The 72,089-nt window shown below is 39.8% G+C and overlaps 3 pseudogenes; 2 read left to right on the top strand and 1 right to left on the bottom strand.

Moving 5' to 3' along the window:
• Positions 1–13,681: 13,681 nt before the first annotated feature.
• On the bottom strand, positions 13,682–66,932 carry LOC140699154 (cortactin-binding protein 2-like; annotated as a pseudogene).
• Positions 24,706–24,805, top strand: LOC140699930 (U6 spliceosomal RNA; annotated as a pseudogene).
• On the top strand, positions 59,674–59,815 carry LOC116279510 (small nucleolar RNA SNORA71; annotated as a pseudogene).
• Positions 66,933–72,089: the final 5,157 nt, after the last annotated feature.

Raw genomic sequence — 72,089 nt, 5'->3', positions numbered from 1 at the left:
TAACAGCTGAGCAGAGACCTGAATGAAGTGAGGAAGTAAGTCATCTGGGCCTCTTGAAGTGTGAGGAAATGGAGGCGCCAAAGCAAAGGCAAAATCATACTCCATAACTTGGAGGAACAGTATAAGGTGCTGTGTTGAGATCAGAGAGGGAAATAGAATCATGAGAATTAGGGGGCGGGGAGAAGGGGAGATGATATGGTCTTCTGTAAGAACACTGGTTTTCACTCAAAGTGATGAGGGAAACCACTGGAGTGTTTAGAGTGAGAGGTGAAGTGCTGGGTGTTATTTTCTAGCAGGGTCACTCTGCTGCTGTGTTGAGACTAGACTGGAACAGTTAAGGGTGTAAAGGCAGTTAGGAGTCTATTGCAAAAGGCCCAGTGAGAGACCACAGCAGCTTGGACCAAGGTGATAACAATGGTGTAGCTGAGAGGTGGTTGGATTCTGCATGTACCTAGAAGATAGAAGCAACAGGCTGTGATAATAAATTGGATATAGGATGGGAAAGGAGGAGAGGACTGAAGGATGATGCTAAATTTTTGGTCTGAGAAGTTTTGAGGATGAAATTGTTATTGACTGGGAAGACTGAAAGAGAAGCTAGTTGGGGGGTGGTAAGGGATGGGCAGGATTCAGGACATGTTTTAGACATGTTAAATTTGAGAACTCCAAGTGGAATAGCAAGTGGGCAGCTGAATATATGTCTGAAGTTCAGGAGAGAGGTCTAGATTATATGAAAGTCATCAAAATGTAGATTGTTTCATGCCACTAGAGTGAACCTAGATCCTTGCTACTTACAGGATTAACATTACCTAGAAGCTTGTTAGGGCTGCAGAATCTCACTATCTCCAGAACTACTGAATGGGTATGGACTTTTTATCATGATCCCCCAGTGATCTTAAGAGACTTTAAAGTTTGAGGATGCTTTCAGATTAGATGACCTAGAGTCTGAATTCTGAATGAATATAAAAAATAAGGACTGAGGACCATCTAACTTTGGAGGCCATGGAAATGAGATGAAGATGGAAATTATAGGATGAAGGAGAATTCAGAGAGAATAGTGTCTAAATCCAAGTTCAGAATGTGTTTTAAGAAGAAGGAAGTAATCAATTTAGTAAATGTTGTAGGTCAGTTAAGATGAGGAGTGAGAATTGACCCCTGGAAGCAGCATTACAAATGCTATTGGTGACTTCTACAAGAGCATTTGAGTGGGGTTCAAGAGACTGGAGAGAGAAATTGGAGACAATGAGTATAGACTTTTATGAGTTTTACTTATAGGAAAGGAGAGGAATGGATTGTAAGTGGATGGAAATGGAAGTCAAGACTTTTGTTTTTAAGATGAGAAAAAGAAAATCTTTTCATTATACTGGATATAGGAATAGTCAGCTAAGGGGAGGGGGAGTTGATGGAGCTGCAGGAAGATTTGAGAGCTGTCCCAGAGTACCTTGAGTGAGAGTGAAGGGACCTAGGACACAAGAGGAGGGATCATCTTTAGTGAGGAGGATGGACATTATTTATGGGAACAAGAGAAAAAGTACATTGATAAATGTGGGTGTGGAAATTATGAAAGTTTTCTTTTGAATCACTCAATTTTATTAATTAAATAGTAAGATAGACATAAGAACATGAGGATTGGAAAGGAAATATTGGGGATTTAAGCAGAAGGAAGTGTGAACTTCTATCTAAGACAGTTTCCACAGTCTTTTAAAGTCATGGCACACATAAAAACATGAGAATACGTGGGTAAGTAGGAGGGCATTTGGAGCCCTGGGCCAGTTTGCCAGGGTAGGATGCAACTGGATCAGGGGTTCTGGTTGACAGAAGTCCTACCCAGATGCCCATATGGCTAACAGAAGTAATAACTTCTGCATCCTGGTTCTGTTTGGTACATGGCTTCCAAGTAAGTTATGGGAATGAATGGACCACAGGAAAGTAAAGAGATAGCCAGGTGTCATGAAAGGATCCATGTGTGACATAGTTCACAAATCTGAAGAGAGGCAGGCCAGGATGGTTGTGTGTTTTTTAACCATCTTCAGCTCTACAGGTATAGTCATACAATAGGTAGAGAACTGGATTTAACTGGGTTCAGGGTTATGCCAAGTAAGCACAACAGGAAGAAAGGGGGGATGAGGGAGTTGAGGAGAATGGAAAGGAATGACTCTTAAGTTTGGAGCAGGTGTATAAACTAGGTGAGGAGAGAAACAAGGATGCAGAATGGGGGAGGAATATTGAAAAGGTGTGTAGTTCAGCGGACTGTGAATTTTGTGGTGTCTGAGTTTTGGAAGTTGGGATCCCGGGGGAAGAGGTTGATCAGAGAATAGAATGCTGGAAATTGAGATCATGATGGGATGCAGATATTAATAACAACAAAGCCAGGTACTTCATGAGAGTGGGTAGCTGAAATAAGGTGGAAGAAAAGGTGCTAGTAAGCTGAGAGGTCAGGGTATCAGAGGAAAACTTACATTGATATTAAAATCAGTGAACCTGGAGAGCAAATCTTCAATAAATGAGAGAGAGAGGGTAACCCTAAAGAAATATGTATGACCATAAAAAAAAGACTAGTACCATTTGCTGGAGGAGTCTGATGTCAGAACTTCAAAGCAGGACATTTGTGGAAGAGGAAGATACAATGTGTTAATGGGACAAAGAGGTTGGGAGGACATCCTTCTCCACCTCTGGGTCTGGTGGTACAAGATATGTGGAAAAAAAAGCAATCCGCTTTAGGGTCCCATTAAAAACAGTGTGCTCAGAGGGAGCCAGGTTTTCATTAAAACCATGTGGAAAAAGAAAGCGTGGTCCAAGTGTTTGAAGATGCAGGAGATTTTGCTGTGATTCCTGGGAGGCTGTGAGAGATGGGATCAGGTTGGGGGATATGTGGAGAGACAGGGGATGAGAGCTCAGTTGATGAAGGGGTGGGCTTCTTGTCACATGTGACTACCGCTGTTATGGTTACTGGTAAGCAACTACTCCAGAGTGTTCAGAATTTTCTACCTAAGAAGCTATAGGTTATCTAATATCACTTTTCAGATAACATGCTTTTTCTAAGACAAAATATTTTGTTATTATCTATTTGAGAAAATGGCTTGACCTTCCCTTAATGCCTTCTTGAAAATGTCTTCAAAATCATCATTCCAGAAATGAGAAGTGACAGAATCTTGTCTAATTCCCTGACTTAAGATGATCCATTCTAGAAAAGTGATTATCTATTTTCTTCAAGACTTTTTTTTTTACTTTTTTTATTTGAAGTATGGTCAGTTTAGAATGTTGTGTCAATTTCTAATATACAGCACAATGCTTCAGTAATATATGAATATACATATGATCACTCATATGTGGAATATAAAAAAAGATAAATGAACTTATTTATAAAACAGAAACAGACTCACAGACATATAAGACTCTCTTTAAAGCTTTTTTATTGAGTCTCCTTTCTGATTGGAACATTGATCCAAATGTTCAGCAGCCCTCACTCCTCCATTTTAGTATAACACATGACACCAGCCTTTGCTAGGATGTGAGGGTGGGTGTTCTCCTGGGAATGAAAATGTGTGTGCATAGCCAGGATAAGAGTGATGGTGTCCTGAATGCTCTTTAAGCCTGATCTTTATGGACTTCAAAGATATTTCTATCTCCTGTGACCTGGTGACTTTGGTTGTGACTCGTCTTGACTAATACCTTTTCAAAAACACTATGCACTGAAGGACAGCTAGAAAATTCTAGGATTCTGTCCAAGTTCTAATTGAGGAGCAATTCCACACCCTCACAGCCTTTCATTGGGCAACATTTGTTAGCGTTTGTTTTCCAAGTTACCAAATTACTCATTTTAGAGTTCAGCTGCCCAGAAAGTACTTTCTTCTAGGCCCACAAAAAGAGTCAAACAATCAGGACAGTCTCCAGGATAAGGGCTGGCATGTGGAATCATCCCATCTTTGCTGTGAAGCTACAGGAAAGAGGGAGGGAGGTTAGAAGCCAGCTTTCCAGTAACCACAGTGGGACATCCCACCTCACGTCTTGGCAGGTGTATTAGTTGTGCTTTTCAAGGTCACAGAAAGGAATCCTATACACATTGTCTTCAGTGATGGGATTTTATTGTCAGAATATGAAAGCTTGGGGTAGGATGGGAAATTTCCTTATCAGCTGTGCCTCCTGGGCCCCCACCTGGGAGTGGGGTGATGAGGCACAGCAGACTTCTTACCTATAATCAAAGGGCAGAGAGGCGATGTGTCTTCTCATTGTTCCCCTCACACAGTAAGGTCAGGGTTCAGCTTCTCACTATGAGGCTCTCCAAGTAGAAATGGTGCCCCAAATTCACCTCTTTGAAAGTCAGCTTCTCTAACATTGGGGATTTTTGTCCTGAGGCTTTGAGGATCCACAAACCCCCTTGAAGTACATACCCAAATGAGGGCTCATCCCTCTGCATTTTCTTGGGAAATGAGAACCCATTTCCAAAGGAGTCTTAATCTTTGCTTCAGGTAACCATGGCTAGAGTAACATATTTGGGCTTTACTCATGGCTCATTACAATGTAGGCCAGAATGAATTCTTTTGAATGATCACCCTCAATGGGGTCCATGATGCAGTGGCAGCCAGAGGCTTCCTCTCAATGTTGTGTGAGGTAATTCTCTCAGTTCCCCAGACTGAATTCTGATACCTCCTCTGGTCTTTCCATTAGTCACAGAAATTCCCTCATATCTCTGCAATTGCTCATACATCACCCTCTGACTCAGTAACAGATGTAGAATTGTTTTCTTGTGTGGTTCTCTCGCCAAATGAGTTTCTTTTACACTGTTCAAATGGACCTCACAGTTGTTCCCATAGTTGCTGCACTCAGTTCTGTTTTCCCCCTATGTGATCAAGGTTGAAAAAGTGAAAGCTATTCCAGGATTTTCACTTCTTAGAAAGCAGACAGCTTAGATTTGTCTCCCACTCTTCAGTAGCAATGATTCTACAGCTGGATGTACAGAGAGTTGTAAGCAATCCCAAAGGTTTTTGTGGCCCATGCCTCTTTACAGTGGTAAATTTTCAACTACCTTGGAGAGGGTTTTCAGGATACCCAGTGTTGACTCAGACCCAATCAAGAGCATTATCAAAACAAATGAAGAGCAAAGTGAAGAAGAAAATCCAAATGTTGTTATTCAATCATAAAAGTTGAAGGTGACATGAACTCATGTTGCTTTTTCAGTCAGTTACTCTAAGTCAAATCCATTTTACCTCTTAATATAAGTGACCCTTTTGTTGGCCAGGACTCTGCTTGGGCTTCAGGGCCCTGAGTTAGAGAAACTGGAAAGCTTTGAGTACTGTTTGGCTTTGGGACAATGCTGTACATGGTTCAAAGATGTCATTAACTGTAAGTGAATTAACAGCAGCACCTACCAAAGCTAATGAAAGCCAGGAAACAAGATTTATTTCCCCGAAGTTTTCAGTTAGCTGAACTTGAAAATGTTTAGAGACTTGATAATGTGAATTTATCATAAGGGTCTTATACATATTTTAGGCAAGTCTGTTGAGAACAAGGATGATCACTACTCAGTTCCCTTGGCATCAAATATCATTGCCAGTTTTTGCAGAAACTTCTCATGCAAAGACCAGTGTAACTGTAAAAATACTCTTTTTCATCCTTTGAGAAAGTTGAACTCTCTTTGAAAAAGGAATGAAAATCATTTCAATCCAAAGTCATTGAGGGCTGTCATTTGTATTTTCTGCCTTTGTTTTGAGAGATGTTTTGTTTTATCAATATCAGATCTTTTATTACAATATTCTTTAAGGTAAGGAAAAAAGCCAGTATTTCAATAATGTGCTCCATACAGCTCCAAGAAAGGCATACAAAGCATGATGTAATATTTTACTTTTCTCTTTGGAGTTCAAAAGGGTTGGAACAATGCTTACATTGACTCAGGAAGAGAGAAAACCCTTACGAAGGAAGCCAGGTCAGCACAACCAGCTGGCATTTTGTTTATTTTCTTAGCATTTAAAAAAAAAATAAAACTTTTTCTTGGCTCTGCTTCTGACCTTACCTTTTATAGTGCATTTCATTTTCAAAGGGCTTGCTTCTTTTCCTTGTATTTGAACACACATCCTATTTGTTGGAAGAACTTCCATTAAATTACCGTGTCAGCTCCCATCACACTCTCTTTTCATGGCTCTTGCTGTCTAGGTTATAAGAACCCGTGGCAAGCATGAGAGGCCCCAAAGGAATGTGTGTTGGATCTTCTTGAAATGCGTTGCACAGATCTGGTGAGGTCTTTGCCTCCAGGAAGCAGCAGGAAGAAGGTAGGTTGGCCTGTGCTCAGTCTTTCTTAGTGGATGGGTTTTTCTTAAGAACAGCCACATGAAGTAGTGGTGCCTCAGGGACTGACTGATACCAAGGTGAGGGGTTGGCAGAGTGTTATTAATAAATGTGAAATATGCAACTTCCCCAAAGATACTTCTTGGATGGAATTTAGCATGTAATTTCAACCTGGTGCTGTTCAGTGCTTCCTCTTAGAGTCCAGGAAGTTGCCTCCTTTTCTCCCTCTGGACAAATGTGTTATTACTTTCAAGCTTTTTTGCTTTGAAGACAAAAATAATAAAATCAGCTCTGCCAACTACCTTATTTCAGTGGCCAGTTTTCCTTCCTCTAATGAGCAGTGCTGGCCAGTGTGACTGAATCACTGCATGTGGGCAGCATGACTCAAGTATGTGTCAGACAGTCAGCCGTCCTGGGCAGGCTCTCCCTCTTTGGAGTGCAGCTCTAGGTGGACAATGACACCTCTTCAGACTTGCTTTAGTTGGAGAAAAGCTCAGAGAGAATAAAGAACCTACCCTTTTCCTTGAAATTAAGGATTATTGAGCTTTGCTAATGTGGCATGGAAAGGTGAAAGAGTGAAACCCCCAAGCTCTACACTAGGGGACTTGTTAAATAGTGTTATGCATGCTGAGGAAATCCTCACTTTGGACTTAGCGTGGAAATTAAGATTGTTTTACGCAATGAGTGTAGGCCAAGTAAGCATCATTCCTTACATAATGCTGCTGCTTAATGATTGTGTACCTGTGAGGTGTGTTACATGTGATGTACATTTGGTTTTCCTAGAGGTTGTCTCAGGATATACTCATATGACTCAACTCCTTCTGTGTTCTTGGCTTTTCTGTCAGTGGAAGTAATGATAATGTGTGTTTGCTCACCTCACCAGCTTTTAAACTGAACACTGATTCCCTGGCATGGGGAAACACTTCTCATTTCTTCAGCAAAATATCCAACAGGCCAAGCTAGTTTGTAGTCAGTTTCTCACCTTGAAAAATCTTGTATTTTATATAATCTCCAACACTTAAAATGGAGGAATGTCTAGATCACTATCAAATTCTTTTCATATCTTTTTTAATACTGATACCATTGGATCTTTTGATGAATAGCATTAAAAAAAAAGAGGGATGGTGTATTAGAAGTTTCCTGGGAATGCTAAAACAAAGTAACATAATCTGGGTAGGTTAAAACAGTGGAAACTTATTTTCTCACAGTTCTGGAAGTTCTAGAAGCCCAAAGTCAAGGCGTCCTGGCAGGGCCATGCTTTCTTTGAAGGCTCTAGGGGAGGATCCTTCCTTGCTTCTTCCTAGCTTCTCCAAGGTGCCAGCAATCCTTGGTGTTCCTTGGCTTGTAAATTCATCACTCCAATCTCTGCCTCCATTATCACACAGCATTCTCCCTCCATATCTTTGTGTGCTGGAATTTCCCTCTTATCAGGCCTCTAAAGCCCACACTCATCCTCAACTTAATGGGATCACATCTGCCATGACCCTATTTCCAAATAAGATCACACTCAAGTTCAAGTGGACATATGGTTTTGGTAGATACTAATCAGCTTAGTACAGGTAGTCTTGAGAATATTCTTCTAAATATTCTAAATCCTTTAACCTAAATGTGGTTCAAACAAATACACTACAGAAATAATCACCATCACATCCCAAGCTCCATTAATGGCACACTTGTATTCATTTAACAAATAGTTACCAAGAGTCCATCAGACACCAGGGACAGTGATGGGCACTAGGGAAGACAGTAATGAACCAGAGAGATGAGGTCCCTGTTTCCAAGGAGCTTACTTTCTAGTTGGGGGAGAGATACATAGTATAATTCATTTGTACTCACAGGCAGCATTTATTGAGAACTGACCATGTGCTGGTCACTGAGGATGAGGAAAAGGAAGAAAGAGCAGAGTCCATGCCCTCATGGAACTTACTTTCTACTGGTAGAGGGACAATGCATAAATAGGTAAATGAGTAAACAAAATAATTTTAGCTGGTGATAATACTATGAAGAAAGTAACAGGGCAGAGCAGTACAGGGTACTCTTTTGATCTGAGCCCTGAAGGAAGCCAGGGTATGAGAATTGTGACTGTCTCCATTCAGTGTTCTAGTAGGGGGAACAGGAGGTAAAGGCAAGTTCCTGGCACCTTGAGGAAGAGCTGAAGGCCAGTGTGGCCTCTGGGAGCCAAGCAGGACGGAACAGAAAGAAATGGATTGAGCAGTAGCCTGGGGCTCAGGTAGAGCCCAGTAAACCACCATGAGATACTATCACTCTAAATGCTCTGGCAAGCAGTCTAAAGGTTGTGAGCAGAGAGAGGAATTTGGATTTACTTGGATTTGATTAGGAACCCCTTTGGCCATTCAGTGTGTAATGGGTAGAAAAGGGATCATATTTGGTTGCAGGGGAGGCAGGGACCTTGACCACAGAGCCATTGGGATTCAGACAATGAAAAGGGCTGTGAAGTAATCTTGGCATGAAGGAGAGGAAGGGTATGAAGAAAGGTAATTACATTGGATGGCTAGGAGCCAGGGAAGGCCTCCCTGAGGACGTGGCATTTTAGTGCATACATGAGTGACTGGAAGTGACTAGATTTCTCAAGATCTTGAGAGAACAGAAATTGGAAAGTTCTAAGTCTGCTGTTTTAAAGGCAAGAAGAAACAGCTGGAACCTAGGTGATTCCAGCCTAGAAAGCCAGCAGATGCACCGTGAGGATTGAGGAAAAAAACCAGAGCAGCCCCAGGTCCACCCCCGGGAGTCTTGTGTTTGTTCCCTGAGCCTCCTCAGAGTCCCAGAAGGAACATGAGGCTCTGCAGCTGCCTACCAGGAAGAGAGTATTTCACCTTGGCCCTGGAGTCACTGTCTGTGGCCCACAGGCTTCTGTTGTATTGTAAGGGACAACATTCCTCAGTGTAAGAGAAGTGGCTGCTTTCTGAGATGCATTCATTTAGAGGATCTCCTTCTGCAAAGCATTACAACTAATTGTTCTCAAAAGCCTGTGCCTTTTCACACAGCAAAACCATTTCCAGGAATCTGCCCTACAGAAACAAAATTACCAATACTTAAATACGGTATATGTATGAAAATTTTACTGTGCCATAGGTTATAATAGCAGAAACAACATTAAATAAACTGAAACAATCTCCTTCATTGTTTTCTCAATGACTGATTTTTCAATTAAAAGAAAACATTTGGGCTGACTATGCATTCTAACTTTATTCTTCTAGTTTTCCTGATTGATATTGTCATAGACAGTTTTGTCAAAAGTAAATTGAAATGTAGCAAAATTTGGATCAGCCTTGCACTAGATACAAAAAAAAAACTGTTAAAGCATAAATGAAAACAAATGAAGGTGCATTGTGGCTTCTCAGTGTGGTTCAGTGTATAATGGCCCACTTTGGCAGATAAATGGCCAATGTTTCACAAAATTGTCTATTTTCTCAGTGAAGGGAGATATCTCTTTTCTGCACATGGCTTATGAGTTACAAATTTGTTCTGATTGCTGGTAAATTGTGGACTAGATGATTAAAAGAACATTTGAATGATAATGCTTTCCTGTATGCAACTCAAGAAACTAAATGGGAAGAAAATATACCCATGACTCAAACCCCAAGTTTCTTTTAAGGAAAAAGAAGTCAAATCTTACTGTTAATTTTTGGTCAAAACAGCAGGAGATAAAATACAGAATTTAATATGAGGGAAAAAAAAACTAAAGGAATTTGAATAAAGCCTATCAGTAGGAAAATGGATGAATAAATTATGGCACATCTATAATATGGATGTCTATGCAGCCATTAAAAAGAAAGTGTAGGGTCTGTATTTGCAGACTCAAAAAATTATGTATTGTGGATATTTTTCTATATTAAAAAATGTGATATGTTTTTATTGGATTATATTCAGTTTACACTCTTGTGTCAATTTCTAGTGTACAGCACAATGCTTTAGTCATATAGGAACATGCATATATTCATTTTCATATTCTTTTTCACCATAAGTTACTATAAGATATTGAATATAGTCCCTGTGCTATATAGTAGAATATTGTTTATTTTATATATAGTAGTTAGTATCTGCAAATATCAAAATCCCAATTTATCCCTTCCCACTCCCTTAGCCCTTTGGTAACCTTAAGTTTGTTTTCTATGTCTATGAGTGCTTGTTTTGTAAATAAGTTCATTTGTCTTTTTTCTTTTTTTAGATTCCGTGTATAAGTGATATCATATGGTATTTTTCTTTCTCTTTCTGGCTTCACTTAGAATGAACTTCTCCAGGTCCATCCATGTTGCCACAAATGGCATTATTTTAGTCTTTCTTATGGCTGAGTAGTATTTCATTGTATGAATATACCACAGCTTCTTTAATCCAGTTGTCTGTTGATGGACATTTAGATTGTTTCCATGTCTTGGCTATTGTAAATAGAGCTGTTGTGAACATTGGGGTGCATATATTTTTTGAATTAAGATTCCCTCTGGATATTTGCCCTGGAGTGGGATTGCTAGATCGCATGGTAAGTCTATTTTTAGTCTTTTGAGGAATCGCCATACTGTTTTCCATAACAGCTGCACCAAACTGCATTCCTATCAGCAGTGTAGGAAGGTTTCCTTTTATTCACAGCCTCTCCAGCATTTATCATTTGTGGACTTTCGAATGATGGCCATTCTGACTGGTGTGAGGTGATACCATTGCAGTTTTGACTTGCATTTCTCTGGTAATTAGTGATATTGAGCTTTTTTTTTTCATGTGCCTATTGGCCATTTGTGTGTCTTCATTGGAGAATTGTTTGTTTATGTCTTCTGCCCATTTTTGGACTGAGTTGGGTTTTTTTGTTTATTTATTTTGTTATTAAGGTGTATGAATCGTTTATATATTCTGGAAATTAAGCCCTTGTCAGCCTCATCTTTTGCAAATATTTTCTCCCATTCCATAGGTTGTCTTCTTGTTTTGCTTATGGTTTGCTTTGTTATGCAAAGCTTGTAAGTTTAATTTGGTCCCATTTGTTTACTTTTGCTTTTATTTCTATTGCTTGGGTAGCCTGCCCTAGGAGAACATTGCTGAGGTTTATGTCAGATAATGTTGAGCCTATGTTTTCTTCTAAGAGGTTCATAGTGTCATTTTGTGTTGGTATAAAAACAGACATTGGATCATGGAACAAAATAGAAAGCCCAGAAATAAACCCACAAAGTTTTGATCAATTAACCTTTGACAAAGGAGTCAAGAACATACAATGGAGTAAAGACAATCTCTTCAGCAAATGGTTTTGGGAAAGCTGGACAGCTGCATGTAAGTCAGTGAAGTTAGAACACTCCCCTACACCATACACAAAAAGACTCAAAATGGCTTAAAGACGTAAACATCTTGGCTTTTGATTTTTATACAGATGGGTCAGTCATTTGAGGTTTCAAAGCAACATGTCTCTAATTTAGGACAGGCTATTTCTCAGTTTGGATGTGAATGACAGGTAATCTGGGAAGGTGGATATTTTTCACGATCCAAAGGAGGCTATTCACATGGAGTTCAGTATAAATTGTGCCCCTGAAGCATAAGTCTGTTGATGTCTCTTGAAAGACACCATACTAGTCAGTTTCTACAATATATAGGTTGGCTATTCCCAAGAGGAAATGTGACTTGATTTGAAATTAAAAAGCAGACATTCAACCTCATATCTACCACAAAGTACTATATGCTTCCATGAATCTGGGCCACCCTTTTGAAAAATCTGAAGTGGATATGAAGTACATCTGTCAAAGAAGACATGAGAAGGAACACAATAATTTTTATTTATTTAAAATATTTATTGAAGTACAGTCAATTATAATGTGTCAATTTCTGGTGTACAGCACAATGTCCCAGTCATGTATATACACATATGTATTTATTTTCATATTTTTTTCATTAAAGGTTATTAGAAGATACTGAATATAGTTCCCTGTGGTATATAGAAGAAAGTTTTTAAAAAAATCTATGTGTATATAGTGGTTAACATTTGTAAATCTCCAACTCCCAAATTTATCCCTTCCCATCCCCTTTCCTTAGTAACCATTAGATTGTTTACTATGTCTGTGAGTCTGTTTCTATTTTGTAGATGAGTTCATAGTGTCCTTTTTTTTTTTTAAATTACACATATGAGTGATATTGTATTTTCTCAGGAGGACGCCAAATCCAAACGGGTATTACTTCGCCCTGTGCTGGTAGGCTCGGAGAAAAATAGGTAACCTTGGGGAACAGAACGTGTCCAGTGGGCAAAGGAAAAACGGGAGGCAGCTGGCCTAACACCCACATCAAACACGCATTTAAACAACTCCATGTTTCTTTTTAAGAGCCCAGTAAGTATCAAAGGACCAATTTTTTAAGGTCCCTTTTAACACAAAGCTCTCCAGGGCTTATCTTACTTTCAGTACTATTTTTTTTATGGACAGTGCCTTACTGTGGCAACCCAATATGGTCATGTCACAGAAACAGGTACAAAACTGTCTCCCTTAGATGCTAGTCAACAGCAGCCAGTTACTAGCAGTGAAAACTTTTTATACAGGTAAGTGACTGGGCCAGGAGATTGTTCCACAAGGAATCCTAAAGCAGAGTCCTGGAGGCTTAAGAAAAGTATTCTGAACCACAGCTCAGGGGAGCTCCTGAACAAAGTGTTCTCCAGCCAGAATTTCAGTAGAGACCCCAGGTCACTTCCTTAGTCATCCTTGCATACCTGCTCTCCAAGTTATATTTTACTGTGCTTTTAAACTGCTCCCAACTGGGAAAAAGAAAAGCAGACACTCTAGAGAGTGAGCCAGGGAGGACGTGCTCTTCTTTACAGATGGTCAAGTTACATATTTCTTACACGGGACTGCAGCCTCATCACTATTCCACCCCAACACACACACAGCCCCACAGTTTCACGTGTAATTCATCAAGACTGAAACCTAATAAAGCAGTGAGAGGGCAGGGGCAGGGGAGCTGAGGAGGAGGAATAATTCAGTGGTCTCACCACGCTCACTTGAGAATCTGCTCTCTGCGCTCCCCACAGGGCGGTGTCAGTCGCCATCAGAGGGGACGAGAACAGGATGTGAACCAGAAGTAACATGGCTTGGTGAGCAAATCACACATCATTAAATGCCTCTTGCAAAAGATGCATCCTCACAAAATCACTGCTGGGTAAGGAGCAGTTTTATTGTTTCCCTTCACCAGGAGGATCAGGCTGGGCCATTTCATCTCTTGGCATTTATTAACCAATCTTTTATTTCAAGAGGTTAATGAACTCCGTTGGAATCTGGGCTCCTCTATTTGACATTCTGATTGGTTTTTAAAGGAAAGACTCTGAAACATCATGCATGATACAGCAAGTTAAAGAAAACCAGAAGTGAGACCGTGTATAGAAGACCTTTAGTTTATCACTCAGCCCTTTGCTGTAAATTAACTCCAATTTTCCAAAATAGTTCTCAGATGAAAATCAGTGTTCCCTTTTAAAGTAGAACAAAGAAGACAGAAGTTACATTAGTTCTAGTTTTGGTATAAAATAATAAAGCCAAATGGAAAAGACACCCAAAATTTTGGAATCAAGTTTTTAGGCATCAAATATAAGGGGAGGGGATAATGCTGTTTCTATATGATTCTTTCAAGCTATTAGCTCAACAGTAATCTTTCTAACCTTGGTTACCTAATGAACACTTTTACCTTTCTCCTATTTATTTCCCAGCTATGGTTTAAAAGTAACCTGGTGATGTACATTGACAGATTTGTGAAGTCACTTCCACAACAATCCTTCTTTGTCCTGTTCTGGAGGGAAAGGGGCCTTTACCTTTTGTGACACTGGCATTCTTGAATTATTAACAATTGCTTACAATGCAGGATTGTTTCCTGAACTATCAAACCTCCTTAAATCATCGCTGGAATCTGCAATCTGGAAAATACACAATTTATCAAGTTGTGCTTTTGCAGTTACACTGTGACATATTCAAGGTGAGACAAAGTCACTGTGGAAGGCCCACACCAGAAATGTGATCCTTCTCTTCTCTGTCAGAAATTCTACAGAACAGACCCTTAAGTCCTATACTGTATACGTGCAGACTTCATGGGAAACTAACAGCAAATGCATGAGAAACAGTCTCTAAGAAAAAAGATAACCACATGAGCCTTTATTTTTTTTAAAGTCACTTGGCAACAAAAGAATATAAAATTTGCAAGACTTTGATTGTCACCTTATTTTTCCAATGACTAAGTATTTCAGCTCATTTCCAGCAAGGTTAAATAAGGTAGTCAATTCTACTCTGTCCTAGAGACCATAACTGTCCAAGTATAATAGGGGAGTCTCTCAGTGGAACCTGCACAAGTTATGACTACCTTCCTTCTCTCTTTGAAGTAAAAGACATTTCTCAAGGAAGTTTGGTCAGTGTTGCTGCAGATATCAGAGTGCCAGAACAGGCTGAGCTTGATGCTATAATAATGCTTTCTTTGAGACTGAGTCATTGATGTACATATTTGGATCTCAAATTTCACAGCTTAAAGACTGACTAAACAAATTACACAGGCCACCCATTTTTCTTACTTGTTAAGGAGAGTTGTTGCTCTATCCAGAACACAAGTCTGCTGTAATGTTCTCTTACAGAAAGATGACTTAACGGGCCAAAGTTAGGAATGTAGAAAGAAGTAGGATGTGTTAGTGTAACTTGTGGTAAGACAATTAACATACACAATTTTTAACTTCATGGTTTTCTGACTAGCTGTGCTAAATGACTAGCTGTGCTAAATAGGGCTCTCGTATTCTATGAATTGTATGTTGGAAGGAAACGCTTTTCTAAGCAAGGTAAGGGATGTTTTGATTTGGAGCATTAACTATAAGGAATTTCTATCAGGGAGTGAGTGTTATGATGCGGCTCCAAGAAGTCTCTGTGCTGCTGGGTGGAGCCACTCAGTGCCTTCCCTGATGTCTCCTGCTTACCTTGCTTATATCAGATTCAGATTTGCAGGAACACATGCTCTGAACCTTCACAAGGTCTGCTTCATCATCTGAACCCAGAGAGAGTCTTTGATCCAAATTCAACATCAATGATATATTATTCTCTAAAGACCTACCACAAAGTTCAGAAGAGTTTTTCAAACTAAGAGCAACAGCCCGATTCTCAATATGGAACCTAGACACCACATCTTTTTTAGGGGATTTGGTGGAGGGTAGGAAAATGATTTTAATATCCTTTAAAGGCATTCATAAATGTCATTTTAGTCAACAACCCACTCCCATTGGATTTTGATAACTCCCACTCAAAATTCTCTGTAGGATAAAATATTACACAAAGAAATCAATGTTGTCTTATAACATTCCAGTCTCCATACTCTTCCCTTTTCTTCTGTCTCCAAAGCTAAGGCATTGAACACTCTGCTATATGGTGTAGGGGGCAGTGGGATAGTGGAGAAAGTATGAATCTACCACTTATTAGCACTATGGCCCTGGGTCAGATTTTCTTTTTGGAAAACACTTCAGCTCCTGAGCTCCCTTATCTGGAACAAATTCCTTATACTACATCATAGTATTAGCACAAAAAATTATATAGGTTCCTTGAATATAGCAGATCTAACAGTGGGCCTGGTAGAAACAAGCACATGAAACTTTCCTTTACCTCCCTTCAACGTCTCCCCCTTCTGTAATTCTGTAAACCAGGCCACAGGATTTTAAATGTTATCTGCCAAGTGAGAGGGCACACAGTTTATTCAGCTACACTGGGGACCTATTTACAAATATTCTATAATAAATAATTCTTTATTTCAGCTTACAAATTTGGAGCTACACTCAATTCCCTAGGAGCAACATAAGAGAATAAGTCATGCTATGTTTCTGTAATTCTATCATTTAAAAAAAATGGTAACATTTAAAAGCCTGTTTAAAAGTTCACAAATAGGATTTACCCTAACTTTGCAAAAGCATTAAGAATAATTATCAAATTTGATATAAAATGAATCCAATGATATTTCTAACCTTTTAACAAACTAATAGCAAAATAGGCTATTATTAAGTTATATTAAGCTTAAGGAAGTTTTTTCTTTAGATTTCATTCATTCATTAGATTTCAGTTTAATACTAGCATTTGAATGACCTCTATGCTTTTTAAGAAATTGTATTAACAGCATAGCTGTTGCACAAACTAATAAGAATGTGTATTGTTTGTTATGAGTTAAATCTGCAAGGTAAACTTACTTTTTGTTTTGACAGAGAAGCATTCCTGTTACAATTCAGCTGCAATATTATTCTTGATACCTGTTTAAAGAAAAATTGTAAGCATTTTAAAAGAATGTCCCTGTGCATCTTGAACTTTATTTATAAGAGAGAGTATTGTAATTTTTTGCTGAAGTATAGTCAGTGTATAATGTTGTATTAATTTCTCAGTACAGAGAAACTATTTTTGGATTAAATCCATCTCTTAAGACACTATGGAAAGGTCAGAGAATGACTACCTCATGTATATTTATAACTAAAGTCAGTACAACTCACACCTCCTGAAGATGAATTCGGGATTCCTGAACTCTGCTTTTATCAGTGGACCCTATTCTCACTGGTCCGTTCCCCATGCCCTTAGGCCTTTGTTCTCAAAGTACCTAAAAAGGAGTTAATACCTGCCCTTTGATGATGGTAATGTCCCTTTCTCTACTTTTGTTTGCCTTCTAACACTACTGACTATAGGTTAAGCAGAGTTTCTGATGTGTGGGCCCCATGATGTATTACAGTGCAGGTGGCATTAATAGTGTACAAATTTAACTTTGTTTTCTGTAAAATGCAAAGAAATTCAAAGTAGAAACAGTATACAAAAAGTCACACCATTAAGAAGTACTGCATATCATACCAATATTTCAAACTGCAGATTTCAATCCATTAAAAAAAAAAAAAGAAACAGGATAGGAAATATCAGACTGTATTGCCTTCAGTAAACATACCAATTTGTAATAGTTATGGGTACATGCAAATGCATATCTATCCGTGTGTAACTAGTCATGCTTTCAATTATTTCTCACTGTGGGTTGCAGTCAAAGTATGAGAAACCCTCAGCCATTTCCAAACCAAAATGTCTGTTTCTGTAATACAGCCTACATTTTGTAAGTTCATGAAAACATTTGCTTCTGAGTGAATTCTGAAGTTGTATGAATGTTTATCTATTATACAATTTTGAAATCCCAGTCTATCCCTTCCCACCCCCCGCCCCCTTGGCACAACATTGTAAAATGATTATAAACCAATAAAAAATGTTAAAAAATTAGGCAGGAAAAATAAATAAATAAATAAGAAAAAAGAAAAGAAATTGTATGAATGCTGCTAACACAGGTTATCTCTAAACAATGATTCTGAAATCTCCTGACTAAAGGCAGACCATCAGAAAATCTCTGTACTTGTTTCCTCATCCCTACTTCTGTCATTATTATCAGAAAGCACTAAATAGCAGTTTTGCCCTAATTCCAGATAAGTGCACAGGCTTGGGCCCTGCCCTCCAGAAGCCTGTGACCTACACATTTGTGCTTTAGGTCAGCAAAGAAAGAGGCTGTGTCTTTATCAAATTTCATGAGCTTCCACCGTGGTCTGCAGGGAATGCAAAAGGGTTCCTATTTTGGTATTTTTTTAAACAATGATTTAAAAAACAAAAACAAAATTCAACCCAAACCTTGTTGTAATGATTTTATATCAAATGTAATTGTTGGAAAGATTACTATGATGAAAAATACCTAGAGGCATGTCCACCTTGGTTCTTAACCAAACAGTGGTTTATTCACCGCAACACTGGACAATGAATTTTATAAATCTCTGTGTTGAAGTCAGTGTAAACCTATAGTTGCACACAATATTATTCATCTTTCAAGTGAGTTTTCATACTTCAAAGAATATCTGATATATCCAATAGTTCTAAAACTAATTACTGAACATATAAATGAATTTAAAATCATTTATAATTATTTACTGTTTAATATTGTGCATGATAGTCTGCCAAGATAGACTCATTTCCATAATATAAGTTCATATTCATTTAATGGGTTCTGTTTGTCAACTTTAAAGTATATACAGACAATGCTTATTGTTTAGGTAATTACTTAGCTCAGGAAAGAGGCTGATGTTGAACCCTCAAGAAATTCTCACACACTTGGAACTGCCACAGTGAAGAGTCTGCATGGTGTCCAGGTACGACTGCCATGGGCTATTCCACATGCTGCAGGATTAAAGGGGAACAGATGGAAGAAAACAGCATTGGACTTGCAAGATACAAAAACATGGATTACAGAACCATGGGGTTGTCGAAGGGATTTGGAGCAGGTAGCCATGGGTTTCTGAGCCTCAGTTTTGACATCTGTAATCAGAGGTGACAATCCTCATCATAGAGTTCTTTTGAATACTACCAAGGGATAGAGAGGTAGAGGGTATAATTCTCGCTACAGAAATTCATGTAGGGGAGTCTCTTGCGGGACTGGAGTGTAATGACTTTATTCCATGAGTCAAACTTCATTATTTCTAACTTTAGGAAGTAATGGCAAGCTTTGGGGATCAGAATGTATCCTATTATAAATATATAATGCTTATTTTACAATGAGAGTTTTTTCCCAGTTACTGTCTATTTAATCATTTTTAAAAAGTGGTCACAATTTATCATCACATATTTGGAGTAATTTCAAAAATCTGGCATGTATTGATATGGTTAAAAGCCATATTAAATTTTTATTAAAAATACAAGCTTAAATATGGAAATATACTAAAGCAACTTTTTCCTGCTTTAAGAAATATAAGATTTCAGACATCATATCCTTTTATTTTAGCAACCCCTCTGCTATAAAGTTGCCATAAAATTACATGAAATGTATTACTTCAGGAGCCCACTTGTACCCTGAAGACCTAAAATTAATTATGTATATTAGAAATCCTCAATGCATATGAGGTTGGAACATCATTCTTACTCAAAGATGATCTCCTTTAGGGAGGACATTTGTAATTTGTACAATTGTTGATTATCCTATTGTCAAAGCCAACCCCAGAGATAAATTATTCTTTGTTAGAATACAATCTTACACATTTCTTTTCTGTATATGATATCCAGTTATACACACAATCTGTTCACTGACTTACTAGAATGTCAACTATATGAGGGAAAGGATTTTTATCTCGTGTTTTCACTTCTGTGTTTCCAGTGCTTAGAGTAAATCCTGGGACAAGGTATATCCCATGTATGAGAAAGAAACATGTAAGAGACCCTAACATATTTCTAAATATTTAAGGTTGGCTTAGGGATGCTCTTTGGCATATTTCTTTCCTTTTATGGGTCAATTTTTTTACATACATATGTAATGGTGTGGCTCCTAAGAAAAATTAATCAAAACCAGATGATAATTAACAGAGTAGAGAAAAAATTAATTTCAGAATTCTGGTATAAAAGGTTATCTTTTCATGTAGGGTACTCTCAATATTTTTGAAATGTACCTACTCTATGTACTTTATTCCTTGAAAATATGCATTGACATACTCAGTTTTGTTTAGCTGAATGCATAATGATAAAAATAATAGCACATCTGCATTCAGAAACCACCTGTGGCTGCCCACATGTGTGTAGGTGACATGCCTGGCCCCCTTACCTTCCTCACTCAGGTCTGGCTTGTTCCAGGTGAATGAAGAGAAATGCCCAGACTTTTTGCAAGGACTGGTTCTCACCTTTCCCAGGCACCACCTTCTTTCTTTTGGCTACAACTGTTGTAACTTGAAACTATGGATAAAGGGACACTTCCTCCTTTGAAATCAGCTGTATGCTGGTCCAGCTCTGAAATGACACAAAGGAGAGTGGCGATAATGCGGTTTTATGGAGTCAAGCAAAATCCAAAATTTCCAGTTCCCAAAGAAATAGCCTCTTCAGAATCATGGGCCTGCTTAATATCCATGCAGAGGTTTTGTCAACGAGCAAACTTTACTTTGAAGTCGTATTTAAAGGTGAGCCAGTAATTAAAAAATAGATGAGTTCTAGAGCAATGTTGTGAGACAACCATTATGTCAAGATAATTTCTCTAGTTACACAGAGAAAAGAGAGATCCCTAAAACCAAATTCAAACAAGTCTTACATAAGTGTGTGGATTTCCTCTCCTCTCAGCATGAAACCACATACCTGCTCTCTGGAGGGAACAGCCATGCAGAACAGCTTTATTAAGCAAGATGCTGAGAGCAGCTCTCACCACAGCCTGCTGCCTTTGGCTAGGAATTTTGGTTGTGTGCCCAAGGCCTGGCTGTCTTTTCTCAGAGGTTCCTGACAATATTGCTTCTTGAACTCTGGGTGCAATGACAGCATTCCACAGCTTAGACATCCAACTTGTGAGAGAGGGGCAGGTTCATTGTTAAGACCAGACCTCTTGTGAATTACATTATGAGGGACAGGTTTGAAGACCATGAAACAAAACCTAAGTGTTTCTATATATATCCTATAATTCCCAGGTAGTTTGGGAATAAATGAAATTATCCAACACCAGAGTAGTTTGAGTTTGCCTTAAAAGTGCAATGTATTTCAAATGAAGCTGTTCACATGTCTCTCTCCTTTTTCTGTATAAGATCTTGGAGAGCAGGAATCAATGTTTGAGTGTTGAATAGATAAATGCCCAAATAAGTATTTACTGTAAGGGGGAAGTGGAAAGGAGAAAACTTTACACACTGAAGCAGTCTGGGGAAACGATTGCCTAAAAATCTGTGTCTAAACAGCTTAAACTTACTTGCCATTTTCCTTAGTAAGATACATAGATTGTATTTTAATATTTCTGCAATGGGGATTCATTTTATAATCACTGGCAAATAAAATCTGCCTACCCCAAGGTGGGTCTACATGTGGAGGGTTAGCCCTGTAGAAGGGATGCAGTCAATGAGCCATCACCTCAAGTGAACTCTTCACATTAATAGTTGTAGCTGTGGGACTTGAGCCCAAATTTGAAGCCCTCAATGCCAATTTAGATTCTTTCAAAAAAGATGACACTTTGTTGTAGCATTAAGAAAAAAAAAACAATTACCATTAAAGGCTGTAAATTAAAAAACTACTCCCAGAGTAGGAAACTTGTCAAAGCTTAGGTTATTGGCATAAGCCTTTCAAGACTGTTAAAACTATTATCCAGATAACAAGCATCTGTCTATGGTCAGCTTCTTTGTTCATGTCTAGTGATACATAATTCGGAAAAAAAAATACACAATTACTCTTAAAGTTGCTAAAGGGGTAAAGATGATAAGCTTTGGCAAAAATAAAAATCTCTTAATTCCCTTATAAGTTTCAGAGACAACTCTCCATAGCATTTCTGTACCTCCTGTGTCAGCTGTTGTCCTGGACTACATTTCCAAGGATGTTAGTACAGCAAACAGACTTAGAAAATACAGTGCCTCCTTCTGGAGCAGTGGGCAGATTTGTTTCCTCAGCAGGATAATGAAAATTTTTCCTTTCAGGACAAAAGGTACACAGATTCACCAGCATCTCCTGTTAGAAGACAGGGTGATTGCCACCCAAGCTTGAAGTTCCACAGCTTTGATACAAAGACAGCACCCACCTGGGCCACCAGGCATCACCCCAGGGGACCCGAGAAGCTTGGAGAACTGATGCACATATGAAACCTAGGCTGCAGCTGTGCTGTAAGTGATGAAGTGCTGGCTTCTGACCCAGCATCCCGAACCAGAGGCAGGTAAACCTGTCAGCTTACAAGGAGCATAAAATTCTCTGAGCGTCTACTCCTTGACAACAACTGCTCCAAACAGGAAAGGTGAAAACTGGCTCCTAAGAATCTTGAGACTCTGAAAAGGCTTAAATTTAATCATGATACTGACAAAGGAGTCATTATATGAATAAATGTATTTCTGCTTTTTAACAAGAAAATGCTATGTATTTTTTAATATAGCACTTCTTATTTTCCCCCAGTGAGCTATTACTAATTTGACAGTTTGTCTTACAAAAGAGAAGATATATTATTTGCAGCCCCTGCTTTCCAAAATGGATTTCTGCCCAGGATGCCAGAAAGCACAGAATCAAATCTAATAGCTAATCTCAGAACCCTTACTAAGTAAGCTGGATGGAGATAAATTTTTCCTCCTTTCAATTTTCTTCTGATTTTCTATCTCATTAACCTTATTGTATATATGTCTGTTCTCATAAACTGCTCCAAAAGAAAACCTAGTAAGTACGTAAGTCTCATTAATAAAGGAGGAAGCTCTTCACTTCATCAATAGAATGAAGTTGTGCCATTTTGTTTGGCCCTCTCTTCCTTCCTTCCTTCCTTCCTTCCTTCCTTCCTTCCTTCCTTTTCTTTCTTTCTTTCTTTCTTTCTTTCTTTCTTTCTTTCTTTCTTTCTTTCTTTCTTTCTTTCTTTCTTTCTTTCTTTCTTTCTTTCTTTCTTTCTTTCTTTCTTTCTTTCTTTCTTTCTTTCTTTCTTTCTTTCTTTCTTTCTTTTGTTATAGGATCCTTGACAGATTGTGTCATGTGGACCTTCCTCAGGAGACATTGCACAGCAAGTCACCCACAACTCAGATGAGAGTTTTGTAAACAAAGTGAAACTGCTATCAATCTAGTCTTAACAAAACAAAACAGTTTCCCTAGGTACTGCTCAACAGACAAGTCCTGGTGCTCCTGCGCCAGCAGTGTGGTGCCCAGCATTCCCTGCAGCTTTCTCACTCACCCCCCAAAATCCCAAACTGGCCTGGGCTCTACTTTACATGGACAAAGAAGGAGAAATGACACTTAATTCACTGTTGCTTGTATATACCCTGGGATTACAGGACAAGGCAGGAAATACTTTGGTCCAAGAAGTGCTTCCAGTGTGCGCAAGCCGGGTAGGCACACGCTGAGCTATTGCCAGACAGCCAGGGCCAGTCAACCATCTTGCACACAGGATCGCAGGGAGAGGGCACCTGCCCTCATAACTAGAGACACAGGGAGGAGCAAACTGGGGGCTCGGTTTAGGACAGGGATTCTTTTCCTTTTGTTTCTATCAGTCCAAAATTTAAAAGATAAACATTTAAAACTGTAAAACAAAAATGTAGCCAATTCTGATTTTCCCTCCAGCTGGGGTGGCTGAAGGATGGATAGGTAATACCACGCTCTATCATGTGTGTTAGTATGAGATGCGGAGATAGATCTGTAGCTCATTATGTGAAATGCAAGGATTCAGACGTGACAGTGCAGTAAGACACCTCAGATGAATTCTTACACATCAATTCTGGAAGAAATCAGTTTTCACACATACAGAGAGTACCTCACAAGTTCTTGCAAATAGTAGGGTGTTCAAGAAAGGATTCTGAACAAATGAATAAAGATGACATGAAATAGTTTAATAATTTGGATAAGTGAGAAAATGGTACATCTGGACCTGTGGCATGTTCACCTTGTATTACTTTTAATTTCCCTAGAATGCAAGTCAGCTAAAATGCTAAATTCATCAAAATGTACAGAGTTCTGCTGGCATAAGGAAATTCATTTGTTTTCAAATTTTAAAATGTATATATTTTAAGTAATACTGTATCGTACACATAGTTCAATGGGAGCAATTCTCTTTAGAATTATATTTTATAAAATAGAGTCCCTTTTTGGTAGCACAGAAGGTTCATAAAGGATGCAGATTTATTTACTATGAGGAGAAATCTCAATAATTTAGAATTATTTCACAATTAACTCTATTTTATAAGAAAGCAGATTTATGTAAATCTTTATGATATAATGATGATTATGATATATCATAATAATTATGATATTAAGACTGAGGATAATATATGAATATTTGTATGTCCTACATGAAGGGATAGAATTTGGTATAGAAAAAAAAATGAAAGAGTGGCTCAGTGACTCTAGCAGCACCACTAAAGTGACATCACTGTGTTACACCAGGCTTAGGGATCTGTTATAATTTCCCTTTTCTTCAAAAAAAAGGAACAATCATATTTCTCCCACTTTCTCCAATATTCTTCTAGCAGGAATAATGAGATCATGTGCTACAATTAATAACAGTTGAATATTAATTTCCTACTAAAGAAATATAATTATTATTTTTTTAATACTAGAAGCCTGATGTTGTCCTAAAAGATCACTTTACCTTTGTCCCTGTGAGGAACCAGAAGAAGAAATTGTGAACAAGTACCAGTGTGCTTCTGAGAGCCCCCAAAGGTTTGGTTCCTTCCTGCAGTTACAAGAGTTCTAATGTGTTGCAGGAGTCAGTCATTCCCATTGTGCACTCACTCCAAGAGCCCATTTTATTAACCTACCTGAGTGATTCCTGGTAAATTAAAGGCATTACCCTTTCCCCTCTTTCTGTTCTTCACAGCACACCCCACTCGCCTGTTCTTAAACACAGAGGAGGAAAGTGCAGAGCTTGACGCTTGGAACTTTCCTTTCAAAACAAGTAAAATCAATCCTTCTCAAACTAGGTTCACCAGAGGGCTGGAGAAGGGGAAAAAGAGGTACATTTTATCCAAAATAGTGCTGTATCTACAGAACCAAACTGGTAAACCGGTAAACTTGTACATTTCAGAGAAGCAGGGCCCCTGCATAAGGAAGACATGCAAATTCATGACGCATTTGATGCTTTTCTCTTAGGTAAACTAGGGACGTTGATGTGCCATGTAGGTTACTTCTTGATAAGAAAATGCACGATTCTGGTGATAACAGGGGAAGCTATGCATGTTTGGGGAGCAAGGGGTATATCAGAAATCCCTGTACATTCCTTTCAATTTTATTGTAAACCTAAAACTGCCCTTAAAAAATAAAATCTTTAAGAAAAACTAGTATCTTTTGCAATTATTTATGTGATTTTTTTGGCAATAAGATTTAAATAATAAAAATGATGAAATTAATGGAAATCTCTATAATTTGAAAAGCTACACACCTATGACTATGTTTACCTTACCTTCCTTCCTGCTGGTTAAGGTTGTACATTATATGTGCTTTGGTCAAAAGCATAGATTGATAACCAGGCACTGACTTTAGCAGAGCTTGGGGCAGAAGACTTCTGATTAAATTACAAATTTCAGAAACTAATTCAAGTTACTAGTGGCAGGCACTGTTCATGGAATCACCGAAGGCATTCCCACTCCACACTTCTCCCTCCGCCTGCCTCCCCCACCCCACCCCACAAATGCACGTACATTCATATGCTCTAATGCAACAGACACAGAATTTTGTTCAGGAACTTGGTGGAGCACTTTGGTCTTGGGAAGTTCATTCTAGCCATGGTCTGGGGTGGAAAGGTGGGCATGAAAGTAGTTCTAGTTAATGAACTATTAAGGGGGAAGTCTTAGATTTCTGGGAGTTTCAGAAAAAGCTGTTTTCCTCCCTGATACAGAGGAGATGGAGGATGCTGAAGCTCCCTCTCTACACAGCATCCTGCTTCCTGCCAGCAGACACGTCTGTGTGAGGTTATGGTACCCAAAGCCCTGCAGATATCCTGCAGTCTGAAAGGTGGTCAAGAGACTCACCCAGACCTGAGATTCTGCCATCATGAAGGTGTGAATGGATGGCAGCAACACCTTCTGCAAGATGTCTGGTTATATAAGGGGAAAAGCCTCTTTATGTGAAGCAGCTAGCAGAGGGGTTTTGGGTTACAGCTTAAAATACTGTGCTGATACAATGAAGATCCTGTCCTCTAAGTGTGGCCCACTGTGCAGGATTACACAATAAAACCCTGCTAAACTGAACTCTTTTACTTCAGATCCATCCTGACACTCAGCTACTGGCCTCATTTAAGAATATTAAATTAAATAGTAATGTACTAGTTTTGGTCAGCACTAATTAATTTCATTATTTGGTAGAATATAGAATATTTTATTATTTGAAAAAATCACTAACAGTGATTAGTATTCTTAAAAAGGTGTCAACAGAGTTCTAATTTTTTTCACATGACTTATTAATATTTATGACAGGACAGGGTAACAGTCAAATATTAACATTAGCTCAAGGGGACGGACAGTGAAGGCTCCAAGGAAGCAGTAGGCCTTCCTTAAGAAGAGTGGTTAACTTTCTAATCTAGTTTCCCACAGCATTTTAAACTTGGAGAGACTCCTTGAGAACAATGAATATTTGCTTTTTTTTTTTAGTACTTAATATATTCCGGAAACCACTATGGATTTTGTATGTGTTATCTTATTTAACCCTTGAATATCCAAAAATTTTAATTGCTGCGGACCACACGTAAGTGGCAGATCCCAGGCCCAGGTTGCCTGGCACACAAGGCCCCTCTCCGGGCAGCAGCCTGTGCCCGTGGGCTGTTACCTCGTTCACAACTTCCCTTCTCAGGAACCTCTGCAGCAGCCCGTGCACGGGCTCCCCGTCCCACTGCAGCTGAACCCAGTGGAAATGCTGCTGCACCAGCAAGTCAGAGCCCTGGACACAGGTCTTGGCAATGGTTCCCATCAGAAAGTGGTTCTCATGAAAGCAGTAACATTCAGATGTTACGTTTCCTAAAACAAACCGAAAGCAACGTTTCAACCTCAGCAAGCCATATCAGGGGACAAATCCAAATTCACATACACGAAGGAAAGAAGACCAGGAGCCTAATGTGTACTCTGGGGAATAGAAAGATTGAAGGGATCTTGAAGAAGCTTGCTTCTCAGTGAGCCCTCTCCGCTATCTATACTTTTCTGGAAAGTAGAGGGGCTCTCAGTGCTGTGATCTTCCAGAGGTCCCCAAAAGTCCCCCAGCAACTCAGACAGTGAAGATTTTTCCAAATTCTCTAAGATGATGATGATTTTCTTGGTAGCAGAGGATTGTTTCACTGGGATCAGACATGCTGTGATCAAAAAGGAAATTTGGTGATTAAAGGTTTTACAGAAACCTATATAAACTGGCAAAAAGTTAAGTGTGCAAATGGGAATGCTCTTAAACTGCTATGGGAGTATAAGGATTCTGAAAAACAGTTTGACATTACTGAATACACACACACATACACAATGGTCCAATACCAGTTCCTTAACAAATCCCAAAGGGAATCAACCCAAATGTCCACCAACAATAGATTGTACTCCAACAGGAGTATATTCATACAACAGATATGAAAGGGAACAAATCACAACTACAAGCAACCATGTGGAGGACTGTTACAAATGGTATATCCAGAAGGAACCCTACTTCAAAATGACACCTGCACCCCAATGTTCATAACAGCACTATTTACAATAGCCAAGACAAGGAAACAGCCTAAATGTCCATCAACAGATGACTGGATAAAGAAGATGTGGTATATTTACACAATGGAATACTATTCAGCCATAAAAACTAACAACATAATGCCAGTTGCAGCAACATGGATGCTCCTGGAGAATGTCATTCTAAGTGAAGTAAGCCAGAAAGAGAAAGAAAAATACCATATGAGATCACTCATATGTGGAACCTAAAAAACAAAAAAAAAGCATAAATACAAAACAAAAATAGACTAATAGACATAGAATACAAACTTGTGGTTGCCAAGGGGGCAGAAGGTAGGAAGGGATAGATGGAATTTCAAAATTGTAGAATAGATAAACAAGATTATACTGTATAGCACAGGGAAATATATACAAGATCTTATGGTAACTCACAGAGAAAAAAATGTGACAATGAATATATATATGCTCATGTATAACTGAAAAATTATGCTCTACACTGGAATTTGACACAACATTCCAAAATGATTATAAATCAATAAAAATATTAAAAAATATAAATAACAATTCAGCCATTAAAAAAATAAAATAGTGCCATTTGCAGCAACATGGACGGACCTGGAGAATGTCATTCTAAGTGAAGTAAGCCAGAAAGAGAAAGAAAAATACCATATGATATCACTCATATGTGGAATCTAAAAAAAAAAGACCAACTTATTTACAAAACAGAAACCGACTCACAGACATAGAAAACAAACTTATGGCTACTGGCAGAGAAGAAGGGATAAATTGGGAGTCCTAGATTTGCAGACACTAACTAATGTATATAAAATAGATGAACCACAAGTTTATACTGTATAGCAAAGGGACTTATACTCAATATCTTGTAGTAACTTATGATTGAAAAGAATATGAAAATGAATATATGTATGTTCATGTATGACTGAATTATTGTGCTGCACACCAGAAATTGACACAAGAGTGTACACTGACTATAATTTAATTTGAAAATATAAATATAAAGAAATCACACATGGATACATACAATATAATTTGAACATTGAAATTCAAATGGGGCAACACTAAACATATAATTCAGGGGTTCATATGCAGTAATACTTTTCTAAAAAGCAAAGAAAATGGTTACTACAACAAGACAGACTAGTGGACATATCCAGAAGGAAAAGTTTGTGAACAGAGTGTGGCACATGGGTATATTCTGGAAACTGGGGATATTCCGTGACCGATCAGTGGTTAAGTGGTTATTTTAAATGATTCACTGATCTGTAAATATAAGTAGTATGTATCTTATAGATGTATATTTCACAATACAGAAAGCCAAAATCCTTAAATGACCTTTAATGACACATACATAAAATATTCATAAAATTATGGAGACAGGACCTCAGAGACAAGCAGAACCCTCCTTTCATTTTACAGATCTCAGAGAGGTTACAGTGATCTGACTAAGGTTTCAGAAACAGTGGTTAAGGAAGGACTACAGTCTGGGACTTCTGATTCTTACTTAAGGGGTCCTCACACTAAAGACAGGGGGTGCTGAACTACATATCAACCCCAAATGAAAGATGGAAAGTAAATGGAAGATTGTTATTTTATGTAGAAGATAAGTCAGTGGACAAAATGTAATTGAAACAGTGCCTGGCACCTGCTAAGCACTCTAATGTCATTCAAATTGTAGTTAAAATACATATAATTCTTCCTATATACCAATGAATAAAAAGATTTAAATTACTTTTTAATGTTTTAAAAGATTCTAAGATGCCCCAGTCATAGGTAAATTAACCTTGAAAAAAGATCAATTTAAGATACTTGAGAGTAATTCTGTCATGCCTTCTGCTTTTCACAAACACTTCTGATAGTGTATCATACTCCCTTCAGCCTCCTTGTTACTATAGACACAAATGCATTTTCACTTTCAAGAGAACTCCTTGAGGACTGTAAATGAATCTCTTCTGAAGCTTTAAAAACTAGAAGAGTAGAAACAGTAACAACCACGTCTCAATTTAGCTGTACTTGGAGGGGCTGGGTCCTCTTCAACACAGCGATCGCGTCAAGAGTGCTAAAATTCTATGCTTCTCAGGTTCAAATGTTATTTCAGAGACATGGAAGTCTGAGAAACCTGTAGATTTTTTTTTAAAAAAAAAACAACAACAACAATGATAAGCTATCAACCTTTTATATCCACTGATTAAAAAAAAAAAATTGGCCAGGTTGAATGGTTGATGAATCTGCTTTTCTGTAACTAAGGACTACAGATCTCCAGCTTTTCCCTGATGTGTGTTAAGTGTCTGACTAGCTCCAGTAGTCCTGAAGCTGCTGCATCCAGAAAGAACGTGTCTGCAGAAAAGAGGAACTGCATCTCAGCAAATGTTTTCCCATGCCTCCTTGCTAAATGTACCATGCTAAGCACTGTGGCATGAGAAAGGTGATCAATTCTAACCAGGGATGTGTGCCATTTTAAACTGAACCTATTAAAAGGAAGCGCATCTTAACAGGCAGGTCAGAAGATGGCTTTCTAGGTTTAAGACATGGCACAGTCAGAAGAACGAAAGTTGGAGGGGACAGGGGCCTCAAACCAAGGTCAGAATCGAGGGGCATGTTGCAAGAGGGGTATGTTGGTGAGCTCAAAGCTGATACAGGCCTCAGTTAGGTTTGGTTGGGAGCTCGGGGCAGAGGAATGAAATCAGTGGAACAGAATCCAGGAGGCCCATTTTTGAGCAGCCAGGCAGCAGGCTGGGTCCTCACCCTGGGCTACACATTATGATCTCCTAGGATCCATACCCGGGGGCTCTGATTTAACTGGTCTGTTCTGAGCTCAGGTATTGACATTTTGTGATCAGCCAGGGTGAGATTTGCTCATATGAAGTCTCAGAACCCAGAATGTCAAGTTACGGGGGAGAAACTACCAGCTGTGGGAATGGGTGAAAGTCTTTAAGGAGGGGGATAAACATGATTTGAATCCTGCTTTGAGATTTTACCCTGGTGTGATGAACTGACAGGAAAGGAAAGAAAAACAGGAAAACACACCCCCAGGCTCTTATTGCTAAGGTGAGGACAAGAGGGAGTGGGACCCTCATCGAGGGCCAAGGCACAGAACAAAAAGGTGTTTTGAGATGGAGTCGGTAATGCTCAGTGGTTGACTGTCCTGACAGAGCGGTGGAGAGAAATACCAGAGACAACTTGGAAGCTCCCATCAGAAGAGGCCATGCAGGTAATGGAGGCAGAAAGCATACGAAGAAGAGCACACATGAGGCAGGGGAGATGAGGATGGGCTGTTTCAGGCCTGAGTGTTTGCTGAGTCTGGCATCTCTCCTGAGCTGTCCAGCAGGGGCTGGAACAGGATAGGAGGATTCAGACTGGAAATAATTGAGTTTACAGGATTTCAGGAGACATAGACTCATCCTCCTGGGTCTACAGGCAAGAACTGTATTGCTCGTTAATCCCGCATTGAATGGACAGCTTGTGCCCTAGACAAAAGGAGGTGGGGGTGCTGTTCATGATTGTTGGGTTGTTTCCATCTCATCTCTGTTCATCTTGGTTTTCCCTGAGGGACTGATCAAGAGTCAAACAGACTGGGTTCTTTGATGAAAAGCTTGGTCTTCAATACTGCTGGCCTCAATTACTCAAAAATATACTCAATTTTTCAGTAACATCTACGTCTCCAACAGACCACTTACAAGCAACATCCTGAAGCAAGTTGGTCCAAAGGTAAATTTCATTTTAGTTGAGAAATAGCATGTTTTGAGTTCAGGTTAACATAGTTTCAGTTCTAATATATTAACCAACCACAGAAGCAGAAACTCATTACACCTTCTGGCTTGAAGGATTTATCAGCGCCTGATCAGGGTTCATGTAGACACAAGATGGCCACCCACTCCACGCTACAGCTGGAGATTCCTTTTGGCCAGTGCTGGAAAGCCGTTCAGATTCCTTTTGCCCTGTGATAATTCAAAGCCCTATTTCTGAAACAAATCTACTCTTTTTGTCCTTTTCTCTTCCAACTTTATAGGCTATATCAGCCCTGATCCTCTCCAGAGGCTGGTCATATTAAACAGACACCCCCTTGGGTAGGCTCAGGGCTATTGTCCAGTGTTGCACGCCATTGTATTAAATGTTCTGGATAGCAGTTCTAGAGCAAGACTCATGGGCTTAAAAATAATTAACATATCACATTTATAGTTAAATCCAAACTCCTTTATGTCTAACATGACCTCAAGTCCAAAATCTCCCCTTTGAGATGGATGGCAGCACATCTTCTATACTGTTCACTTAAAACAAAGCTCTGTAGGGATGATGCTCTGAGTCCAGATGAGAAGCAAGGGACAAACCTTCCAAGAGCCTCCACAAACGTAGGGTCTAAGGAGGAACACTCATTTAAGTAGACTTCAATTGCACAGCCTCCTCCTATTATCACAGTAAGTCCATCTCTATTACATCCGAAGTAGAAATTCCTCTCAGGAATTCTAAGAATTTCTTTGAAATAGCAATTTAGTGTTTAATTTTTTTTCTACTACTGTCACATGCAATTTTAAAAAGTGTCGGTCCTGCTAACCCAACTCAATACCTTACACCGAGGAGAAATTTGACCCACTTCTAAAACACGTTCACACCCTCCTTAGCAAATAACGGAGCCATGTGGCATGACTGTCTCTCACACAAGTCAGTATGATAAGGAAGATGTTATTTTAAAATAAACACAAGATAACCCTTGTTGACATGTTCTGTTCCACATTATTTTCTTCACTGGCACCATTTTAATTTCCATATAAGTTTTATTTATTAAAGCTAATTAGTTTAAAAAAATCTGCTGTTTTTCCTTCTTGTATTTTTTCATTCACACACTTTTTAAAAAATTCTTTCTCTGTGTCTCTTTTCACTGGCTTTCTTCTGCAGAGTTGTATAGAGGAACATATACAGTAATGCATGTATGAAGTCCATTGGAAGATAAAAGTGCAACTTTCTAACCCCAGCCCAATTCTAGTAGTTTAAATCTCTTTCTTTAGAGAAAATAAGGTTAAAAACCAGGGATAAGTTTCGAATACCTTACAAATCAGTGTATTCCTCACTTGGAAGTCACGCAATTTGATCAATTTAATTTATTGGTAAAAAAGTAAGAGAATAGCTGAAAGATTCCTATCCCCAATATTCTAAAAGCCTACATGGAATAGAGGAGGAGACACCCTTTCTCTCATCCAGATCTCTGCTCACGCTATTCTCTGTCCTTTTCCATCACCCTTTGACCAAAAGAACATTCCCTGCTAGGTGCTTTCTGCACAACAAAAAAAGGGACACCACAGTCTCCATAGACCCTTCCCACTGGCTCACACAAGATTCTCTCACACTGCTCAGAAGCCTCTGGTGCCCCCATCTATTCAAAGTGTATGTTTTCTTTGACCTTCTCATTGGTCACCAGTCAACAGCAGTTGGTCTTACTGAGAAAATGATGGTGACAGTGGATGGAGTTTTAGGAGATGAGGATGGACAGCAGCAAGGGAGAGATCTGAAGCCAGACTGTAATGTTCTTAACATCTGGAGACCTTCAGTGTTTATTCTGGAGCCACTGCAGTGTAATAGCAGGGAACTGTCCTGAGCAGTTTTCTATTCTAGGGTGAGCCCTCCGGAAGCCTGTAGGGGGCCTGTGGAAGGAATGAGACCAGAGAAAATAAGAAGGGTCTCCATTTTCCCTTGAGCAAGAAATGATAGGTGGCAGGGGGACAGGAGAGCAGGGGATGGAGACGAGATGTAGGAAGCAGAGTCAGAAGAACTCAGGGCTGAGCGGACATGTGCACTCTGGCAGATGAGGATCTATGATACACTCAGCTGGCAAACTTGGGCAAATGCCTACACAGTCTTGGCAGATGAATCTTGTGTTTATGTCTTACTTTTGTTATTAAAAAAAGAAAGAGGGTATTTGATACTTATAAATTGCTGATCCACATACAGAATAAAATCCTTTAATACTTGGAGATGCTACACTACTTCCTACATGAGAAAGGAGTTAGAGTGGAGATTTTTGGCCTCATTCTATAGTTCCAAAACTTCCTTTATCAAACTGAACTCACTCTTATCCTTATGCCCTATTATCAGCTATTGCCTTAACAACTCCTGCACACTCTAATCTTACTTCTTTCTACCTCCACCATAAGCAAGTTCTTCTGCCTGCTGACAACTAAGTATGACTAACTCCTTTTTCTTTGCCCATGCTATTTCCTGATCAGGAGATTCATCCACTCATTCAACAAGCAATTATTGGCAATCAGTGTACAAGGTGAAACAGAAGAATAAGCTACATTACTAGCTTTCAGGGAGCTCACAACATGTGTGTGGGCCAGCACAAAAGCCCAAAAGCCCAGATAGTACCCTCACTGCCTTGACCTAGAGTTAGGTGGGGCACAGAGGTAAACAAAACCTACTGCTGTTCATCAGAGGTGGTTGTCATATCTGGGGCGATTAGAAAAGCCTTCATTTGAGGTGTCCTTAGAGCATTTAAGCAGGGGCTTCCATGGCTATTTCGATCAGCACTGTACAACATAGTACTGGGCATAGTACCTGCCATGCAGCAGTCATAGTGTGTGTGTGTGAAAGAGAGAGAGAGAGAGAGAGTTAGTGTGTTTATTCTAGATGAAATCCTAGAGTAATTCTAGGCAAAAATGCAGCATAAACAAAGAAGAGTAGACAGTGGAAAAGCAAAGGATATGTGTGGAGAAATACCATATTTTCGCTGGAGCTTAGGTATCTATTTTTAAAAAGGGTCAGATATTCCAAAGAAGATGTATAAATGGCCAACAAGTACATGAAAAGAAGCTCCACATCAGCAACCATCAGGGAAATGCAAACCAGAACCACAGTGAGATAGCAATACCTGTTAGGACGGCTGTCACCAAAGAGTTAACAAGTGTTGGTGAGGATGTGTAGAAAGGGAACTCTCGACAATGTTGGTGGGAATGAAAACTGGTACAACAACTGTGGAAAATAGCATAGAGGGTCTTCAAAAACTAAAAATAGAACTACCATATAATCCAGCAATTCTACTTCTGGGTATATATCCTAAGGCAATAAAATCTTGCAGAGATCTTGAAGAGATATTTGCACTCCCATGTTCACTGCTTAATTCATAATAGCCAAGATATGCAAACAACCTACCTACTCATCAGCAGATGAATGGATAAAGAAAATGTGCCATATATATACAATGGAATATTATTCAGCCATGAGAAAGAAAGAAACACTGCCATTTGTAACAACACAGATGGATCTTGAGGGCATTGCGTTAGGTGAGATAAGTCAGAGAGACAAATATTGCATGATATCATGTGTATGTGGAATCTAAAAATGCCAGTCTGATGATACACAGTAGAATGGTGGTTGTCAGGGGCTGGAGGATGAGAGAAATGGGGAGATGACAGTCAAAGGGTGCAGTTATAAGATAAATAAGTTCCAGAGATCTAATGTAAACATGGAGGCTATAGTTAACAATACTGTATTCTATACTTGTAAGTTGCTAAGAGAGAAAATACTAAATGTTCTCACTGTGAGAAGGAAATGGTAATTATGTGAAGTGATGGAGATGTTAGCTAATGCTCCAGTGGTATTCATTTTGCAATATGTACATGTATGGAATCAATGCATTGTACACCTTAAACTTACACTATATCTCAAAAATTAAATTAAAAAGGGACAGATAAGCAAATCAGATGGGTCAATGTCCTTGAGTGGAAGGTCTTGAATAGCATTGACTTGATTCAGTGAGTGATGAAAGAATGTGGGAGGCAGAAATCACACAGAACTTTCAATCAGGAGTCTGGTGGTCCATGAAGGATGTTCAGGGAGAAGAGGTAGGCAGAGCAGCCACTGCCGGGGGAAAGGGGGCATACAGTAGGATGGTACCATAAGGGTGGATGAAAAAGGCACACTGAGGCCCACTTGGCAGGACATGAACACAGACTGGCTGTGTGAAAAGGGTGAGGGGTCCATGAATGAGAACCTGAGGGTTCTAAATGGTCCTCATACTGCTTTAAAAATAGAGATAGTTGAAAATATGGAAAGAACAAACTCCCAGATTTTCACAGAAAAACCTGGATTTCTGGCTTCTTCTTCCAAATCACAAGATCTCAGGACCCTGGGTCTATGCTTCTACCACCAACAAGTGGCTAGAGCTGAAAGCTGCTGCCCTGGGGAGAACAAGATGTGCCTCCCCTCCCCCAGTCCCAATCAGCTGGCTTCACCCCTTAATGTGGCTTTTTGGCACTTGTGGGCATTTAGGTTTTTTAAGTCTGCCAATGAGACCTGAATTCCAAGTTTAGGGGCCAAAAGACTTGTGCACTCACCAAATTGGGCAATTAGGAAGAAGAGGTGTTTTTGTTCTGTTTTGTTTTGCTTTGTTTTTTAACAAGATGCTCCCAAAAGTTTAGAAACACTGAGTTGGTCACCTTTGCATCCTCCTTGACCTAATTCACTGTTCTCAGATTTTTTTAGCTCTCTAAGTTTAGAGCAGAATCCAGTCTAATTGCTTATCTACAGTGATAGGGTGAGAACAAAATATTTTAGTTTTTTACATTGAGATGAAACAAGATGGAACCTTGAAAACACATACGGGCTTTTGTTATAAAACTAGGAGGAGAAATAAATATTTGGCACAGGTGAGTTTTTAAGGAGCAATGGCTGGCAGTGATTCAGGTCAGGTTCAGGAGCCAGACTGTTTTTTACTTTTAAACATTTTTTATTGATGTATAATCATTTTACAGTGTTGTGTCAAATTCCAGTGTAGAGCACAATTTTTCAGTTATATTTGAACATATATATATTCATTGTCACATTTTTTTCTCTGTGAGCTACCATAAGATCTTGTATATATTTCCCTGTGCTATACAGTATAATCTTGTTTATCTATTCTACAATTTTGAAATCCCACCCTCTGCCCCCTGGGCAACCACAAGTTTGTATTCTATGTCTATGAGTCTACTTCTGTTTTCTATTTATGCTTTGTTTGTTTGTTTTAGATTCCACATATGAGCGATCTCATATGGTATTTTTCTTTCTCTTTCTGGCTTACTTCACTTAGAATGACATTCTCCAGGAGCATCCATGTTGCTGCAAATGGTGTTATGTTGTCAGTTTTTATGGCTGAATAGTATTCCATTGTGTAAATATACCACATCTTCTTTATCCAGTCATCTGTTGATGGACATTTAGGCTGTTTCCATGTCTTGGCTATTGTAAATAGTGCTGCTATGAACATTGGGGTGCAGGTGTCATTTTGAAGTAGGGTTTGTTCTGGATATATGCCCAGGAGTGGGATTCCTGGGTCATACGGTAAGTCTATTCCTAGTCTTTTGAGGACTAGGAGCCAGACTGCTTGTTCTGAGCCCTGCTCTGCTGTGTTCTTGCCATGGGATCTGTGGATCGGGTACTTAACTTCTGTCTCAAGTATTTATAAGTCAGGTGTTTAGAATAAAGCTTACCAGAGTCAAAGCTTAATATATATTAGCTATTATTAGTATCATGGTCAGAGAAAAACAACTTTCTGTAGCTAACTTTCACTAGTCTCTGGTCAAAGACTGACCTCAGTACCGGAGCAACATTCAGATTCTGGTGGGATTTTCCTGTCCCCAAAATATGTGCTTCAGGTTTTGTGGACTCCTCCATGCCTCTCTAAAACTGCTTCTGAATTTTATTTTTTGATTTAGGAACTCCTGGCTATTTCCTTCTTCCTCATCCTGGTCAACTGCTACCCCAGCCACAAGATATATTCCTTGATCATAGCTCCAAAGATGAGAGTCACCACTTCCCCTAAAAAAGAGACCTGAATTCACATTTCAACCCTCCTCTCCACTCAGCGCACAACTGCCTCCCTCCTTCACTCCCCTTGGCCCCCAGGGTCTCTGTGGCTTTGAGGTCTTGGAGACTGGAGGCTGGTCCGTTTCAGTTTTGTTTCACAACCACTAGTCACGCTATGCTATGCAGGGTTACACTAACTCCACCTGTGGTGAAGCTTGGGGTGTTAAACTCTAGAGCCTAAGGATAGAAAAATTAATGAAAACATTCTATTAATAGACATTTTAACCGTGGTTCTGCCACTATGTAGTTGTGGCAAGTTATTGAACCTCTCTGTGCCTGTTTCCTCACCTTTGGAATGGAGGTAACAATACTGACTTGCACAGGGCTGCTGTGGAGATTAAATGAGTTAACTAATACATGTAATGTGCTTAACAAAGTACCAGTCAACAGCACTCTAAGAGTGAGGTGGAGAAAGCAGTTCACCCCAGGTGCAGCAATAAGGGGTTCTTAGGTTGCAGAGCATTTATAAGTAAGAATAAAATTTACCCAAAACTGATCTGCTTTGATCACTGTGCAGTTCTAAACTGCACCAAAGACACAATACTTAGCTCTGCCAGGTGGACTGCTCCTACCACCTCCTCCTTTAGCATCATCTGGTGCCAGTTATATAGTATGCTCATAGCAGACAATAATTTATAAACAAAAGATGAAGAAAAAGAAAAAATACAGGATGTGCAATAAATGTAATGATATGTACATGAAAATAGTTCTTTGCAAGTGTTCACCTGGGTCCCAGTTTTCATCGGAATGCTGCTGAATAAATTAAAAGTCCACTTAAATTTATCCCAAGCAACATTTATTTCCTTGTAATGGCATCACTGACGAGACGTGTTTTTGTTCCCACAATTCAGTTTGCTGAAACAGACTTACCACTACTGATGAACAGATCTGCTAGCTGTTCCTTGGAGAAATCAGGGTCCACTTCGGCTCTCACTATTTCACAGGAGAACCCTGCAGCCATCTGTCTGTGCTGTGATAAGAAGAGATAGTCACTAGTTCTACACACTTTCAAGTTTTCAGGGAAAAGGAGGGGGTGTGCAAGTAATTGATACCTTCATTCAGAGCAGCAGCTGATGTGCCTTGTGCTCTTGCAAGCTTCCTTCTGGGCCATGGAAAGTGACTTTATGATATTGCTCAATCTATTAATAAACCAAGAAGAGACCTTAGGTACTTTTTAGGCTTTTGGGTAGCATTTTGCTAAGCAGAAAAAAAGTGGTACACAAGTGTGGAATTTTCTTTCTGACTGTCCTCAGCCTTTCAAAAGATTAGAAATATTATTCTAGGGATTAGCTGTATTCACTGGGCATGTCAAGTCTTTCATTTTAATGTGAAACACGGGCAAATATAGTATTTATGTGGTATATTTTATATAGTATTTACATACTTATAGCAAGAGATGACATTTTATGAAAAAGCACGCACCATCTACCCTCTGTTTTCTACAAGGAGGGTCAGTGTATTAGCTGGGAACACGGTTCCTACAATATTCTGTCCCATGCAGATGTTAATTTTTGTCTTTATTATATCTTGTGGATGCTTCTTAGTCTGAATTTTCCCAATGCTTATTTTACTTTTCCGAGTAAAATAGAAACAAATGTTATTAATTTTGGAAAATACAAAGAAACATAAAGAAGCAGAATAGGAATCACTGAAGCAATCACTGTAAATGTCTTTGTTTCCTTTCAGCTTTGTTCTTCATATAGTTGATGTGTGTGTATTTGCTTTTTATGAACAATATGTGAGTGTAATAGTGTAATCTTTTTACAGCTGTTATATATCAGATGATATCTCTGCGTTGACTTTTTACATAAAAGACATTTTCATGAGTATAAAATTCTTGAATAAACTCTCTATATAATTCCATTTTTTCAAGCACTGAATTCCAGAAATCTAGGTAGAGACTGATCACTTTTACTTTGTGAAAAGGAAAATGTCCTGCCTGGAAGCCTATAGGGTTTTTAAATGAAATCTTGACCCTCATGTATAAGGATACCTCGCCTGAGAACATGTGGAGATGTAGTGGATGTTGGGACAGAAAGCCAATGACCTTTTACATAGGGCAAAGGCAGTGGCATTTGGAGCAAGATGTGGAAAGGGAACCCTTCCCCCGACCTCTGCCATCCTGGGGCTGAGCTCCCACTCCCAGCCTACGTGATGCAGAGAAGCTTTCTTCTTGGAAAGGTCTTGTAGAAAAGCACCTGTGCAGGTGAAACGCCGCCTTACCAGTACAGGTGACGTAGCTCGTGTATGAAGCCTGAGCCACCAAAACTTAGAGAAGTGTCAGACATGAAAGGGTCTGTTCTCTCTTTATAATTCAGGATGGGACAATGCCAGGGCATGTGTGTGTATCTTTGTGCTATTGGTGCTCTATTGTGCTCTGATGAGTCTGCTCTTTTTAGATCAGAGGGGAAGACCACATCCTTTAGTGTGGCTGGAGTGGACTACTGCAAAGACAGTGACTGCCCCTGGCTCATCACAGGAAGAGGCAGGTTCTGAGACATGAAAGGCTTGAGGGAAATTCCTTAGCATGGAAGGAGGAGGCAACTCCTTCCTGACCTGGGGCCTTTAAGACTTGAGCTGTGGCCTCCAAGGAGACCAGGACGTGCTTAGAGGAACTCCTGGAAAGTGGAGGGAAACCAGGCTTGATCACTGGGTGTCAGACCATGAGCTAAGGAGAGAAGTGATCCTTAAAGTGGTCCCTGGATGTTGCACTTGGGACTGGATTTTAAGCTCTGAAAGATAACATATCTGGCAGCCACCAGTGTTTTTCTCTGAATTTAAACACTATTCTACCACTGCTAATTCTTCAGTAAAAAGGGAAACAACTGGGGCTAGGGCAGCAGAGACCTGGCCTTTCATTCCAGGCTGTGATCTCAGAGCCCTGTGGGGAACTGAGCCTCTTTGCCTTTGGCTCCTCTCCACCCAGAGGCCAGTTCTGCTCCACATCCCTTCTCACCTGACAGTCTGGGCAGAAGTGGGCCTGGACACAGAGGAGGGGCTGCTACAAGCCTTATGAAGGGAAAGGCCTTGGTCAGTGGTGTGACCAACTCTCCACCTCTTCACCTCTTCAGGGACACCTGTCACACTGCTCTGTCCCTCTCCCTGCCCATCCCCACTGAATGTGACCTCTGTGAGGAGAGGCAGGCTGTGTGCTCTGGGCACTGCCCTCTCAGGAACACAGAGCTGCTCTATGAGTGTCTGACCCAGGAGGGAACAGACAGGCTGTGTCTGCCACGCAGGCTTCCCGGGGGCCTCCTCACTACTCACCTGCACCTTCCTGCTGCCTAAAACTCCAGGAACCCCGCCTGGGTCTTTTCCTGCCCATGGCACTCACCTCCCACAGGGTGGGCTCACCTGTCTCCTGAGGCTCACTGGGTCCCCTGAGCACCTGCTGAGTTCCCATCATTGAGGCTCCACCAGAGTGTGAGCAGGATGCTCTTCACTCCTTGTGTTCTGGGTCCCAGGAAGGAGGTGAGGACAGGGCTGGGATGGAGAGGGGATGGCTGTGGGTTCTCTTAGGGGCTGACTCTGTCCTCTGACCTCCCACATGCCCCTCACAGTGCCACAGACCCAACCACAGCTCTCTGGGTCTCCTTTCTTCTTTGCCAGAAGAAGCCCTAAGACTTCTGCTCTCAAGCAAAAATCATATGTGTGAAATTCAGGGTTTGCTCCCTGCTTATCGACACAGTCTACAGATCCACACTGGATTTGGGGAAGGGAGGCCTCTCCTCTTCAATCAAAGAAACTGGCCATCTCAGCTGGTGAAGGTGTCCACCATCCTCATCGGTGTAAGGGAGGATGTATCAATATCTAAAGGAGGCCAGGATTCTGTCACATTTACTGTACTGAGAACACTACCTGGATGTGGTGTCTAGTGTGACAGTGTGACTCCTGGTAGAATGGAAGCCCTGGAGGGCAGGGCTGTTGTCTGCTCAGTGCATTAAATGATTGTTGTTCCTATAAATGTATCTGTCCCTAGGGTCCCTTACTATACTTGAGGAATGAATGAACCCAACCAGTCCCACTACACAGACCTGAGTGGGCCTAGGACTCCATTTTTTTTCTCCCAGGGATCCCTGCTCTCATTGACCTAGGACACGGACAGCCAATGGAATACAAATCACATTTGAAATAGCAAAATATTTTAACCCAAGGCCACAATCAGTGATGCAGGAGGTGGAGACTTCCTCAAGGGCAGGAGGAAAATGACCAATTAGCACAACCACAACCCCTCCAGCTGACCTTTCCAGGGGCAAGGGCCCCAGAAAGCACTTTCCATGAAGGGCCCCCTCTGTTTTACTATCATCCTAGGGCCTGATCTTCGCTCACTCCAGGGTGCAGAGTGGCAAACTGAGGTTCATGTAGGTGGAGTGACATTCCCCCATCTCATCACCAGTAGGTGGCTGAATCACCAATGTCCTGTGAGGGCAGAGTGCTCACTTTTGGACTAGAAGGTCAAGAACCAGCTAGGTGGTGGCCAAAGCTCTATAGGTGCCCAGGAACATGTGTGGTTAGTGGGGTTGCTGACAGGATGGCAGGCACCAGATTTGCCACCAGAATCTCCAGTCTGTCTCTCTGGATGTTTCATGACATGCAGGTCCCATTCCTGCTTCCTGTTGACACATCTTCTGCCTGGGGTGGAACAGAGGAGAGATAAGAGTCAGAGGCAACACCATGGACCTCCAGGGCAGGGTGTTGGGCTAGAGCTCAGACCAAATCCCCAAACCTCAGGGACATGTGCCAAGAGGTGGGACAGGAGAGCCCTCAGCAGAATAAAGGTTATACTTATCACCAGGAAAGGTATCAGTGGGTGATGATTAAATGCATCAGTTTCACAGATAAGTGAACAGCACAGAAGTGACAGCACCTCCCTGTATGAACTACATCATCCCTGTGACTGCTGTCAAAACATTCCATTTTAGAGATGAGAACACAGAGACTGATCCTGGAGTGGGAGGGATCAGGATAGTCAGGCAAACATGGAAATGTAAGGGTGGAAGAAAAACAGGAAAATCTGTAGAAAAATGTAAAAACACCATTGACTTAACATGAACTGAGATTCTATCAAAGTCTCTTTCTGAGATTCTGTCTAATATATGGACATTGACATTGCATCTGGCCAAGACAGGGTCTGGGCTGTGAGGGTGGGTGGAAGAAACAGGGAATCAGATTCCTTTGCCAGCAGGTCTCTAATAGAGATACCAAGGGAGGTGCAGGGCAGCTCTGGGACCCAGGGCTTCCTGGGTTTGGAGTCTCCTCGCTCGCACTCACCCTGAGCCTGCACTGAGCTCTGCTGGTGTCTTGGGGCCCTTGCCCCTCTTGCAGGGAGATAGAACTGGGGACCCCACGGACCAGGTCCTTTCTGATGTCCTGTGTAGAGTCCTGCAAACACAGTGCCTAGCAGCCAGTCAGAATCATTAGAGCCCTGTCTGAATGTATTGGCTGATTCTCAGATCTACGTCTCGACTCCAGACTCACACATACCACTCTCTGCACAGATCTACATGAGGGACAAAAACCCAACAACCTGAAGCCCTTGGATTCCCATTGGCAAAGCACAGGTAGGAGGCCCCTGAGGAGTCCTCTTTCCCCCCTGCCAGGCCTGTCCTTGGCTGTGACAATGACAGGACCACCAGGTTACCAAGTGCTCAACAACCTGTTCCTGCCTAGAAGGGAAAACTCCCCTCAAGTTCCCCTTCCCCCAAATGGAGATGAGGAGAAGTAGCCCTGACCAGGGAGGGCTCCCTGAGGTGGCTGTGTCTGGATTGGTCTGCTCCAGGCCACATATTTTACCTTAGGTGAATTCCTGGTAAAAGATCAGAGTCATCCGAATTGAGGATTGAACCAACATCTACAGCATCTGAAAAACCTCTCATTTCAGGATTTCCTGAAGCTGAAGCCCTGGAGGTGGGGACACAGAAGGAGAACATGTTTCTCTCTCAGCTGTCTCCTACCAAGTGAGCTGGCTCTAGGGCCATCACTAGAATGTGGGTGCCTGGTTACCTGGTTCTATTTCTGTTGGGGTCTGTGGTCAAAGAAGTGACATCACTTCCTTGGGTCCCCTTACTTGAACCCCATGCTCAGACAACACCTCCACACACAGCCCTTTATGTACCTGCCTGCTCACCCTTCTCCATGCAAATCCACATCTTCCACAGTTACAGCAGCCCTGCCTCTCCACAGCTCCCGGGGAGGCTCTGTGTGTAGCTGTGAGGAGACAATCTGGCTTCCAGACTCAACTCCTCATTCTTACCTGTCCTCCATCCTGCATATATCCTGGCATCTGTCCAGGCCTGTCTGTCTCCTCACCTGCACAGTGGGGATTATTCTATCATGTACTTCTAGGGCTGTCCTCAGGTGCATGTGGGATAAGACCTGAAAAGTGGGGGAGAATTGCCCCATCTTAGTGATGCCTCCTACACCCTTTTACTTACTCTTAGTATCTCCCCTGTGTCTGTTTTTCTCTTGATCCCATCCCATAGCCTGTATTTAATGTCAACCTTCACATGTGGGTGTGTGTGTTGTTTGTGCAGGCTTGTAAGCCAGTGCTAAATCTCTGTGTGGCCAGCAGAAAACTGCCTGCACATAGGTGGGATGGACAAGAGCATCCTGAGGTCTGAGAGTTTCTAATTTCCAAAGCAAAGCTGATGAGAGGTGTTGAGGTCCTGTCTAGGAAGTCAGAACATAGTGACTCAAAGCTATACAGGTAGCAGGGGCTGGAGATGGGATCACAGACTCCTAGACAGTCTGGCTCAACAGCCTACACTAAAAACCACAGGGCTGGAGGCAGATAGGATATAGCTGGGGATAGGAGACTATCCCCTTCATGGGGCACACAGACTGGCAAGCTGGGCTTCTCTGGCTTTATGCATAGGGGCCAGGGACAGACAGGCAAATGATGGCTGGCATCACCAGACAGGCTTGTCAGTGTCATTTGCTGCTTCCTTTATGTTCCTGTCCTTAAATTACTCTCCCCAAGACACAGGATGGCTGTCAGGTTTTACAGTCCAAACCCAGTATAATCAGAGTCCAGATCATGAGGTATGGAGTATTTTTTTGTCATCTGTAGTACTACATCTTGCTTGAAACCCCCTGGGAAGCAGTTTCTCTCAGTGACTTCATTATAAAATGGTATCACTTTTGCCTTTTGTTTAGATTTCTCATATTAATTATATCATATAATATCTGTCTTTGTCTGACTTACTTCACATATTATGATAATCTCTAGATTTCCCAGACATACACCTCAAGTTCACATCAGCTCTATTTACAGTGGCCAAGATGTGGAAGCACAGTAAATGTCTACTGACAGTGAGTGGATGAGAAAGATGTGGTATATATACACCTTGGAATACTATTCAGTCATTGTAAGGAATGAAAGAATGTTATTTCCAACTAAATGGAATGTATATAGAGATTATCATACTAAGTGAAGTAAGTCAGACAAAGATAAATATAACTTATATGTGGAATCTAAAAAAAAAATAAAAAAGGATACAAATGACCTTATTTACAAAACAGAAATAGAATCACAGACATAGAAAATAATCTATGGTTTCCAGGAGGAAAGTGGTGGTGGGGAGGGATAAATCAGGAGTGTGGGATTACAGACACAAGGTAGGATATACAAGGGCCTACTGAATAGCACAGGGAAGTATATACAGTAACTTATAATAACCTATAATGGAAAAGAATATGAGAAAGAACATATATGCATGTATAACTGAAGCAGTATGTTGTATACCAGGAACTTAAACAACACTGCAAATCAAATATATGTCCATGAAAAAATAAAGTGTATCAGAACTGATCTAATCTCATAAGATTTATGTTGCCCCACTCTGCCTTCTGGAACTCACTTCGCACCCCTCCCCCATCCATGCAGCAGCTGCTCAATCTCCCCACCTGCTCAAACCAGAACCTGGGACTCTGTCTGATCCCTCTTTCTTCTTCACCCCACATGCAGTCAGCTTCTCCCCTGTCCCTGGGTCCCAACTGCAAATGCATTCATCACCTCTCTGTATCCCCCTCACCTTCCCTGTCTAATCCACCACTGCCATTGCCCCAGATTCATGCTCTTTGCTTTCCTTTCTTACTCCCTTCAATCCAAGAGAGGGATGTTTAAAATACAGACCTGTTCCTGTCACTCTGCTAACACACAAGAAATGTCTCAGGGTCATTTTGGGGAAAAGCCCCAATCCTGAGCCAGATCTGAAGCCCCTCCTCCTGTCAGCAGCCCACCTAGTTTTGTTCTCCTCAGTCCAGCCACACTGGCCTCTGTCTGTCTGTTCTTCCAAGGACCACCCCCTGCCCTGCCTTCAGTGAAAGCCCATTGAGCTCTTTACCTGGTTGACTCCTCCCTCAGGTTTACCTCAAATGCTGGAGGTTGGTCTGCCCTGGGCCCACAGTTCCTCCCCCAAGGCTCTTTCCATAGTCCTGGGAGATGTCAGTGTGGCCTCGTGGGCCCCAGTACTCGCCTGGGAAGTGGCAGGAAGCTGGGGCTTTGGGAAACCTCAGGTCCCCAGTCCCATGTCTTGTCCTGCAGCTGTCTAGCAGGTAGCCCAGTGGGCTCTATAGCCCTTGGTGACTACAGGATAAAAGGCCCTGCACTGCTCGGGAGCCCTGTCCCCCTGCTGGTTTTCCACATGTAATTTAGAGAAGAAGAAAAAAAGCCAAAAGTGTAGTGACACAAACAGTATGGTACTGGCATAAAAACAGACATTTAGACCAATGGAACAGAATACAGAGCCCAGAAATAAATCCACACATGTATGGTCAAGAAAATTACAACAAAGAAGCCTAAAATGCACAGTAGCAGAAAGGACAATCTCCACCATTAATAGTGTGTGGAAAAATGGGCAGTTATATGCAATAGAATCACACTGGACTGCTATCTTAGAGCATCCACAGAAAGTCAAAATGGATTAAAGACTTGAATAGAAGACCTGAAACCATATAACACCAAGAAAGAATAGGCAGTGAGGTCCTTAACATCAGATTTGGTTTTGAATTGTTGGCTCTGACTACAGAAATTAGAAGAAATGAAAATAAAAATTAGCAACTGAGACTACAGCTAATTGAAAAGCTTCTTCACAGCAAAGGAAATCATGCACTAATTGAAAAGGTGAGGCATGAAATGAGAGAAAATAACTGCAATTCAGATCTGATTGGGGTAACATCCAAAATATATAAAAACTCACACAACACAATAGCACACAAACTCTCATTAAGAAATGCATACATAAGATTTTGTATATATTTTCCTGTGCTATACAGTATAATCTTGTTTATCTATTATACAAGATCTATGGTAGCTCACAGAGAAAAAAATGAGAAAATGAATACATATATGTTCATGTATAACTGAAAAATTGTGCTCTACACTGGAATTTGACACATTGTAAAATGATTATAAATCAATAAAAAATGTTAAAAAAGAGAAAGAAATGGGTATAAATTCTGAATAGATATTTTTCCAAAGGTGAAATACAGATGACCCACAGCACATGAAAAGATGCTCAACGTCATTAATCACTTGAGAAATGCACATCAAAACCCAATGAGATGTCATCTCACACTTGCCAGAATAGCCAACATCAAAAAGTTCACAAATAACATATGTTCGTGAGGAAGTGGAGAAAAGGGAGCCCTTGTACACCATTGGTGGGAATGTAAATTGTTACAGACATTTTGAAAAACATTTGGAAATTCTTCAAAACCTATATATAAAACTCATATGATCCAGAAATTCCACACCTGGATATATATTTGAAGAAAAGAAAAACTCCAATTCAAAAAGATAGTTGCATCCTAATATATATATATATAACAGAATTATTTACAATAGCCAAAAATGGAAGCAATCTAATTGTCCAGCAATAGATGAATAAATAAATATGTACATAATTTATTTCATTTATATTTATACATATATAGAATGGGCTACTACTCAGTCATAAAAAAGAATGACATTTTCCCATTTGAAATGACATGGAATGATCTAGAGGATAGTGTGCTTAGAGGACTAGGTCAGGCAGAGAAGATAAATACTGGATGTTATCACTTATATGTGGCATTTGGAATATAAAACAAGTGAATGTATATGATGAAACCCAAACAATCTCACAGATATAGAGAACAAACTAGTTGTTACTTGTGGTGAGAGGGAAGCGGGGAGGGCCAAGAAGGGATAAAGGATTAAGAGACACAAACTACTACATATAAAATAAATAAGCTCTGCGTATATAGGAATGTTTACTTGTATGTTTTAAACTTAAACAAGCCCCAGTTTCATCCTGGGGGTGCTGGCAGATGCTGGGGTGGGGAGAAGCTACCTTTGTAAGATAGTTGCCAAGCTTTCCAACAACTCAAAGGCATCAGCTCCTCAGGCCACCCCGAGGTGGATGTGTGACCAACTTTTCCATTTCTTTTAAGAAAATGGTCTGTTTGAAGTTTCTGTCCTTCCGAGACTCAATTTTGGATACGAGATGTTTTTTATGAAGGGAGTTAATTAGGTTTTTTCATTTACTTTTATTTTTAGAGGAGATACTGGGGATTGAACCCAGGACCTTGTGCATGATACGTATGTGCTCTATCACTTGAGCCATACCCTCCTCTTGGGACTCAATTTTGTAACTTTTGTTTTCTAGAAAATTATTCACATAGCCTAACATGGCCAGTATATAGGTATGCAGTTGTTCATTACCTTTTTATAATACATTTTGTAAAGTATTCCTTGTCTTATTCATAATTAACTTATTTTTTATTGGCTTGACAGGTTCACCTATTTCCAAATAGAAAACAATACTTTCCTTTTGCCAAAAACAACATTTATTTGCATCCATCAAGCAGAGTGGTTGGTTTCCAATTGGTTATTTTAGGTTTTCCATATTAATTTCTCCTCCTTTTCCACTGAAAAATACTGTATGGTATCACTCATATTTGGAACAAAAATAAAAAAAGAAGACGACAAATGAACTTATATATAAAACAGAAACAGACTCACAGACATAGAATACAGACTTGTAGTTGCCAGGGGGAGGAGGGTGGGAAGGGCTAAACTGGGAGATGAAGATTTTCAGATATTGATGGGTATATATATAAAATAGATAAATAAGTTGATACTGTATAGCACAGGGAAATATATTCAATATCTTGTAATAACTCATAGTTAAAAAGAATATGAAAATGAATATATGTATATTCATGTATGACTAAAGAATTGTGCTGTACACTAGAAATTGACACAACATTGTAAACTGACTATAACTCAATAAACAAAAATGAAGACAACATAAAATAAAATAAAATAAAATAAAAATAGCAAAAAAAATTTTTCTTTTAGGAAAAGATCTTACCAAACAGAGTCCCATGAATTATATCATGAGATCCATTTCTCAGGTAATTGATAAATGATATCAAAATTGAAAAATTCTCATAAGGGAAAGAAAGGTGGAAGAATGAATGAGATGGCCCAATGGTATGTTTTTGGAGAGAGCCAGCCCAGAATCAGGGCATGCAGTCCTGCTCGGAACTGAGCAATTTTGAATTTTGAATTTCAGATTCTTGGCTCTAAATGCCTCACATTAGAGATCCTCAGATTCAAACCTCACCTAGAACAGTCTTTTTTTTTTTTATCATTGCTGAATCCTTCAATGTTGGTGCTTAAATATCATTTGCTGAACAAATCCTCACAGGTACAGCAACATCACATGTTTTAGTGAAGCTAAACTTGAATAAAGAGATCTCTATATCAGGATAGACTGCTCTGCTATCAAAGGGGACAAATGCTGAATTTCTCTCCTTGTCAAAGTTGTTATCTATTTTTTAAATGCTAGTTTGTTTCCCCTTGTTTTTGATAAAGCTGAATTGATTGCAAGTTAAAATAAGAACTTCCTTTCCTAGGGCTATGTTCATTCTTCCAAACTGAGCTGGCAAACACTGTTGTTAGTTTTAGTAACATTTCAAAGAACTTCTTCCCCATATATTGCTTCTAGAGAATAATCTTAAGCCTGGGTAACCAGTATGAAAGATGTGGAAAGAATCAGGTATAATGAGAATGTCTGAAAGAAACTGTTCTCTTGAGCAAACTAGCCTATTTCCATTAATGTCATTATTTTTATTAACATTATTTTTTGACTTATAAAATACATTTGAACAATAGCAATCTCCTCTCCCTGGGGCGTTAGAAATAATATCCCCCATGTATGGAGAATTTATTACATTCTGGTCATTTGGCACATACTAATATGATCCTCACAATAAACCTATGAGAAAGGTCATAGGATCAGAGAAATTTGATGATTTCATCACAAGTACTAGGGTCTGGAGCAGGGATTTGAACACAGGGCAGAAGGAGGCTAAAGCCCATTTTCCCACCTTACTGTACTGCTTCACTAAGTCACCAGGAAGCTGCTATGTATTCAATATGAAGTTGAACTCAGTTAAAAAGAACCGCATGGGCCAAAGACTTATCTCTCACAGGGGAGATTGCTCGGTGCCTCTAAGAAAATTTCAGCTTAACACCCTGAGATTAGTTAGCCTTGCATCTCTGATCCATGGAGGTCTGTTTAATTCAAGCCACATGTGGGCATTTCCACTCCAAGTACAACATCAGTTCTAAACCTGGTGGCATGTCACAGAGGCACAAGTCAAAACCCAGGAAGGAACCTGAGGTGTGTTACTGTTCCCAAGCAGAAACATCCTTGGAAGCTTATCTGAACAGAAGGCCTATCTGAAAATCTGGAGGTTTGCCCAGCTTTGGTTTCCTGTCTAACTGAAGCAGAGAGAACCAGACATGGAGCCAAGGGGTTTGTGATTGTGGGATCAGCAACCTAAATTTGAAGATTTGGACCAGCTAGGCTGCATGCAGCCTGCAGCCAGGGCACTGCCAGCAACACCACCCCAGGGGCCCAGCAGCACAATGAGAAACCGGAGGAAGAAGATAAACATTACAAGCATAATGATGCCACAGGGCAAACCGACTTCCCACCTGGCAGAGAAGGGGAGACAGATCCCCCAGGGTTATTTTTATAGATTATTCTGCTATCCTTGGCATCCAGGAAGGATCTTTTGCTATCTGCAATACTGCCGGTAGCTAATGTGTACTGAGTACTTGCCATGCTCATGATACTATACTTAGCACCTTACATATATTATTTCAGTGGTGAGTAATTATAATGAGAGTGGCTGAAAAGGCAAGTGTACAGCTTTAAGGGTTTCTACAGAAAATGTCATTTTGGCATAGTCTTTACTAAAAAGAGCCACCTCTATTTCTTAGCGCTACACCACCTCACCTGTCATTACTGTTTTCTATACCCAGCACAAGGTTGCCTTGAATCAAAATGCTTTGTTGTTGCTGTGCCACAACCAGGACTGTAAAAATAACACCATCACCTGCTTTGGGAAGCAGAACCTTGGACGCATCCACAGCCCTCCAGCAGTTATTTCCAGCCATCTCCCTGTGATGCTTCCTGCTCTGGTTAAACTTAACCCCAGTCAAACCATATCTCTTCCCTGTTGAAACACTCCCCGCCCCCTCACCTTTGCTTAGAGAAGATAGGGCAACATCTGTGGGAGAAAGAGAAAACTTTCTTCAAGTGTTGTTTTCTTAGGAGGGAGGAAGCTTTCCTAGGTATTCCACAGCAGACTTGCTGTCTCATTGGCCAGAAGATTCTGGTCAAATACCCATTTTATGAAGTTCTATTCCATCATTACCTAGAATGGAGGGTGTGGTGCAGGTGTGGTTTAAAAAATGGGAGAGACTATAGGATGATTCTACTGTTGGTTGGTTGGTTGGTTTGAATTAATTTTTAACCTGCCTAATTTTAAAAAATGATGTAAGGGAGCAGGGGCACTGGGTGTAATGTACTATGCTTACTGTCACTGTTCCTGTAATCCCCACAGCACACAGGAGAGAGAGGGATGCAGCGATTCTGACCTCAACCATCTGTGCTTCAACTCAAAGACTGACATATTTCCCGACTTTCCCAAGGCTCTGGCAAGGAAAACTCAGATCCCCAAATCCAGGTCATTCTGATGCAGCAGTAACCAGCTGGGTTTTCAGTAACCGGGATGGAGACATCTGTTTTCCCAGCCCACATAAAAATATGCACAAGGGTGCAAATCAGCAAATCTACAGCTTCCAGGTGACCAAGCTGGGATGTGCTCTCCCTTTGGGGACCATGAAGTGTAAATCTGGCCCTGGAAGACAGAAGGCCAGCAGCAAGGCTAAGGGGCTAAGCAAATCCAGACTCTGTCATCCCTTTTCTGCATTTGCCTAGAATAGAGTCCATCTGGCTTCCTGGCTATGCGGCCATTGTGCCTGTGCAAGGGGCACCATGGAGCATGCTGAGTGCCTGGAAAATTACCAGCAGCCTCTTGCAGTTCTCACCAGGCCACCAGGAACTGGCCACATGGGAACTGCCTTCTCTGACACTCCTGGTTCCTCAGATTATCTGATCAACCCCTACATTCTCATAGAATGAGAATTGTGAGCCCAGTTGGTAAGGAACAGAGGGGGCTTTTGTGTCCTGGTCTTAGAGAAGAGAGCCCCTTAGCTTTTCTCACATATCCACCTTCTGTGGCTGCAGCTTCTCCTTCCCTACCACACCACATCACAGAAGAAATTTAGAGACATCTTGGCTCTCCAGTGAAGACAGAGGACAATGGATTCCACATGAAAAATGGAATAAAATTGGGGTGCTGTTAGTCAGCCACCTAGGTGCAGGTGGCTTTTGGCAACCCAGGATGGGGTGGTGATTTAGAAGGGTATTTCTCAAAGTCATTACAGTTAATTAGCACTGAGTTACAAACTCATCAGCAGGTGAAGAGCCAGCTCCAGATCCCCAGGGAATTTCAGATGATTTAATATGTAAAGTGGCATGCATGTAAGGCAGCTGATTCTCTATAAAGAAATGATTTCATTATTTCTTTATTTCTCACTCCTGGATCCCATCCCTTTTATATACATACCACATCTCAGAAGACATCCGTCCAACAGGGCTTTGGGTCGAGGAAATTACTGTGTTCCTTGTTTTTAATTTAGCAACACACTTTCACAATGGGACCAGTGTATTTTTCAGTATTCTGATTCATCTCAGTAAGATGCTTTTTGACCTGGTCGTCTTCTAGACTCTGTGGTATTTATGATTGAACCAAAATTCTGCAGAGATACTGATGCAGTCTTAACATTGATAGCATGCATGACATCAATACCATTTACATATAGAACACCCTTGTGTATCTGGGAGCCAGAACAGTAGCTTAATTGACATCATACACAGAAACAAGAGATCTGTTCATTAGAGCTGGTGCTGAACAAAAAAGAAATGTACTGGACTTTGAATGTTGCTTCCTCTTCCAGTTGTTTTGTTCTTTGATTTTTGTGCTAAGATCTCTATCATTACTCCTGAGAAGCAGGAATCATCTCAGAAAGTATCTTGCTCTTTGGCAGAAACCCCTGCTGGCTCATCCTGCCCCACAAACCCTGCTAGTCCAGCGTAGAGAAAGAGAGCTGTATGTCTGATCAAAACCACTCTCCCACAATTAATGGGTGCCTGGATTCACCTTTCTTTGCTGCTTGTGAGTTTCCATTTTCTCTAAGCCTTCTCTCCTTCACATAGCACTGAGGAGCAGAGGTTAATGAAAAAATGAAGAGTTTGACTTTATAAATGAAGTAGAAAATACATTCTCTAAAAAAGCAAAAACTAAGTGAGCTAATATCTGTGGAGGATAAGGAAAATATTTTTCTGAACTAAATAAGAGTAGTGATTTAATTACAGTGTTGCTACTTGAAGATATTTTATTGTGTTCATTATTGCTGTTTCCTTTTTATTTTTTTTTCAGTGTGACTGAGGAGTCTATTGTATCAAGACTAAGCTTCCAGTATTTAAAATTGTACACAAATATTGCAGAAAATAATTGACTTACTCCCAGCACATCCACTTGTCAGACAAGACCTGGGTGGAATAATACTTCATATCAGTGGATTGGCAAACTTTTTCCATAGAGAGCCAGAGAGTAAATATCATATGTTTTGTGGTCCATGTTGCTTCTGTTGAAACTGTCCAACTCTTTCCTTATTAATACAGAAGCAGGCATACCCAATACGTAAATGAATATGGGACCTTGTTCCAATAAAATTTTATTTATAAAAACAAGCCACAGATCAGATTTGGCTCTTAGGTCATAGTTTGCCAACCTCTGCTTCCTAGCAAAGCTCTAATACATTTTCTTCTTTGGCTAAACTATGAATGGGAGCTTGTAAAACCAAAGCCATTCTGAGGGGATGACACAGCCCCATATAAGGTGGTAGCCAATACACAATAACTGGGTTTCTTTCTTCTACTTTCTAACAATAATAATAACTGACAACTTAACAGCTATTTTCAGCTTAGAAAGTGCACACTATCTGCTTGAACTGCAAATTCTGTGAGCTAATATCATCTTAATGCAGATTATTTATTATCTTGGGCTTCCAGTTTCTGGGAATAGTGGGGTAGATTATCTAGATCAAATATCCTACTGAAAATGCTGAATATAATACAAAAAAAAATCTGCCTAAAAGCATCTGAGAGGAAACAAGATAGGAAGAAACTACCAGAACTAAATGGAGAGAAAATATTAAGCAAGCACAGAAGCAAATTTTACCCTGACATCATTTGCTGATTCTGGCAAAAGTGAACTTTGCTTTTGGTAATTCATGGGGTGATCAAGGCAGAAATCAAAGCCTAGGGCCTGTACCAGCTAGAAAATCTTTAAGAAATCACCATTACTATATACTTGAAACTCAAAGGGAATAACTCCTGGGGTAAAAGAGAGCCAGAAGTGAAGCAGCTCACCTGCAAATAGGTAGGTTTCACATCCCCAGGTAGATCAAAGACCCTCTAGCCTTGAACTTGGTTGAAGGTGATAGTTCCTCCAGACATCTTTCAGAAGCAAAGATATATCATCTCTGGAAGAAGGCACTTATAATTTATCCTGGGTCTCAGATTACTCATATATATGTTTTCCCAAGCATGAGGACCTAGCACACCATCAAGAAAATAAGCTACATAATTAAACACAGCACCAGGATGTCAACAAAAACAGATTTGCAAATACTTTAGCTGTTAGAAGTATCAGAGACAGGTTAGAGAGCAAGAGTGTTTACTATTCTTAAAGGAAAAGAAATAACAGGATTCATAGCAGAAAACCACAAAAATGGCAGTGTAAATTTTTCTTTAAAGAAGCAATAGAAAGTCTAAAAAGGGAAAATGAAATAGCCAAAAATTAAAAACTTAATAGAAATTTTTAACAGCAGATTAGACATATGAAAAGAGAGAATTAGATATTTGGAGAAGAGGTGCCCAATATCCCACAAGTAGCAAGGGCCACAAAATGATGTTAATTTCTTTGGATTTCAACATCCCATTTATTTTTCAACAAATGGCCAACTTTGTGGTAATATGTGTTTATATTGCTAGAGGAGAGAGGAAAACTTACCATCTTTTCCTGCCCACCTTAAAGTAATGATTTTCAATCCAGTTTTGGAGCTTCATTCTGCCTCCTTACAACAAACTCCCCATCAGGCCACCAAGACACTGATCCTTCTGTCCTATCTAGGAATTTTGGTCGTGTGATCAAATTAACTTGATCTGCAACAATGAAATTCAAGTTCTCACACTTTAGTTTCAGTTTGTTCTAGATAATGAAATGAAAAAAGAACACCCTGCTACTCATCAAATGGCCCTTGTGTTTAATAACCAAACATAAAGTTGGGATTTGAGGGGGGCAAACAATGAAAGAGTATTGATAAAAAATATTTCTTCATGTAGAAGCATTTAAAAGTCCACACATGAGACTGTTAGTTGCACTGGTAGTCCCGCCTCTCAGAGAGAGGGCCATGTAATCCTTTTCTCCCTCAGCCCTGGACACTGCCCTTAGCCTGATATTCCCAAGGTCCCCTGGCCCCTTTTGTAACTAATTTCACTCAGACTGAACTCTGCCCAGAAGCCTTCAGAGAGATCACAAAGACTTGACCAATTCAATATGATTGAGGTTTTTTGGCTTAATAATAAATGATAGTCTAAATGACACACGCCCTAATTTTGTGTTATAGTTTTCACGAACAGTAATTTTCTGTTTGTTTTAAGCCCTGCAAAACTATCAATAGCATTGTATTTACCACCCACTCTTTCTCTTGTTTATTCCTTTTTGGATTTCTGGGATAACTTTCCTCCAGTCCAAAGAATTCCCTTTAGCATTTATCTTAGTGTGGGTCTCCTGGTGATGAATTTTTCTGTTTTTGTTTGTCTAGAAAACTGTTTATTTCACTTTCACATTTGAAAAATATTGTCACTAGCTGATCAATTCTGGGTTGACATTTTTGGCTTTTTTCTCTTGCATTTTGGAGATATCATTGTATTGTCTTCTGGTTTTCAGTTCTCTTTTGAGAAAACAGCTATCAGTCTGATTGATGCTCCTTTAAAAGTGTCAGTTTTCTCTGGATGCTCTTAAGATTTTGGCTTGCAGAAATTTTACAATCATGAGTCTAATTGTGGCTTCTTTTGTTCTTATCCAGCTTGGAGTTTGTAGCACTTTTTTGATACCTTTCATCAGTTTTGGGGGAAAAAACATCTCAGCTATTATTTTTTCAAATACTGCTTCTGCGCTATGATCTCCATTTCTTCTCTGATTTCAACATTGGATCTTTTCCCCATGTTGCATGTATCTCTTACGTGACTTTTCTGCATTCTTCAACCTTCTGCTCCCTGTCCTTCAATTTGAATATTTTAACTGACTTAACCAGTTAACAAATCCTCTTTTTGTTATGTCCAATATGTGATTAAACCTATTTAGAACCTTATTTCACTTGGTACATTCTTCAGGTGTAGAAATTCCTTTTGATGCTTTTATAGAATTTCTCTGGTGTAATTCCCTTCTTGACATCTATTTTTCTTGAATATATTAATCAGGATTTTAAAAAATCCATGTCTCTTAATCCTAGCATCTAGCTTAACTATGGATCTGTTTCTATTGCCAGTTTTTGTTTAGAATGCTGTTTCCTGGAATGACTTGTAATATTTTACTGAATGTACAACATTGTTAATGGAAAATTGTAGATGTTCAGGATGATGTTATCGTTCTTCAAAGGAAATATATCCCATCCTCTGACAAACAGCTATAGTAAACAAGAGACTGGGCTGATTGAAACAACTTGTAATCTCTGTAAGACTTTTAATACCTCTAGCATGTCAACTGAGAGCTTAGGATACTTACTAGTGAAACTGAGGTCAGTCATTGGTTAGATCCATTAAACTATAGCTTGCTTAATAAACAGTAAACTGTAACCTGCCTTTAATGATTAAGCTCACTTTGTCTTTACAGAAACTCACATATCCTTCAAGCATCACACAGTCTAAACAATGTTTGCCCAAGTTGTTTTTCAGGAACTTGGAATCAGCTGTTCAAGTTTGAGCCCCAGCTAGTTGGAACCACTGATCCACAACTGGGTTATGCACCGTGTCCAATCCATGACCTATTGGCATCAAAGGGTCAAAAGCTCCACCCTCAGAACAAGCTAACACCAACATTTCCTGCACCTGCATCCCATGAAAAAGCATGTACCTTAGTTGCTCCTGTACAGAACAATAATGACATCACCTTTTTCTCACCTCCAGTCACCTTTCCCCACCATGCCTCAGACCACCCTGTTTCTTTATCCCATAAATATCCCAAAGCCCTCACCTTTGGGGAAACAGATTTGAAATTTGTTCTCCCATCTCCCCTCATCACTTGGCTGCCTCCTGAATAAACCTATTTTTTTTAATATATAGTTTGTTGAAGTATAGTCAGTTTACAATATGTCAAGTTTCTGGTGTACAGCATAATGCTTCAGTCATACATGAACATACATATATTCATTTTTATATTGTTTTCCACCATAGGTTACTACAAGCTATTGAATATAGTTCCCTGTGCTATATAGTATAAACTATATATAAAATTTATATATATATATATTACTATCTGCAAATCTCAAACTCCCAATTTATTCCTTTCTCCCTTCCCACCACTTCCCCCACTGGTAACCATAAGTTTGTTTTCTCTGTCTGTAATCTGTTTCTGTTTTATAAATAAATCCATTTCTTTTCTTTTTTAAAGCTTCCACATATATGTGATATCATATGATATCTTCTCTTTCTGGCTTGTTTCACTTAGAATGACAATCTTCAGGTCTATCTATGTTGCTTCTCTGCAGCAAACCTCAGTGTCTCAGCATTTGGCTTGCTGCAAATCAGGGAAATGAGCCTAGTTCTGAAGTCCTCCTGAGCAGACCCTGAACTCCAGTTTTTACCACCTCACCTGAGACTGCTGCAAACTCCTTTTTTGCTTTTAACCTGCTTTCTACTTGACTTTTTAGTCTCTTGCCTGTACACCTTAAGAACTCAACAAATGCCTCTAAATGAAAACAAGAGTATCCTCTTCACTTCTCATCTCAGAGGTCTTAGCCTCAGTCCTGTCTTCCCAGTCAGTCATGAACTCCAAAACTCCAATTTCTGTCTCCCTAGCTGTGTGAGATACTGAAAACTCTGATGGATTCTTGCCTCTTAGCATCTAACTTCTGCCCAACTCCCAGCCTTCCCTTCTATGCCAAAAATTGGCAGGGACCCTGAATGTGGCACAGAGAATATTCAACTTACATGAGTTTCTCTCCTCCTGTGATCTTGACTCCTCAAGTCTTGGGTATCTTGGCTGCTTTTAATATGTTACAAAAATGTGTATTTCGTGTTTTATGTGGATTATCTAGGTTTCGGCAGGAGGCTTGATCTGCAGTGAGATACTCCATTATTGCTGGAAGTAGGATAAGCTTTCTATAGTAGAAACATACAATTTTTATTTCTCTGCTTTCATCTTTCTTCTTTGTCAGACACAAGAAAATTACTCTAGATGTCTTCTCAGATACATTAGAACCTGATTCCAATACCACTTAGATGTCTTATGGCTTCATTACTTTAGGGCTAAGTCTACCTAGTTTGTATGTATGAATATGTCCAGGCCTTCAACTAAAAGAATGTGTCTGTCACATGTTGCCTGAGGTGTGGGCTTCTGGTCCAATGTCTGGAAGACATACTTCCCTAATCTGAGTTTTTAAGCTTCAGGTTAATCTCTGCTAACTTCTGAGTGTCTCTAATTCAGTGAGGTTCTTCCTGTTGTTTAGAGATGAAGTTTCCTTCTTTATCTTGCAAACATTAATTTGGCTCCAATAATTTCCTAATCTTTTGCTTTATGAGCCTATACTTTTGTTACAAAATGCTTCAAAATGAGGAAAATAGGAGAGAATTCTATGTATATATGTTCATGTGAGCATTCCTATTCTCTTTCTTTCATGACTCTTCAAAAATGTCTTTTAACTATATTTAGACTTCATCCAATGAGGCTCATTTATTATAATCCCATTAGACATTATTAAATCAATTAAAGTATATAATTTAGTAGACACTGTATTGAGCCTAATTTAAAATGTATATGTTGGAACAATAATGGATCACTGTGTTGTCAGATACGGTTCTTCCTCTGTTGCTGATAATGCTGAAACTGTTTTTGAAAAGTAAAAGCCATCTGCAGCTGCTTTGAAAGTCAATTAACATTATGTTAATTAGCACTTATTTACAGTAGTTGATTAACAATATCAAACTACAATAATGAATAAGCAGTTAACATTAAAAAAAAGCTGGTGACATTAAGTTTTATCCTTTGGCATCAAGTGAAAAGCATTAATTCTTTCAGAGACTAAAATGAGATTCATTGAAATCTGCTTAAATAAGAAATAAACTAGAAAAGGAAATGAGAGGTCCCAAAGAGGTGGGGTTAAGGGGTGGCCCTGGGTCTTAGAATGTCACAGATGAGAAACCCACTAGTTGAGTAGCCAGTTAAGCAAAAGGGGAAGGTAAGAAGTAGGTGAAATTATTTCCTTATTCAGTGGCTTGTTAACACATGCCAAATTATCACTGGAATTTTGGCAGTTAGGAGTTCCAAATGACTTGATGATCAAATTAAGATGTCACAGTCAACTCAGGTCCTGACCTGTTAGCATCAACCTCTGTGCATGAAGCAGTCAGGGAGTGAGGGGGAAAGAGAGGAGCTGATTTTATTAGGAACATTTTGACATATTAAAATTTGACATCAGAAAAAAAATGCCAAGAGTTTGATCTCTTGCTTGCTTTCTTCTCTCCCTGTGAGTCCTAAGAAATAAGAAAGTCAAAACTGAAAGGGACTAAGACGTTTTCATAAAAAAGTAAAGCCAGTGCTGTCACCAAATTTCCAGTTGATCTTACGTGATGTTATCAATAAACAAATGAATCACAATTTCACCATCATACATGGAGAAGTACATTTGCCACCTGTGTATTCATCCTCTATAACTGGTAACCAATGCTACATGTTCCTTGATGAAGGAGAGAAAATAAATTATTCTGCTATTTTGTCTTTTAAGAATGTTAAAGCACTTTTTAACACAAGAGGTCCAGTTGTTGATGATGCAGGGAGAGGAACTGTGGAAAGCAGTTTCCCATGTTTGGAGGGTCCACACCTGTCCCTTTCAAATGCTGGCACTTTCACACACTCTGGCTTCTCTCCAGCCAATGCTTTTGGCTCTCAGGCCCCGGGGGCTGCCGAGTGAGTGGCAGTGAGGAGACTTGGAGCTTTCCTTCCTGTTATCAGAGCCAGGCTGTGTCCGTGTCAGGTTGAGGAGGATTGAGATTCCTTCTTGAGCCAAGTTTGATGTGAAAAACACCTGCAGATCATCCCTGACTAAGTGGGGGCATTCTCACAGATGTCAGCTTGAAGAAAGATAAGGTAACACTGGAGAGCAAATCCTTGTCATGAGCTCCTGCTTTGTGACCTCCTCATCACCCTCAGGGTGCTGCCTGGGATCTGGACTTGTTTGGAAGAAGCCTCAAGGGAAAGCAGTGGCTCCCCTCAGGTTGGTGACCTGGATCCCAGCTCCCCTGGAGGGGCCTCCTCATGGTTATTTTGGGGCTGATCACAGACACTGTGTAGCAGAGGGAAGAGTGATATTGCTGTATGACCATAGCCAGATCTATCTTCGGTTGGCTCAGCACAGAATGGAAGGACTTTGCCCCTCTGTAAAAGGGGGCAGATGGAAAGTCCTGCGATTCTAGGGACTTGGGGTTCAGAGCTGGAGACCTTCACTTAGCTTTGCCTCTCCCTAGCAGATGCCACAGAGCACTGCAGACCCAAAAATCTGGTTTCCTTCCATCTGGACCAGGTCATCCAGTGGCCACCATGTCCCTCTGCCTACTGCTGTGTAACTTTTTAGAATCAAAAGTTTGTGTTGGAGTTTCTGTGTGTGCACATTGTCCTCTCACCTGCTTCAATAAATCTTGAAGCTGCCACCCCCCCCCAAAAAAAGAGGTCCACTGTGTCATAAACCTTCCTAAGAAACGTTTTCTTTCTTAAAAATGCTGGCAAGCTGGCTTTGCCTTGAAGTTACAATACTCTGTAGCAATGAAGGCAAAACATATTTGCAATGAACAGTTAATGATTTTCACCATTGTAAGTATGCAAACATCTACGCATTTATGAAACTAGATATCCAGTCTCTCATGTCTCTGTAGGCTTTATATGATTTTCCTGCCTAACTATAATTCCCAGTCCATGAAGTAGGATGAATAATTAGTAATCTGGGAGATGGCCTGTCAGTATTGGATGAAATTTGCAATTCCACTGATCTTAATGGTTATGTACAAATTTGGAATATGGACACAGAACATTTTATTGAAAAAAAAATGCCTCAACTTTTTCATTCTCCACCTCACTCCAAGTGACACCAATGGACAAGCACTGATCAGGAGTTCAAAACTAGCTTTTTAAAACACTCATTTACTGAAAAGCAACTGATGAGAGGCTGAAAAGCCTAGTTTCTCAGATAATTTTCACCCCACTGAAGCCAATAATTGTAGCTTAAAAATGGTGGCTTTATATTTTAGCTGTAAATCTCACTTTCAGCAGATGTGTTCTGAATCTGCTCAGCTATCCGTTGGCTTCAGTTAAATGAACTATTTTTGTTATACATGCAGAATGCTAGTAAAAATAAAAGGCTCTATAAAGTATTTCTTTTAATAAATGTGATTAGCTAATACCAATCAGTTTTCCTAAAGACTTAAGATAGGGAGTTTTTTGCTTGTTTGTTTTGTTGTGTTTTCTTTTGTATCTTTGTTTTTCTGTTTTTTAATAGCCAGCCTAAAGTGTGATATGACAGCAGGGCACCATGTTATTTTGTTCATTGGATCTCCATTATTTTTAATTGAAGTCCAATCAGTTAAAATGTGTCAATTTCCAGTGCACAGCACAATGTCCCAGTCATGCATACACATACAAATATGTGTTTTCATATTTTTTCATTAAAGATTATTACAAGATATGGAACATAATTCCCTGTGCTATGCAGAAGAAAACATTTTTAATCTATTTTTATAAAAAGTGGCTAACATTTGTAAATCTCAAACTCCCAAATTTATTCCTTCCCACCCCCTTTCACTGGAAACCATAAGATTGTTTACTTCTCTGCAAGTCTATTTCTGTTTTGTAGATGAGTTCACAGTGTCTTTTTTTTTTTTTTTTAAGATTCCACATGTGAGTGATATTATACGGTATTTTTCTTTCTCTTTCTGGCTTACTTCACTTAGAATGATGATCTCTATGTCCATCCATGCTGCTACAAATAGAATTATTTAATTCTTTTTATGGCTGAATAGTATTTCATTGTATAAATATACCACAACTTCTTTATCCAGTCATCTGTTGTTGGACATTTAGGTTGCTTCCATGTCTTGGCTATTGTATGCAGTGCTGCTATGAACATTGGGGTGCATGTATCCTTTTGAATTAGAATTCTCTCTGAATATATACCCTGGAATGGGATTGCTGGATCATATTGTTCCATTTAATTTTAATATGATTCCAGTTACCTTTTGCATCAAAGCATGGAAATTTTTAATATTTTTTATGAAACATTTCCCTCCCTTACTAGCAACTTTGAGATTTAGATAGGCCTGAACTTGCCTACCCTTGTTCTCACACAGGAGACCAGTTACTTGAAAAATAAAGTATATTTTTTTCATAGTGAATTAAAAACCATTGCATATTAAATCAAACTATGCCAGGCAGACTAATGAATATCCAGCTGTGTTAGGAATAATGTGATTCAACCCTTCAATAACCTTATAAGTTAGGCATTATTATTCCTATATATATGTTAGAAAACTGACACTCACAGAGGTTAAGAGAGGAGTTCAAGGTGACATAACTGAAAGCAGCTAATGACAGATTAGCCTCCTTCTATGATTCCTGTACCAGTGTTCTTTCTACCACAGAACATTTTGTTCATTTTGTGAAGAAAATCAGAAAGATAGCTGATATTATTAAGATGATGTCCTGACCCCCAATGTTTTAATTCAACTTTGAGCTATGCTGTCTTTGATTTGGATTGGTCCTCTTTTCTCTTAAAAATCAAAACTAATGCCAAACTCTCCATTATCATTAGAATATCCAGAAAAGGCTGGCTTAGTCTCCTGTTGCATCTCTTCCAGTTTAGGGATAAAGTAGGCATATCTACTATTAAGCTTTCAAATTTAGAAGTCAAAGGAGGTAAGAAAGCCAAAATAATCTTTGGAAGTTAATGATAACTTTCTTATCCTGCCACGGGTTCTCCATCTTTCTTGCTTTGTTAGAGACCATTTCTTCCTGCTTTCTCTTCTCACAACTGTGCAGTGCTTGCATTTTCTTAAATATTCCTATGTATGGACTTATCTTCAGTATTTCAAACTCATTGAAAACTAGCCCTTTAAAGAAAGCCCAGTGTAGGAAAGAATATGGGCTTTGTCACAAACTTGGCCTCAAATTCCTTATGTGACTCACCCCCACACTGTAAGAATAGGCAAGCTAGTAACCTCTGAGCCTTGGTTTCCTGATGAGATTTGCTCTACAGAGTTTTTGCTGAGTAAGATAACATTAACATTATGTCTGAGACAGCAGGAAACTTCTATGGTAAAAATTGCTCCCTTTCCCTCCATCCCCCTGTGTTAGTTCATCTAGAGGCAGCTCATTTCCTATGAAGCAACTTTCTCCATTGCTGCTCTTTCTGGCCTGCATAGTAATTCATTTATTCATTATTTTTTTATTGTTGTTGTTATTTTGGTAAAACACACACAACATAAAATTTACTATTTTTATGACTTTTAAGGGTACAGTTCATGTTGTTCTGCAACCATTACCAACATCCACCTCAGAACTATTTCATCTTCACTCTGTACCCACCAAACATTAACTCCCCATTGCTTCCTCCTGTCAGCCACTGGCAACCACCATTCTACTTTCCTTCTCTACCAATTTGACTATTCTAGGCATGTCATGTAAGTGGAATCTCACAGTATTTGTCCTTGTTTCCCACAGCATAATGTCCTCAAGGTTCATCATTGTTATAGCATGTGTCAGAATTTCCTTCCTTTTTGACAATGAATAATATTCCATTGTATGTCTATATCATGTTCTGCCTGTACATTCATCTGGATGGTGATTTTGATCATATGGATGCTTGGGCAAGAACCTGAGACCGACTGGCTTCCCTCAGAAAGGACTTCTGTAGCTCATTCTGGGAGTTGGGAAGGTTAAGTAGCCAGGGAGCCCCCAGGAAACCTAGCGCTGGGTGGGTTGTCCTCGGCAGCCCCCTCCGCGCTTTCTCCTCTCTGTGATCCAGTACTTTTTGCTTATTGTCTTTTCCTTCCCCTGTATTGGGTGTACCATTTAAATAGCAATAGCCCAACTCAAACCCTAAACCCAAGCTTTCATTCTGATAGTAAACTAGGCAGCCACCCAGTGTGAGGACAGGTATGTAACAGTTACTGTGAGTTTAAAAATCTTCCTGAAATGGAGCTTGGATTGATGACCTCAAGATTTTTATGCCTGTGATTTTAGGAGAGAATTTATTTTTATTCATCTGTTTCTCTGTCTCTGTGCTCTCCTCCCTCTCTTCCTGCCCCTCTTACATTTCTCACGCTTATGATACTTCTTTTGCTATGATGATACATTTGAATCTACATTCTTTCCCTGAAATGGGTGCAAAGAATCATAGTATTAACCCAGCTAAGTAATTTTTTTAATTCAATAATATTTCTAGGAAATTCTCTCCTTTTGGTTCATTTCATTTTGTATCTCTAGGTCTCCAAATCTTAGGAGGAAGAGAAGAGTGAAAGCTAAACACCACAGCACAATATTGTGTAGTTTAATGGGAATTTGAAATAATGGAAAGCCGGGTATAAATACAATTCACTGACACCAAACTTCCAGGTTAGTCCTCAAGACATTTGTCTTTTTAGATAATTGTTTCAACCCCAAACCCACTGTAGGTAAAAAGAGCACATGAAACATTCATATTTCTCTTTAGAAAACGAAGAAATATATATCAATATGAGTTTCTTGACTTCAGAACACTGAAAAGTCATCAGGGGAAAATGTGTGTTTTCCCCAACCTAGGCAGCTCTCTAATTCTCTCTTTAAAAAAGGGAATGAGTGATTTTTATCAGAAGCTTTTAAAAACCCAAGTCCCAAAGCAAACATATTTATAATCAACCTGTCCCTAGAAGTACTTCTACCACAAACGCTGGATGGTTTGGTGTCATGAAAAGAATTGTGGGGTTTTAGAGTTGGAAGGATCTTGGTCCAAAATTCTAAATGGATGCTTCTCTTCTAGTTCACAAAATGGAAGAGGTAGTCCCCAAAGAGTAGAGACTGTGGCATGTGTGGCCCATGATCATTGTAGGATGCTGGGGTGTAGGATCAATGTGTCTGGACAGCATGAAGGTGGAGGAAAGAAAGGGTGAGAGAGGGAGGAAGGAGGGAGAATAATGGAGAAAATAAAGGGAGGGAGGAAGGAGTCAGGGAAGAAGGACAGGAAGGTAAATAGTACTTATATATATGTGTGTGTGTGTGTGTGTGTGTGTGTGTGTGTGTGTGTGTGTGTGTGTGTGTCTATATATACATATATAATTTTTGTTCAATAGCTTTTATATTTAATTAAATTATCCCAGCAAACCATTAATAAAGATATTAATACCCCATATTTAGAGTCGAAGAAGTTTAAGTTCAAAGAATGTGGACTCATGTATTTTTAGCTTATTGGAGTAAAGAGGCACTGAGAGGAGAAGCAGAACCCCTCTGGAAGGGGACATAAGGCAGAGAAAGGCAGAATGGATGTGTGTGATGGACCCACACCTATTAACTGCTTCCTACGCTTGACTGCAGCACTGTAGTGAAGAAACAGAGCCATAGCCGAGCCCAGGAGTTACACAGAGCCTGAATTAATATTGACTGAAATGAATTTTCTCCGTTGTCAGAAATGGCAAAAGAAAAGGTGATAGTAGGATTCACATTGCTTTCGTTCTGCAAGTCCTAGTACACCACCAGTGTCTCTGTTAGCCCCTCACCAACTGCAGCACACAGTACCTTACAGAAACATAGTAGGAAATGGCCTAACACAGAAATGTAATGCTAAAAAGGAGAAAAACATCACTTTGATCCAGGCAGTATTTGTACCCCAAGATGTGCGTTTTGGTTATTCTGATTTCAGCTTCTAGAACAATGAGTGCTAGGAACGATTAGGCTAATAACTGATTTCAGGAGAAGAGAAGACTCCTGGAGCACACCGTGTCTGACTCGTAAGCAGGCCTTTGCTGACATATTATTTAAATAGCTTAGGAAAAGTGAAGGGCTCGCTAATTCACCAGCACCTCTGGCCTCCAGGCACACAAGTCTTTTTTTCAGTAATGTTCTGAGGCTTCAGGCCTACTTCTCTGGCAAATCATGTAACATCTACGTGTCTCAGTTTCTTCCGCAATAAAATGCGAGAGGCTGGTCTCTAGGGCACACGCCAGCTCCAGCTTTCTGGGTTCCTGCAATACCCTGCGTGTGAACTTTTGTCTGTGGATGGAGGATTGGATTCACTCTTGATTTTTCTGCACCAGTGCAGATTTAGACACAGATTTTCATCACCATCATCACTATCATCATCCCAGTGATTTTTACAGTGTGCTAAGAATTATTCCTATTTCTATTCCTAATTCTCACAATAATCCTTAGAATAGGCGTTATTACCTCCAACATACTGAAGAAATGGCACTAGTTCAAGAGTGATCCCATATTGGTGATTAATTTGGGCTTGCTCTAGGAGCACTGCAGTGTGAAGGGTATTTTCAAAGCTGATTCACCCAAAAGGGTTTTTGTTTATTTGGCAAACTTTCCCACACCTCATCCGGAGTGAGAGACTTAGTCTATTCCCAGGATATGCAGCACTGCCTCCCGACCCGCGCCAGGCGCATTCTGAGTCCGTCATTTTGCGAACCAAACTCCCGGCGGAGACCAGGAGCCTCCAGGTTAGAGTCGCTATGGGACCCGCGGGAGTGGAGGGCCTTCGCTTTGGAGACCCTGGCCTGGAGGCCTCGGGGCGCCGGGGCTGCAGGCGTTCCTGAAAGCGGGAACCCCGGAGGAGGGGGCTGGACTATGGAGGGAGTCCGGGTCGAGGGGTGGGATTACCCGGCTGCCACTGTCGCCTGGATGGTCCCCGCGGCGTCCCGGGCGGAGTCGGCGCGGGACTCTCCCCGGCCGCTGCCTTGGAAACCGGCCGAGCCCGGCGGGAAGACTTGTCGGCCCCGCGGGGCGGGGAGACGCGACGACCCCTCGGCGGGGCGGCGAGGCCCGGCGGCCGCGGTGCCCTGAGGACTAACGGGGCCGGCGAGCCGGCGTCCGCGACGAGGAGCAGCCGGAGGACGGCGGAGAGGTGCTGCGAGCCGGGCTTGAGGACGAGCCGGGGCTGCGGCCGGTGCGCGGGCCGCCCCGCCGCTCTCCTCAGGCCGGTGCGCGGAGCCGGAGGGGCGGGCGCCGCTGCAGCACACGGCTCCGGAGGCCGCGGCCCCGGCTGCAGCTCGGACCCGGGGGCACCTGGGCGCGGCCCCCGGCGCGCCGCCCCCGCAGCCGGAGCGGCCCCTCCCCTCGGCCCCGCGCCGCCTCTGGGCCCGGCCGAGCGCGCCCCCGCGGCTGGCGGTTGGGAGGCGCGAGCACGCGTCCGACCCTCCCATCCCCCACTCTGGGGCTCCGCGCTCCTCCACTCAGGCAGCGACCACCAGAGCCAGAAGTGGGCAGCAGCGCGGAAGGCGGCGCGGGGCCGGGCGAGGGGAGCCGATGTTTGATCAGTTTCTTGAAAAGCATACTGACTTACACATATTGCACCTTAAATACACATAGACACACTTACACTAGTTTTCTTTCTTTTATTTTCTTTTTATGGAGACATTGCAGCTTATTCTAAAAAAAAGTATTAAAAATGAAAATAACGATTCCAACTGAAATACCCTGCCCCAAATTCTCGAGGTACGTTCTCAAGGATGCACTTCTGAATTATATACTTAAACTGAAAAATTCTATAGTGAACATTTACACATCATTACATTTCTTTAAAATAAGATTTTTTTCAGAATCATCGATGTACCATAATCTACCATTCCAATACAATTTTTCATTTAACTTATTTCCAGTTTTTGATATTATAAATAGAATGTAAAGACCATCTCTGTGAAAAAGCATTGTTGCGTCTCTTTTTCATTTCTAATGACACCTTTCTAGAAGAATCCCTGGCCAAAAGACCAGAGGTTTTTAGTCTCCTGAAACATACCACGAAATACCACCCCAGGAAGATAGTGACTGAACACTCCCCCCAGTTATCTGACAGCAGCCACCACCTGACCCTCTCTCACCCTGCGTGGACAATTAAATAGGGTTAAAGTGTTGCTGAGATTTGTGAGATTATCAGGAATTTGAACTTTCCTCCATCTTTATTGACCATTGGTAATTCCTCCATAAATGACTTATGTTTTTTTATACATTTTTCTTTAGAAGTGTTAGTATTTTTCTTACAAATTTATTAAAACTCTAGAAAAAAACTGTTACCTCTTTGCCTATCATCAGTGGCAAACATTTCCCCAACTTTTTCATTTTACTGTTTCCCATGATATTTTCATTTTAATTTAAGGAATGAGAGCTTTGATATACAGTGTTTAAAACTGTCACCAATTCTATTGATCTTTTCTCAAATGTTCCTACTCCTAATCTGAAAAAAAAAAAACCTTCTCCTGAGTGTCAGTTTTATTTATTTCTAATATTTGTGTTGTTTTATTTGCTACATACATTGTTTTATACAGACATCACTGGAATTGATTAGTGTGTGTGACATATGGGGTAAGCTTAGGACCTAGCCTAATATTTTCTGTATTCCATTTATTGTGTAATCCATTCCTTCCATTGTTTTGTAACATTGTCTTTACACTATCTCAGGCCATTGTATATTATAAGGTGCTTTCTTTTTTGAAGGCTAGTCTCTTATATTGATCCATTCTTGTGCAAATACCACTTTTTACAGTCCCTTTGCAATGTATCTTCTAACTGGTAAAATGAGTTCACCCTCACCTGTCCTTATTAGCTTTCCTTTCCAAATTTTCTTTTGCTATTCTTATATATTTATTCTTCGAGCAAAACTTCCTAAGAAAAATCCCACTGAGAGCGTATTGGATTGCATTAGATCTGGAAATTAATGGTGGTGAAATTTATATATTTATAATAGTCCACACAGATACACTCACTATATGCTTCCTATTTATTTAAGCCTTATTATATGTTTCTCAGTATAGTCTTGTGTTTTCCACAGAAGTCTGAAACTTTTTTAATTAAGGTTATATTTCTAGGTTCTTTATATTTCTGTTACTATTGTGAAAGAGATTTTTTCCCTCATATTTCCTGATTGTGGCGGGTGTGTTTGAAATCCACTGATACTTATATTCATTCATCTTGCTGAACTCACTTCTAATATTTTTTAGCTGGTTCTCTAGAGTTTTTCTAGGTATGTGATATCATCTACAGACAATGATAACTTTGTTTTCTTGTTTCTAATCATCACACTTCCTATCTTTGTTTTCTGCTGTAAACAAAACATAAAGTTATAACTATAAGGAAGATGGTAGACAACTTTGTTTTGTTCCTGATGTTAATGGAAATGTCTCCACTGGTATTTTCACAATAATTATGATATGAGCTGTCTGTGTATAATATTCCTTAATGTGGTAAGGAATTATTCTTGTATTCATAGGGAACAAAAAGATTTTTCTCAGTAGAAATGATTGTAATACTTTTTATGCTTTTCCAAATGTAATGATCATATGGTTTTTCTTATTTAATCTCAATATGATATAACAGTACATTTTCTAATATTAGACCAAACCGATACTTTCTTTTGGTAGATTATTTTTTTCAAATATTATTTAGTTCCATTGGCTATTAGATTATTTAGAATTGTAAAAGATTTTTTTCTTTTTATCATATCCTTGTTAGGTTTTATTATCAATAATAATAATGGCAGTTGTGATAAACTTGTACCATGTTCCAAACATTGTATTTTCTTGTACAATTCTTTCAACAGTTACATATATAGCATTATCTATATTTTGCAGATAAGGAACTAAGGCTAAGATCATACAGCTTGATGGGGTAGCCTGTCTCTCCAAGCTGTGCTACATGGTTTTGATAGTTAAAAATGAGTTGGGTGGCTTTCCATGTTCTGGAATAGATTGTATAGAATAAAAACAATTTGTTCCTTGAAAGAATGACAAGACTGATCCATATATACACAAGAGGCAAAATGATGCTGTGAAAGCAGATAAATACTTGTTTGAATTCCAGCTCTGTCCACTACTTAGTAGCACTTAGTAAATAGAAACTACAGTCATTATAAAAAAACTTTTGTTGTTATGCCCACATGCAGGTCTTTGGCTAAGCTGCCTAGAGCACAGCTGTCATCAGGCCTGCACTGGACTGAGCCCTTAAATGGGCCAGTCACTTAGCACAGATGAAAGACACTGACAATCACACATGGTATCCTCATCTAGGCCCCTCTTTCACATGTAGGGGTCTAAGAGGATTTGCCTAGGAGAATCAGGTGATACTGGTAACTCAGGGCCAATCTATTAACTCTCCAGGAAAACTCAATAAATTTTCATACTTCTCAGACCTTATTCACTGGTTTACCATGAATTTATGGGCTCTATTCTTTGTCAGGCAACACTAATATTTCTGAATCCAACAGTTATCTTTTCTGTTACAGGATCCAAGCTTCTCAGCCAGGTGATTTATCAAGTTCAAGATCTGAAGCAGTAAGTAGTGGCATAGGAATTTGGCAAAAATCTTGAAATGTCTCTCTGAACCTTTCAAGCTGAGTACAAGCATCTAGTATTCAGCATCCTCCTTCATCCTGACCGGAAGTAATACACTAGAAACAGGAGATGCTAGATGCTGTTTACATGTTTCTCCTAGTGGAAATGACTTGGTTCTCTAAAGTTAGAAATATCTGACTGAGAATCCTGCTTTGGCAACTTCCTAGCTAAGTGACCCCAGGCAAGTTACCTCACCTTCCTGAACCACATTTCCTTATAGATAAATTGGGAAAGATAATGTCTTCTGTGGAAGATTTTTGTGAAGGTAAGTGCTGTGTGACAATGAATATATATATGTTCATGTATAACTGAAAAATTGTGCTCTACAGTGGAATTTGACACAACATTGTAAAATGATTATAAATCAATAAAAAATGTTTTAAAAAAAGAGCTAAAGTACATAAAATATCTGACATGCACTACATTTAAGTGTAGGTTTCTATTCTTTCTTAATTTTATTAGTCTTTCTACAAGACTAATCCCATTTAAAGTAGGATCTATGTTCTCTCAGTGCCCTATGTTCTCCATCACCCCCAGCCCAGTTCAGAGCATATAGTGACAACTTCAGAAATATATTTTTAAATTAAAAAAAGGTTATTTTCTGAAAAGACAATATTCACTTACATGAACAATGACTAAATCAACTCCCTTGTTTTTTCCATTCTTATTGCTGTTATGCTCTTTCTTTTACCTATAATCCCATATATGACAAACTATTGCATGAACAAAATGTTAGTAATGAATGAGATTTATATTCTATAAGAAGGTAGTGTTCTTCAACAAGATTTAGGGGCTGATACAGTTTTTAATCCATGAAAAATCATTAATTATTCCTAATGTTAATGTATATTTTAATATAAAAACTCTGAATATCTTAAAGTCTGAAAAGATTTCCAGAACCATGCCAGAGGGTAGCTTCTAAGTTTACTCTGGCCCAGTGCCACATACAGGGTGACAAAAAGTTCATGATTTCCCATTGTGTGAAGTCACATCCACAAGTTACTTTTGTCCAAGTGGCCTTGTCATGTGATGTTGCTAAATATTTTTCACTTGGCCTTCTAATCATGTCCAAAATGTCATATTCTTAGAAGCAATTTGATGTATGAGTTAATGGAAATTTGAGGTGACTCTTAAAGGGGACATAGGTTGGTAAGAATTGGACTGTGACTAGTGAACCAAACACCGATATCTCCAAGTTAAGTTAGAACATGTACAAGGTGAAGGAAATTCAAATTAAGAGCCAAAGTCATATCAGGACAAAGAAGTAAAAATAGAAGGCTGGTCAGGTTAAGGGAGGACAAAGAGTGAACGAGGTCCTTTTGTTTGAGAACAGTTTGGATCGGGATGGAGTTCATAGCATTTTTGGACTTGTTAATTTTACTAAAAGGAAACAAATGCAAACTGATAATTTATTAGAAAATAGAAGACAAAAGAATTGGGATTTAATTTCTTACATGATATGAATAAAAACATGCAACATTTTTCTTGTTTAGAAAATTAATCAAAGGGTTATTTACCAGGGATATTATTTTTAAATTCCTGCTTTAAGCTACTCATTTTTACCT

Source organism: Vicugna pacos, chromosome 11 (genome assembly GCF_048564905.1).
Source record: "Vicugna pacos chromosome 11, VicPac4, whole genome shotgun sequence".
Classification (NCBI taxonomy): Eukaryota; Metazoa; Chordata; class Mammalia; order Artiodactyla; family Camelidae; genus Vicugna; species Vicugna pacos.
Note: the sequence above shows the minus strand (reverse complement) of the source record. Positions and strands in the feature narration are given on the sequence as shown.